General features: G+C 47.6%; 4 protein-coding genes and 1 pseudogene across 6 annotated transcripts in view; 3 read left to right on the top strand and 2 right to left on the bottom strand.

Moving 5' to 3' along the window:
* Positions 1-10,743, top strand: part of LOC101053081 (A-kinase anchor protein 3-like) — a 15,336-nt gene extending 4,593 nt beyond the window's left edge. Inside the window, exons 2-4 of the mRNA XM_039461711.2 lie at positions 5,345-6,188; positions 6,501-7,969; positions 10,588-10,743. Of these exons, the coding sequence (XP_039317645.2) occupies positions 5,345-6,188; positions 6,501-7,969; positions 10,588-10,743 (2,469 nt within the window). The remainder of the gene's footprint in view (positions 1-5,344; positions 6,189-6,500; positions 7,970-10,587) is intronic.
* A 2,296-nt stretch (positions 10,744-13,039) lies between these two features.
* LOC120360765 (dual specificity tyrosine-phosphorylation-regulated kinase 4-like) lies at positions 13,040-17,923 on the bottom strand. The gene is made up of 3 exons (XM_039461563.2): positions 17,868-17,923; positions 14,176-14,345; positions 13,040-13,281 (listed from the first exon to the last, which is right to left on the bottom strand). Exons 1-3 carry the CDS (start codon positions 17,921-17,923, stop codon positions 13,040-13,042), a joined length of 468 nt encoding a protein of 155 aa, XP_039317497.2.
* Positions 17,924-23,502: 5,579 nt separating this feature from the next.
* LOC141585022 (coiled-coil domain-containing protein 181-like) lies at positions 23,503-25,380 on the top strand (annotated as a pseudogene).
* Positions 25,381-37,440: 12,060 nt separating this feature from the next.
* MLF2 (myeloid leukemia factor 2) lies at positions 37,441-42,869 on the bottom strand. 2 transcript variants are annotated; one of them, XM_003944853.4, is made up of 9 exons: positions 42,665-42,869; positions 42,015-42,092; positions 41,655-41,784; positions 41,373-41,408; positions 40,155-40,208; positions 39,624-39,752; positions 39,304-39,463; positions 38,212-38,424; positions 37,441-37,985 (listed from the first exon to the last, which is right to left on the bottom strand). In XM_003944853.4, the coding sequence occupies exons 2-8, from the start codon at positions 42,062-42,064 to the stop codon at positions 38,237-38,239; spliced, it is 747 nt and encodes a 248-aa protein (XP_003944902.1). In that variant the 5' UTR covers positions 42,065-42,092; positions 42,665-42,869; the 3' UTR covers positions 37,441-37,985; positions 38,212-38,236. The 2 variants fall into 2 exon arrangements, with proteins under 2 accessions (XP_003944902.1, XP_003944903.1); XM_003944854.4 differs by lacking the exon at positions 42,665-42,869 and adding an exon at positions 42,608-42,643.
* Positions 42,870-55,667: 12,798 nt separating this feature from the next.
* PTMS (parathymosin) lies at positions 55,668-60,492 on the top strand. Of its 2 annotated transcripts, none has more exons than XM_074403437.1 (5): positions 55,668-56,276; positions 59,145-59,216; positions 59,465-59,543; positions 59,701-59,838; positions 59,936-60,492. In XM_074403437.1, exons 1-5 carry the CDS (start codon positions 56,232-56,234, stop codon positions 59,938-59,940), a joined length of 339 nt encoding a protein of 112 aa, XP_074259538.1. In that variant the 5' UTR covers positions 55,668-56,231; the 3' UTR covers positions 59,941-60,492. The 2 variants fall into 2 exon arrangements, with proteins under 2 accessions (XP_074259538.1, XP_039317498.1); XM_039461564.2 differs by having other exon boundaries at positions 55,672-56,276; positions 59,701-59,762.
* The last annotated feature ends 456 nt before the right edge of the window (positions 60,493-60,948 follow it).

Raw genomic sequence — 60,948 nt, forward strand, 5'->3', positions numbered from 1 at the left:
AGGTAGCAATGCATTATCATTTTCCAAAAAGAGAGTTAAAATTATCACTTTGATACAGATAGAAAAATGAATATATATGAGAGATTGTATCTACCTCACAGGTGAGGAAATTGGTAAGGTATTACAACCAGTTCAAAGGAGAATTTTTTTAAAGATACATGTGTATATCAGCAGTATTAAAATAAATGTGCAAATAAAAGCACAACTGGCCTGCTCCACGGTGGGGAAGGAAAGTCAACCAAATTTCCACTAGATAGAATTTTCACATCTGTAGCCAAGAGTTATTTTGCATTCCTATCAATTATCTACAGCTTGCAGAATTGTAAAATAGCTCTCACAGACGGAGAATCAGATCCTGTGGAAGATTGGAGACAATGCTAGTCTACAGGCTATAGACAATGTTTAGTTTTCTATTTAAGCACAATTTTTTCCCTGTGGTCTTCCCCATTTTGATAAAAATTAAAATAATCTTAAAGTAAGATTATTCTTGAACACCAAATGCGGCTAGTCTCATCAGATTTGGCCTGATGATTTACATAGGTGCAGCAAATGGAGAGGCCTTCTTTTTTTTTTCTTTTTTTTTTCAGACGGAGTTTCACTCTTGTTACCCAGGCTGGAGTGCAATGGCGCGATCTCGGCTCACCGCAACCTCCGCCTCCTGGGTTCGGGCAATTCTCCTGCCTCAGCCTCCTGAGTAGCTGGGATTACAGGCACGCGCCACCATGCCCAGCTAATTTTTTGTATTTTTAATAGAGATGGGGTTTCACCATGTTGACCAAGATGGTCTCGATCTCTTGACCTCGTGATCCACCCGCCTCAGCCTCCCAAAGTGTTGGGATTACAGGCGTGAGCCACTGCGCCCGGCCTGGAGAGGCCTTCTTAAGTTTGCTTTATCAGAAGTCTTCCTAAGGAATCTCAGGTTGGACTTTTAAAGGCCTCTGTTATTTACTGTGCTGAGATTAGGAAGTCAAGCCTGAGAAACTCTCTACCAGGTTTCACCTGCAGTCCCTAAGAAAACAAGCAGGTATACATTTAGACTTCTCCAAAACTATTGTTCCTAATTATAGTCTCAACCACTAATATTAATCATAACTGTTAAAGTACTTTCTGGTCTTTCTATTTCACACACACACACAGAACTGGGAGTGAGGGGTATATAATTGGGAACATCACACACCAGCTGAAATCCAGATGAGTAGAACTCATGAATACACCTGAAGACTTGCTACTGCTGCAGACACCCTTTATGCTGCCTAAGTGGAGGAGATGAACATACTCATTAACAGATTTAAAGATACAGCCTCTCTATAGTGATAAAAATAACAAGCAAAAGCATATAAACTTTATGTTTAGCCATCAATGTCTCTGTGTTCCATCTTACTTAGAAATGATCTACATATCCAGTGAATACATATTAACTCAGTGTAATACCACTCCAGTGTTTTAAATTATACACAGATGTTGGAAACTTATCATTAGGCTGACATATAAAACATAATAACTGTTGAAATAAAGATGTTGGAATGATTATTGAACTTGGTTAAACACAAATTTACATTTTTCATAATCCTTAAACATTAAGTAGAACTAATGCTGGCTTTTTTGGATCTGTATAACCTGTGTAAGTTTATGAAAAGCGTATAAAAGTAAAATAAAAGCATACGATTGTATTATATTTAACACTGATAAATAAGAAAAGATACAGCTGTTTTTATTAAACCAAAATTATTAAACTAGTACTGTTTGCCAAAGATTTACCTAATTTATGTCAATTTGGATTTCTAAAATGTTTCTGAGTTAGGTTCCATAAAAACCTTTTTTTTTTTTTCCTTTTCTTTCTTTTCTTTTAGGATTCCCTTTTAATATTTTAAATATTAGAAGTTTGATTTCCTTTTTTCTAGAGATATCAAAAATATTTAATTTACCTAAGTGTGTGTTTGTGTGCGTGTGCATGTGTGTGCACATGCCCATCCGAATAAACAGCCTTTGATTTAGGAGACTTCATAATATGTATAGATACCATCTGGAGGAAGACGCTGCTGCTTACACCTAACATTTTCTGAATTACAGACATGTAGCGATGCAGTCACTGATAGTTTATGGCTTCAATTCTAAACCTTCAGCCAAACTTTGTGTCAAAAATAAACCAGAAACATAAAACTCACCTGTCCAAATATCAAAGAGCTCTTCTCCTTCCAACTGAGCACAAACACCTTAATTGATTCGAGATTAAGATAGACAAAAAAATACTGTCAAAACAAATTTTCCGTTGCTTCACATTCAACAGAAGTTAGATCTCTATAAATCATTAATCCATAAAAGGAATTACCAATGGTCAAACAATAAAATCAAATTTCCAATCATCATTGCCACCAATTGACCATAAATAAACCAAAGAAAGAACTAAAACCAAAATTAGTGGAGAGGAAAATTCAAACTAGAAAAACATGCCAGAGATGGTGGCTCACGCTTGTAATCCCAGTGCTTTGGAAGGCTGATGCAGGCGAATCACGAGGTCAGGAGTTCGAGACCACCTTGACCAACATGGTGAGACCCCATCTCTACTTAAAATACAAAAATTAGCCAGGTGTGGTGGTGTACTCCTGTAATCATAGGTACTCAGGAGGCTGAGGCAGGAGAATCACTTGAACCTGGGAGGAGGAGGGTGCAGTGAGCCAAGATTATGTCACTAAATTCCAGCCTAGGCAACAAGAGCAAGACTCCATCTCAAAAAAACAAAAAACAAACAAACAAAAAAACACCTAGAAAAACAGAATGTCTGCAAACCTCTATTGCCACTCTGGGGGCTGAGAAAACACACACCTGGTACACTTGTCTCATGAGGACATTTATCTCCATTAGATGGATCTATTGAGCATCTTAGTGGGAGACTTCCAAACCCATTAAAAGATAATTTTCGACCGGGCGCGGTGGCTCACGCCTGTAATCCCAGCACTTTGGGAGGCCGAGGCGGGTGGATCACGAGGTCAACAGATCCAGACCATCCTGGTCAACATGGTGAAACCCCGTCTCTACTAAAAATACAAAAATTAGCTGGGCATAGTGGCGCATGCCTGTAATCCCAGCTACTCGGGAGGCTGAGGGAGGAGAATTGCCTGAACCCAGGAGGCGGAGGTTGCGGTGAGCCGAGATCGCGCCATTGCACTCAAGCCTGGGTAACAAGAGAGAAACTCCATCTCAAAAAAAAAAGAAAGATAATTTTCAAAGAAAGGTAAAATAATGACTCTCATACATATATAAAAATGAACATGTGTTAAAGATTTTCTTTAACTCATTAACAAGGAACAGGTGAGGTTCGAAAGACACATGTAGCTTGGAACACTGAAGTGAATGTGCCCATGGAGGCAGAGCTGACCTTCCCTACAGTGGGAGAGGCAGTCAGTCGACCCTCCCCTTGTCAGTGTCTATGCAAGAATTATATTGCATTGCTGTCAGTTATCTACAGTTAGCAGAGTTGTAAAATAGCTCCAAGAGAAGGAGAATCAGATAATGTGGCGGGGTATGCTATAGATGATGTGTCGTTTTCCACTAAAGCACAAAATACCCCATATAATAGCAATTATTAGGACAACCATTTGGGAGGGTTTTGAACCAAGCACAATGGCCCTTAACTCCAACATGGTAACAAGCCACTTAAACCAGTTCTGCAGACAACTAGCACAACGACTTTTCTTTTCTTTTCTTTCCAAGTAATCAAAACACAGCAGGATATTGTAGGGGTAGAGAGGCCAGGTTTTAGAGTCAGAATTGGATTTGAATGTGAAACCCCACCATGGACTAGCTGTGAGATACCTGGCAAACTATTGAACTTCTCTAAGCCTCTGTTTCCTTACCTGTGAAACTGGAAGTGTAAAACCTATCTCACCAGGTGAGTATGAGGATTAAACAAAATAGTGCATGTAAAACATGTAGCACAGTGCCTGGCAAACATTATGAATACTTCACAAATGATAACTAGTAACTATTTGACAGTCGGTAATAAAAATGCCAAATTGTTCTTTAAAGATGGGTGATATTTGTGGTCATTCCCAGATAGACATATAAACTCCAATAATTACGGCGATCCTTTGCATGTGATAATAAATAAGACACTTTCATATATACTATTTTAACTTATGTTTAAGAGTTTTTCCCATATGCAGACTGTACAATTTATAAACATCACAGCTACTGTCCATCAAAGAATCTGTATTCACACAAAACTAATAAATTGTCCATACATATTAACTCCTGAATTATAGATCACAATGTTAACTTGAATGATGTCAGTTAGTCCATTGGAAGCCATTTAACATATTTAGATAGTGTTTGTGCAGCCTGGCAAAGTGATGAATTATGCACACTTTTCCCTGAATTTTCTCATTTTTTGGAAACTATATTTATAATACAATCGAAATCAAAACAGGTAAATCATAGAAAATAACATTAAAACAAGAAAAAATCTGATTCAGTTCAAATGCTAACTCTTCTATGTAGCTGGTGACTATCAGATCTTTTTTTCAACTTTTATTTTAAGTTCAGGGGTACATGTGCAGGTTTGTTACGTAGGTAAACCTGTGTTACTGGGGTTTGTTGTCCAGATTATTTAATCACTCAGGTATTAAGCCTAGTACCCATTAGTCACTTTTCTTGTCCTCTCCCTTTTCCCTACTTCCACTCTCCAAAAGGCCCCAGTGTGTGTTGTTCCCCTCTATGTGTTCATATGTTCTCATCATTTATCTCCCACTTATAAGTAAGAACATGTGGTATTTGGTTTTCTGTTCATGAATCAACCTAAATGCCCATCAATGATAGATTGGATAAAGAAAATGTGGTACATATACACCATGGAGTACTATGCAGCCATAAAAAAGAATGATATTATGTCCTTTACAGGGACATGGATGAAGCTGGAGGCCATCATCCTTAGCAGACTATGAGATCTTAAAGATGTATGTCATTAGAAGCGATATAATGTACTGAGAGCACAGACTGTGGAGTCAGACTGCCAGGACTGGAATTTCTGCCCCATCAACGGTTGGCTGTATTATTTCAAATAAGTCATAACCTTAACCTCTCAGTTCTTCCATTTCCTCCTCTGTAAAATGAGGATAATAAGAGAGCTAAATCTCAGGCTTATAATGAGAATCATTAAATGAGATAATAATCTTAAAATACTTGGAACAATGCCTAATACACAGTGAGTAATCAGTAGTTCCTTTTATTGCCAAGATGGAGCAAGCTTGAGAAGGCTGATGACATTTGTAACTGAACTTTAAGGTTGTCTTGAATATCCCGTGTCTTTACTTTGTTATAGTCAGATGAATGCGTGTCTATTTTCAAGGACACCTCCACGGATCCTGTCAGAGTGCTCAGCTGGCTCCGCAGAGACCTGGAGAAAAGCACAGCAGAGTTCCAAGAGGTTAGGTTCCAGCCCGGAGAATCATCATTTGGTGGGGAAGTGTTCAACTCAGGAGACCCACACAAAGGTTTCTCTGTAGACTATTACACCACCACCACCAAGGGCACTCCAGGGAGATTGCATTTGGAGATCACTCACAAAGAGAATCCTTTCCAGGGCCCCAGGGCCCAGCTTGGCAATGGGAGTTCAGTAGATGAAGTTTCCTTCGATGCTAACCGCCTCACGAATCTAGTCATAGCCATGGCCTGCAGAGAGATCAATGAGACAATCGATGGCTCTGAAAACAAATGTGACCGTCAGTCATTGTACATGGGGAATGAACCCATCCCCACCAAAAGTCTCAGTAAGGTAGCATCAGAGCTGGTGAATGAGACCCTCTCTGCATGTGCCAGGAATGCTGCCCCAGGCAAGCCTCCCGGCTCTGGAGACAGAGCATCAGAATCATCACAAAATCCTCCAAATTTGAAATACAAGTCCACTTCGAAGACGAAGGAGAACACCAAGGAAAGACCGGGTCCAGAGGACAAGCCTGCTTCTAAGAAGTCTTTCTTCTGTAAGGAAGTGTTTGAATCTCGTAACGCAGATTACGCCAGAGAGGGTGGCAGGTTCTTTCCTTGGGAGAGAAAGATGTGTCGAGGGCAGGAAAGGGCTGATGACTTTACAACTTCAGTTAGTGAAGGGATCATGACCTATGCTAACAGTGTGGTGTCTGATATGATGGTCTCCATCATGAAGACACTGAAGATCCAAGTGAAAAACACAACCATCGCCACCGTCCTGTTTTTTTTTTTTTTTTGAGACGGAGTTTCACTCTTGTTACCCAGGCTGGAGTGCAACGGCACGATCTCGGCTCACCACAACCTCCGCCTCCTGGGTTCAGGCAAGTCTCCTGCCTCAGCCTCCTGAGTAGCTGGGATTACAGGCACGCGCCACCATGCTCAGCTGATTTTTTGTATTTTTAGTAGAGACGGGGTTTCACCATGTTGACCAGGATGGTCTCGATCTCTTGACCTTGTGATCCACCCGCCTCGGCCTCCCAAAGTGCTGAGATTACAGGCGTGAGCCACCGCGCCCGGCCTTGCCACCGTCCTGTTGAAGAAGGTTCTCCTCAAGCATGCAAAAGAGGTGGTCTCAGATCTCATCGACTCCTTCATGAGGAACCTCCACAATGTCACAGGGACCCTCATGACCAACACAGACTTTGTCTCGGCTGTGAAAAGAACCGTCTTCTCGTATGGAAGACAAAAGGCCTCAGATATCATGGATGCCATGCTAGGGAAGCTGTACAATGTGATGTTTGCGGAGAAAGTCTCTGAGCATATCAGGAAAGCCAAAGACAAGGCTGAGAGTTATTCCTTCCTCTGCATGAAAGGAATGGGTGATCCTAAAAAACGAAATGTGAACTCTGCCATGAGATCTGAAGCTAAATGGAGAGAAATAATGTATTCTGAAGCCAAATCAGAGAAGGAGAAGACTTGTGCCGAAACTCTGGGTGAACACATTATCAAAGAGGGGCTGCCTTTGTGGCATAAAAATCAGAAAGAATGTGAATCTCCAGGTTTCCAGCATGCAGCCTTTGAAGGTCCTGATGCACACTGTAAGCCTGCACCAGACATTTCCTTTGAGTACCCTGAAGATATCTGCAACCTCGGCCCTCCTCCATATCCCCCAGAGAAACCGGAGAATTTTATGTTTAATTCAGACTCCTGGACCAAGGACCTGATCGTACCTGCCCTACCTCTGATTCAATATCACCTGGCCCAGGGAGGAAGAAGGAATGCACAGAGCTTCCTTGAAGCTGCTGGAACCCCCAACTTTCCTGCCAACAAATCTCCTGTAGTTCCTGATGAATCCTGCCTGAAGACTGCTCACAATGTCGATGACCAAGAACAAGCAGAAAAGAAGAACCTAATGAGTGTTTTCTTCAATTTCATCCGGAACTTACTGAGTGAGACCATTTTCAAGCGTGGCCATTGCTCTGAACCCAAGGTGCCGGAACAGCGACTTAAGGAAGATATAAACTTGTGTGAAAGACCTTTAACCTCTTCACCCCCCAAACCATGTGAAGATGATGAGACCCCTGGTGCCTTTTCTGGGCTGACCAAGATGGTTATCAACCAGCTAGATGGCAACATGAATGGGCAGATGGCAGAACATCTGACGGCCTCAGTGATGAAGCTGTGTCTCGTCATTGCCAAGTCCTGTGATACTTCTTTGACAGAGCTGGAAGATGGCAAGTCTGGAGATGCCAGCAGGCTAACGTCGGCCTTCCCAGATAGTTTATATGAGTGTTTGCCAGTCAAGGGCACTGGGGCAGCAGAAGCTCTTCTGCAGAATGCCTATCAAGCTGTCCATAACGAACTGAGAGGGGTATCAGGACAGCCCCCTGAAGGGCGTGCAGCACCCAAGGGGATTGTCGGTAATCACAGCCTAATAGATACGGTTCAGAACAAGCAACTCCAAGCCGTCCTTCAGTGGGTAGCTGCCTCTAAGCTCAGCGTCCCTATTCTGTATTTTGCTGATGATGACGAAGGGATCCAGGAGAAGGTAAGAAACAAAGGCAGAGAAACTTGGAAGCTTTATTAAGATCTAACAAGGTCTTTAAGTTCTGGTTTCCTTCTGAATAGGAAGATAGGCACCGGGAAGGTAAAATGGGAACCGCAGGATTTAAAGATCATGCCTCTTGGCAGAGATAATGGATAAAGTAAAATTAGATTTTGCCCAATACAAGGCATATCAAAGAGGGAAAAGGGAATAAGTGATATTTTTCTATTTTTTTGCATTTAGGAGTAGGAGTGTACAGATGAGGAACCTCCAAGAGACCTAGTGAAAGAATCAGATTAAGGTCTGGGCTTTGGGCTGAGTTTGGGATAGGACAGCATTGCTCAAAGGATGAGATGAAGCTGGAAAGTAGCCCTGGGATGTGTTAGGGAAGAGGCAAGAGTCTGAACTTACGACCTTTTCAAACGTGTCCTTACTGTCTTAGTTGGTTGTCTGGGTGGCATAGGGGATTTGAAAGGATTCAGTTGATAACACCCCTCTTCCCCCACCCTAAGTTCTGAATCCGTTGAGAAGTAAGACTAAAGCATAAGACAGATGGGAAATCAACCTATCACTGTTATTACTGCTAAAGGTAAACATGCCTGCTAAGTTCTTGTCCTCCACCCAAGGTGCCCAATAAGCATCAGAACTGTTCCCTAAAGGGAGGGTTTGAGTCTGGAGAACATGCAGACTTACCCAAGACGCTGCTGCTTCATACTGAATTGCGGGAATTAAAAAGACCATCCCCACAACCTTCTCTTCTCTCTCTCTCTGTCTTTCTCTGTCTCTCTGTCTCTCTGTCTCTCTCTCTCTCTCTCGTTTTCTCTTTCTCAATGCTTTTCATTGTCTCCTCTTGATTGAGAAAAGTGGAACAACTGCTGTTAATCATTAAGTAGCAAAGGGTGGCAAAAGAGGCTCCAATTATTCAGAAAAATTCATCCTCATAGAAATCAGAAGTTATAGAAAAAGAGGCTTTCTCTGCTTAATTAAGTGGTATTACCAACACTTGCCACTGAGTCGCCACATTTATCTGATAACTGGGAAGACACACAATTACAGAGCATTCAGATTAGGCTATACCAAGCCTAAACACGAAACTGTATGGTCTTTGACTTTGGTCTTGCTACTCGAAGTGTAGTCTGTGGACCTACAACATTGGCATTACCTGGGAGTTTTTTAGAAGTACAGAATCTCATACTTTCCTCCAGACCTACTGAATCAGAATCTTTGTTTTAGGAAAATACCCAGGTGAGTTATGTGCACATTCAAGTTCAGGCTAGAAGACAATGTGAACTTCCAATACTAGATATATTCTTATTATTTTTATTTTTTATTTTTTTTTATTTTTTTGTGAGACGGAGTTTCGCTCTTGTTACCCAGGCTGGAGTGCAATGGCGCGATCTCGGCTCACCACAACCTCCGCCTCCTGGGTTCAGGCAATTCTCCTGCCTCAGCCTCCTGAGTAGCTGGGATTACAGGCACGCGCCACCATGCCCAGCTAATTTTTTGTATTTTTAGTAGAGACGGGGTTTCACCATGTTGACCAAGATGGTCTCGATCTCTTGACCTTGAGATCTGCCCGCCTCGGCCTCCCAAAGTGCTGGGATTAAAGGCTTGAGCCACCGCGCCCGGTTCGATACTAGATATATTCTTAAGGGTCCTTGGCAAGCTGTATCTCCATGCAAGGTTTCCAAACCATAAAACAGATGACTATTAGCCGGGCGCGGTGGCTCAAGCCTGTAATCCCAGCACTTTGGGAGGCCGAGGTGGGTGGATCATGAGGTCGAGAGATCGAGACCATCTTGGTCAACATGGTGAAACCCCATCTCTACTAAAAATACAAAAAATTAGCTGGGCATGTTGGCGCGTGCCTGTAATCCCAGCTACTCAGGAGGCTGAGGCAGGAGAATTGCCTGAACCCAGGAGGCGGAGGTTGCGGTGAGCCGAGATCGGGCCATTGCATTGCACTCCAGCCTGGGTAACAAGAGTGAAACTCTGTCTGAAAAAAAAAAAAAAAAAAATCTGGTTTGTTGCCCTTAGGATTCCAGATAAATGACAGCATACTGTGTTTATATTAGAATGGTTCCTTAACTAACTTTTCTCATGTTATACTTGGAAAAAAGAGCTAAAGATAGGATCTGATACCTGCAGTGAATTTTGGTTCTGCTAATCACTAGCAGTGTATCTCTGACAAGTCTCTTTACCTCTCGGGGAAACATTTCATAAGGATTGAATTGATCTCTGAGGTGCCATTTCGTTCTAACATTTTAGGGTTCTGTGGTCTATGGGGCATGGAAGGCAGCATCCACATTTGTCCACTGTCTATTTTCTGTCTTGCCCTTTCGGTCTTAGGACAATGACGGAGACTTTTATGATATTAGGGTGAACTTAGAACCTTAGAATTCTTAGAGAGCCAGATCATGGGCAGGTGGGTGTTAACATCCCTTCTTTAAACTAAAAATGTTGTTACCAACCTTCTTCTGGTAAATAGGCCAGCAGACTTTAAAGTCTGTGCTGCAGTTTCCCAAGGTCTGCCTGGCCTCTCTGCTCTAGACTTGGCAGGCTCCATCTGGCCTGCCACGGGGTGCTGAGCCTCTCCACTAGTGTTTTCTTTCCTTTCACAGCTACGCCAGCTCTCGGCTGCTGCTGTGGACAAAGGATGCAGTGTGGGTGAGGTTCTGCAGTCAGTGATGCGCTATGAGAAGCAGCGCCAGCTGAATGAGGCACTGGGGAATGTCACGCCACTGCAGCTGCTGGACTGGCTGATGGCGAACCTGTGATCAGCAACCCCACTGCTTTCCCCTCTCCTGGCAGCGGGCCCGGCCCTTATCCCCACCTTTCTTTCTCACTTCCACAGCTCCCACTCTATATCCTTACAGAGCCCTAACCTATCCTCCTATCACTCTCATCAAAGACATGTCATCTCATGCTAGTCACTGGATTTTGCAGATTTTCCTGTACATGCGATCAAGGACATAAAATTTAAAAATCACAACTAAATGGTTCCACGTGTTTTGCTTTCTTGGGATCCAATGAGACGATCAGGTAAAGAAATCCCAGGAGTGGCCGGGCGCGGTGGCTGAAGCCTGTAATCCCAACACTTTGGGAGGCCGAGGCGGGTGGATCACGAGGTCAAGAGATCGAGACTGCTCTGGTCAACATGGTGAAACCCCATCTCTACTAAAAATACAAAAAATTAGCTGGGCATGGTGGCGCGTGCCTGTAATCCCAGCTACTCGGGAGGCTGAGGCAGGAGAATTGCTTGAACCCAGGAGGCGGAGGTTGTGGTGAGCCGAGATCGCGCCATTGCACTCCAGCCTGGGTGACAAGAGCGAAACTCCGTCTCAAAAAAAAAAAAAAAAAAAAAGAAATCCCAGGAGTGAAAAAATAACTAGATGAATGCCAGAGGTAGAGCAGAGCTGGACTGAGAGGCCCTGCCAAAAGTCACTCAGCCTGTCCCTTCTCTCTGTGTCACAATTTGCAGCTTCCTCATTCTCTTAAAATAAACCACAGTTTATCAATATTTCATTTTAGCCTTTTATAACCATGAACATCCGAAGATGCTTTCTAATATTCAATCAAAATTATCCTAATTATAATGTTGAAGACTTGGTTTCCCTTTCTCTGTAGAGCTGCAGACAGTGTCCGCCTCTGACTTCATCCATGGTTGAAGTTCGTGTCAAGAATGTTCCCAAGGGTCTGAGTTCCTTTGCTGGTTTTGTGGCTTTCTGGCTTTCTGGCTATAGAACCTGGAATAAGATACCTGTCCTAATACTGCTCTGACTTAATATCCCTATCACCCCACTTAAGAAGTACTTTCTGTTCTTTTCCTGAATTTTCTGTGGAATTTTATATTCTTGACCCTTCTTTCCTTTTAGAAACTTTTCCATTGGCTTCTAATTTTCTTCCTGTATCTCTGGATCTCTTGGGGGACCTCCTCAACTCTGTCAACTCCTTTTATATATATCTTTCCTGGGACTTTCTTTAAACTCCCGGCTATTCTAACTCAAGATCTTCCCTGGGAGATTGCATCCAAATCCATTGCTTTAATGACTTGGTGTCAATGTTCATGAAATGTTATGCAACACGTAAAATGAAAAGTGTATTGAGGGGAGGTTATTCCAAATGGCAAGTAAAAAAGAAAACCAAAACTATTTGTATATACTCTATATTGTTTCTGATGCTATAATCTTAAGTTTCATGTAAAAGTCTATCTGCCCTATTATAATCACATAAAGGTTATGTATTTGTGTAGATAAGGATTAGAAAGGGAAGTGAGAAGGCATACTTAGATGTGCGGTCTGGTGGATACATGAATACGTCCTGCGTGTTTACTCAGCTTCCCCTCCTTCGGGAAACCTTCCGCCCCTTGCTGTAGTCTGGAGAAGCATCAGTCACGGTGCCTTCACCTTCGCTGTGGGCTTGGGGCCCAGGCTGCATCCCAGTCTCCCAGGCACAGTTTCTGTGTCACAATCATTCTGGAGACTTCCAGTCAGCAAGGAAGCCTGCATCTTTTGACTGGATGTTGGTGGTTAATTTCCGGGCAGGGCCTGCCATCAGGATGAAGTCAACCACAGAGAGAAGCAAGGCTAATAGATGAACGGGGATTCTGAACCCTACAACCTCATTTGAATTCCTGGATCCTGCTGTGCCTGAAACTACATATACCCTTTCAGAGTCCCCAATTATGTAAGTCAATAAATGTCTTCTGTTGTTTAAGCTACTTTTGAATTCGGCTTCTATCACTTTTAAACAAAAATCCTGACATAGGCTGGCAGTCACAGGCAAGAACAAAAAAAAGAATGTCTGTTTAGAGTTCCATTAATGATGCAGTAACACTGGTAGTTAAAAACTATTCCCACCCCCAACACACAAACACATATGGAATGAATTTAAGTGTGAGGACATCCTCCCCCATCCCTCATAAGAGAAATCGTGCCAATTGGCCATATTAATAGAGTTTTTTTAAATAAACTTTTCTGTATTAAAAAGCAACAGTCTGAAGTATTGTCCAACGTAAGTGCTGCTTAATGCAAATCCCTGGTGGAAAGGAGCAGGGCACGCCCTCAGCGAAGGTCATACGATGGGGGGCAAAATGTTTGTGTTCTTTGGGGAGGAATTTTTGCTCTGTCCCGTGGGGGTCATGGACACTTCTGCCCCAACAGCTGCCTCTGACTTCGGGGGAGCTTCTACCAGTTGAGGCAGCTGAACAGTGTCAGCTGTGCGCTGGCGAGAGTCCTGCTGATCACCTGAATGCTGAATATGCTTCACGGGGCCATCTTTTGTTTTGTCTGTAGCCTCTCTGGTGATCTCATCTGCTGAAGGAGAGAGAAGGCAGAAAGAACAAGCATTCAAATGCGGATTATATGCGAACTGTCCTTTAGGCTGTAAATCACTTAGTGGAAACCATGACTGTGATGATAATAAAAACAGCTCATTTGTAAAGCGCATTCCATGTGCCAGGCATTATTCTAAGCAGTTTATGTGTACTAATTCATCTGATCATTTCAGCAACCCTGGAGAATAGGCGTTATTCTCGTTCTCATAAATGGAGCTACTGAGCTACAGAGAGGTTAAGTCCATACCTGATCAGCGGTGGAGCCAGAATTTAATCCCAGGCAACCTGACTCTTGTGACCATGTGCCTAACCACTAGGCTATATTACATATAAAAAATTGCATAATACCATCATTTGGCACTGACAAATTCTTTTTTTTTTTTTTTCTTTTTTTTTTGAGATGGAGTTTCGCTCTTGTTACCCAGGCTAGAGTGCAATGGCTCGATCTTGGCTCACCACAACCTCCGCCTCCTGGGTTCAAGCAATTCTCCTGCCTCAGCCTCCCGAGTAGCTGGGATTACAGGCACGCACCACCATGCCCACCTAATTTTTTGTATTTTTAGCAGAGATGGGGTTTCACCATGTTGACCAGGATGGTCTTGATCTCCTGACCTCGTGATCCACCCGCCTCGGCCTCCCAAAGTGCTGGGACTACAGGCGTGAGCCACTGCGCCCGGCCCAACAAATTCTAAAGGTACTTATAGGACATAAAGGGGTGGACACAGTTAAGGAAAAGGGGAGGAGGAGAAAGGAAATTGATTATAGGAGAATGATGGAAAATCCTAATAAGGAGCAAAAAAGGAAAATCCCAAAGGTAAGACATGGCAGGCTTCCTGGACTATGGGAATGGGACTGGCTATTTGACAGGCTGTACCTTTTTTGCTCGAGTGATGACGGCCTTGAACCTTGTTCTTCCTTGTCTCAGAGGGGAAAATGAAACTGGATTTCCTCAGGGTCTGGGGCCTGGGCTTGAGGTTCCTAGACTGATGAATCCAGGCATGCTTGAGGGCCTGGTCCGGGGTCATGTGAAGAGAAGGTTCCCATCTGCACCCCAACAAAGCCCAGCATGGGTTACTGTTTTACTTCCTTTTAGTATATTAAAACATTTTAAAAACCCAACAAATATTTTTATTTAAGCTATGTTGATATCTCAAAGATATCATCATAGAACAGAGATTATGGCATATAACTTAAAAGTACCTGGAAACAGCTATTGAAAATAATCTTTTTAGAAGATGTGTATAACAAGCCAGGGAATATATATTACACAAGTCTTCCAGAATGCCTAGAAATTCCCTTATAAGAAATATTATTTTACAAAAGCTTAATCAGTGGGATTTAGGCTTTGGTAAGCTAAGCATATTAAAACAAAGAGATGCTTAATTTCAATTTCCAGACTACAGAATTGGGGCTTCCAAATATATTGCAAGAAGAGTTATAGAATTCTAGAATATTAAGATTTGCAAGGGGACTTGGATATAATCAAATCAAACTTCTAATTCAGTAGCAGAATACATTGACCAAACTCCCATCATGGAATCACCCTAAAATTCTTGAATAATTTCAGTGACAAGGCACTAACTCTCAGAACCATCTATTCCAATTTTTTAAAACTCTGATTCTTTGAAAGTTCTTAATTTTTATTGTACCAAAACTGGTTTGCTTCCCAGTAACTTGAACCCAGGTCCTGATTCAACCCATTAGCATCATACAAAATAACTAATTCTTCTTGTATGTTTCAGCCCTTCAACTATCTGAAAATATTTACATCGCCACTAACTAATGATTATATGACATGGTTTTCACCATCTGGCCACCTTCTGAGATAAGGATATTTTAGCAGTTGTCTAACTAATGTCCACATGGTGGGAATAGCTTCTATAACTGCAGGGAGACAGTATTAACATTCTAGACTAATCAAGATCCTAAACAGCTCAAGCTCTCATTTCTGTGTCAAATGAACTGCTGTTAAACAAACCTCTCCTTTCCTGGACTTTTGGGGTTAGCCTACAAAGTCTAACCACCAGGCTTTACATTTATGCCTACTGAACTTGGCTCAACACTTTTAGTCTCTCATTCTAAGATTTGTTAATTAGCAATTAGGTAACAGTCCCCATCAGCTTGACTGCCTCTTGCAAGTTATGAGTAATCAGTCCTTTGCACTAAAGAAGAAAATAATGTGGCTGGGCACGGTGGTTCACGCCTGTAATCCCAGCACTTTGGGAGTCCAAGGTGGGCGCATCACGAGCTCAGGAGATTGAGACCATCCTGGCTAACATGGTGAAACCCCATCTCTACTAAAAATACAAAAAAAGTTAGCCAGGCTTGGTGGCACGTGCCTGTAATCCCAGCAACTCCAGAGGCTCAGACAAGAGAATCGCATGAACCCGGGAGGCAGAAGTTGCAGTGAGCCAAAATCACACCACTGTATTCCAGACTGGGCGATGGAGCAAGACTATGTCTCAGAAAAAAAGAAAGAGCCGGGCGCGGTGGCTCAAGCCTGTAATCCCAGCACTTTGGGAGGCCGAGGCGGGTGGATCACGAGGTCGAGAGATCGAGACCATCCTGGTCAACATGGTGAAACCCCGTCTCTACTAAAAGTGCAAAAAATTAGCTGGGCATGGTGGCGTGTGCCTGTAATCCCAGCTACTCAGGAGGCTGAGGCAGGAGAATTGCCTGACCCCAGGAGGCGGAGGTTGCGGTGAGCTGAGATCGCGCCATTGCACTCCAGCCTGGGTAACAAGGGCGAAACTCCGTCTCAAAAAAAAAAAAAAAAAAAAAAAAAGAAAGAAAGAAAAAAAGAAAGAAAGAAAGAAAGAAATGAAAATAATGTCTTCCTTGGTGCTGAGCTGTGTTCTGGATGGTTGGGGTTTCTGGGTAACCCATCTGTCTCAGCAATTGGTTTCTGTTTGTTAAGGGAGAGGTAAAGTTGGGGTATGGAATCCTTCTCTTCCTTGATTATTCTGATAAGTGAATCACACGGCCCTCTAAGTTGGGAATACTTTCAATGCTACCTCATGGTTCCCCCTCTGAGCTAGTACCAAAAGTCCAGAGTGCATAGAGGCCAGAAGAGTATTTTGCTAACACCTCTCCATCCAACTGGAAGAAAAAGAGAATATAATGATATGGTCTTCTAAAAATACTAAATTATAGGACTGATAGAACTGGAAGGGAGCTTAGGAATATCCCATTTTATAGGAAAGGACACTGAGGCCCAGAAAAAAGTGATGACTTGCCAAGGATCACATGGATAATGCACTTGCTACTCAGTGGAGACAGATTTACCTCTTTAACAACTGTAAAATAATAACAACAGCTAACATTTTCTAAACACCTTTTAAGCTAGGCACTGTGCTCAGTACTATGACTTAAGTGCAGATCTAATCTCTAAGATTCAAAACATGCATATAGGTTGTAAAAAATTTTACATAATAAATGGTTTACAGCTCACCCTTCCCCTAATTCTCTACTATAAGAGGATTTGGGTACTAAATCCTAGGGGGTTAGGGACAGGCCCTGAAACCAGTTTAAACTGGATGTGTATGCAAATCATTACAACAAGCACTCAGGAGCCTGGCTTCAGCTCACAGAGCAGGATACTTAAGACTGGCCTACGGCCGGGCGCGGTGGCTCAAGCCTGTAATCCCAGCACTTTGGGAGGCTGAGGCAGGCGGATCACGAGGTCAAGAGATCGAGACCATCCTGGTCAATATGGTGAAACCCCGTCTCTACTAAAAATACAAAATATCAGCTGGGCATGGTGGCGCGTGCCTGTAATCCCAGCTACTCAGGAGGCTGAGACAGGAGAATTGCCTGAACCCAGGAGGCGGAGGTTGCGGTGAGCCGAGATCGCGCCATTGCACTTCAGCCTGGGTAACAAGAGCGAAACTCTGTCTCAAAAAAAAAAAAGACTGGCCTACGGTCTCGCTGCCAAGCTGTTTGAGGCCAGGAAGATGCTAAACTCTACCACACGCCGTGTAATCAAGGGCAAGTCACTTAATATCTTTGAACCACAACCTCCATACCTGCAAAACAGAGCAAATCACCTGCCCTGACAGCACACAGTAGGGAGAGAGAGACGTCTGATGAGTCAACACATGTGGAAGCAATTTGTAGACTTCAAAGTTCTATCGTTAGCATTTCTTTTTTTTTTTTTTTTTTTTTTTTTGAGACGGAGTCTCACTCTTGTTACTCAGGCTGGAGTGCAATAGCGCGATCTCGGCTCACCGCAACCTCCGCCTCCTGGGTTCAGGCAATTCTCCTGCCTCAGCCTCCTGAGTAGCTGGGATTATAGGCACGCACCACCATGCCCAGCTAATGTTTTGTATTTTTAGTAGAGACGGGGTTTCACCATGTTGACCAGGTTGGTCTCGATCTCTCGACCTCGTGATCCACCCGCCTCGGCCTCCCAAAGTGCTGGGATTACAGGCTTGAGCCACCGCGCCCGGCAGCATTTCTTGTTACTTGTATAACTGTCTCCCAGCCTTAGACTTTTACCAGCAAACGTGTGTGAAAGGACAGCGTTTAAGAGGAAACCCAGAGGCAGAGATATTCCAACAAACTCACACCAAACACCTTCTGAGAAAGTCCAGGAAGCTGGTGTCATAGGTTTTTAGCACCATCGTGAGGTCCTTGGAGTCTGGGTATCTTTTCTTCCCCTTGTTGTTGGTTATACTTTTAGGTAAGCCTTTGGAATCTGTAGAGATACAACATTCTGTATTTAGTTCCAGACGTAAATATTGAGTGGTCACATCATGCTGCTGCTTAGAGTGGCCTCTGTGGTTGTTTTGCTCTTGGTCTTACACACTCGCCTCATGCCACCCTCCAATAAACATACACACAAGCACACCCACAGTCTCAGTTTGAAATAACCATGTGTAGATTGTCCAAGGAATACAATTAACTTTAAAAATTTATATTTTTCTACTATTCAGTATGTTCTGAGCTTCCTTCTACTACCTCCTCTCCAAATCAAATAGTTTAAATGGTTTAGCTCTAGCCGAGATAAGACAACCCTAACGATGACAATAACAATAGTAAAGTGAATCTTAAGGGGCAAGGTCCTGTGAAATCGCACAAATATCCATTTTCTTTTGAATCATGACCTTAGCCCTCCCACTTCATCCTACATTGCCCTTTTTATGAATGACCAAAGAAGAATCAAGCTCACAGTCTTATAAATAACAAAGCCCCTAAAGTCATGGTCATGTCATCGTTTTCCTATGTAAGTTTTTCTCACTCTAGCCCTCATCCCTCATTCCGTCCATCCCCTTCTTACGGCCTGGGCCACCTCAGTATAATATCTTACCAGGCTTAAGACAACACCATTTTGCTGCTAATTAGGGTTTTAAGCAGGAGTTGCCAGGGGCTAAGGAGCTGTTGGGAGCCCAAACCTGGGAAAGTGGGAGTCAAGAAGTGAAGAGAACAATGTTTCCCAGACTCATCTTGTCATAAGAACCACAAGGAGCTGTTATTAAAAATATTAAATCCTGGGTCCCATCTCAATCTTCCCATAGCATACGTTATAGAAGAGAATCATAGGAATTAGCTTTTTAGCAAGCTCCCCAAATGATTCCTACATTTGGATAAAGTTTGGAAAACACTGACGAGGATGCATTTTTCTCAGCAACATTCCTTCTTTTGCAGGAAGCGAAGATACGGACGTTGCTGCAAAAATCCCGTCACCATCCTAAAGCCTAGTGCTGATGGTAGAAATAAGCAACTCTACGAAGTGGACACGCCCATGTCTTCAGTACCTTCCCACGAAGGTGCTCTGTGCTTCCTTCCTGCTAGTCCCCACCTAGATGCTATCGCATAGTTCAGTGTTACAGGCTCAAGATGTGTCTTCCCACAGTGACTCTGTCTAGTCCAAGAGCCTGAATTATTAAGTTGTGGGTAAAAAAAGTATATTTGGGATCCACAGACTCACAGGCCCGTGTTCATTCCACCATGGCTGCTTCTACCTCGATTATTTTCATATTATTAGTTTCAATCATGAAATGAAATTCTCTATGTTTAGTCATTCTCAAGGCTATATGTGTTTCTCTCTCTGTAACTTTGAGACAAACTGGAAAATAGAAATTTAGTAAAGATAAATAGGTAGACAAACAGATAGACAGACACACACCTTGGTGTTTGCACACAAAAGATCTTTTGTTCACTGGGAAAATCCTAAAATGTAAAATTTTAAACTTTTAAAGTCATTTTTCTATTTTGTCTAATTTAGTTCCATAACAAGGTGGCTTTCAAGTGAAAGCATAATAGATCTAATTCATAATCATATCATGAGTTTGGTAAAGCCTTGCTATTGGGAGATAGTTTTCCCAGAAAACTCATTTCCCACAGTGAATTACTAATGCCTGAACAATACACATATTTTGAAGTCAAATAATTTCCAATTCTTTGTTTTTAACATTTTAATCAGGTTGTCAGCTGACAGGATGGTAAACATAATTTTAGATGGCAGATCAGCATTTGATTTTTACATAGAACTCAAAAGGAGTCACCAAATTAGACGGCCTTAACTAGAACAGGCTTCCTCTCTGGGTTCACATCTGCACCACCAAGCAATTGGAATCACATTGATCCTGAGCCTGGGCATTCTAGTAAGAAGCATCATTCACCTATGGGTGGAAGCATTAACTGGAAAAAGAAAAGCCGGCTCTATTCATTTTTCAAAGAGCTGTATGCTCAATAAAATTTCACATTTTATTTTTGATAATTATCAAAATGTGCACACCAGATGTATTTTAATGGCAATTTATCAGAAAAAAAATTTTACACATGAAGCTTATGGAATCAGGAAATTTTTAAAGCTATAAAGATGATAAAAGTTTCTAGGCAGGTGCAGTGGCTCACGCCTGTAATCCCAGCACTTTGGGAGGCCGAGGCGGATGAATCACAAGGTCAAGAGATCGAGACCATCCTGGCCAACATGGTGAAACCCCATCTCTACTAAAAACACAAAAATTAGCTGGGCATGGTGGTGTGTGCCTGTAATCCCAGCTACTCAGGAGGCTGAGGCAGGAGAATTGCCTGAACCCAGGAGGCGGAGGTTGCAGTGAGCCGAGATCATGCTACTGCACTCCAGCCTGGGCGACAGATCGATACTCTGTCTCAAAAAAAAAGTTTCTAAACATAAGCATATATTAAATTAGAATAAAATTCCATAGAGAAAAGAGTAAAAACAAAAAGCAAAAAAGAACAAAGTAAAATAAATGTACGACTCTTAAGAACTTGTTCACATACTTTCAGATAGATTTTAATGGGTGTCATGTCACTCTGGTTTTGTATTCTTTTGGACATTTCTGCAAAGGTGGTGTCACACTTTTATTTTAAAATGTCACTATTAGGCCGGGCGCGGTGACTCACGCTTGTAATCCCAGCACTTTGGGAGGCCGAGGCGGGTGGATCACGAGGTCAAGATATCGAGACCATCCTGGTCAACAAGGTGAAACCCCATCTCTACTAAAAATACAAAAATTAGCTGGGCATGGTGGCGCGTGACTGTAATCCCAGCTACTCAGGAGGCTGAGGCAGGAGAATTGCCTGAACCCAGGAGGCGGAGGTTGCGGTGAGCCGAGATCGCGCCATTGCACTCCAGCCTGGGTAACAAGAGCGAAACTCCGTCTCAAAAAAAAAAAAAAAAAAAAAAAAAAAAAAAAAGTCACTATTTACAATATGATGGAAATGACATCCTCTGCAACTATTTAAATTTAAGATAAAAATGTTAGATGTCAACTTGACAAGGTACAAGGGGGTACACAATTTCAAAACTACTTTTAGGAAACACCCAACCAAAGAAAGAAAAAAAAAAAGTAGGCAGGCCATGGTCCTGGGCAAGTCTGATGCAGCCCAGGGTCTGAGAGCCAGCCCACGGTCTCCGTGGGAGCCGACCTCCGGCCAGCCCTCCCCGTACCTCCATGATGCAGGCCAGCTGCTCCACCTCATTCTCCCCGGGGAACAGGGGGGAGCCCGTGTACAGCTCTGCCGTGATGCAGCCCAGGCTCCACATGTCAACGGCCATGTCGTAGGGGTGGCCCAGGATCACCTCTGGGGATCGGTAGAACCGGCTTTGGATGTACGTGTATTCTGCGGAGGCAAAGCGAGAGAAACCTCGTGGGAAAAACTTGGCGCTCTGCAGAACACGCTCCTCCAGGACGCCTTCTCGGGGACGCTGCGCCCCCGCTGGCAGGGACGGGGAGTGCAGCCGGCCGGCACTTGGGAGTCCCGTTACACGTAACAGCATCAAACCCGCACAGTAACCCAATCACAAGGGAGGTGTTACCGTCCCTGCTTTGTAGATAACGAACTCCAACGTGGGCATTGTTGTAGGACAGTGAATTTAAGTTAGCCAAGTTTATAACAAACAAAACATAAGACAAATATAAGACTAAGTTTTCAAAACTGTCAGCTTAATTTGGGGTAGACAGCTTCTGAGTCTTGCGGCTTGGCAATGGGAGAAGCGTGTCGAGTTGGAAAGGAAGCGTGCGAAGTGTATATTCAATACAGTGTGTGCACGTATTGTATGGAAAGAAAATCTCAACAGATGAGGATGAATGGACTGAAGTTGAAGAAGTTGAACACGGTAGTTATTTCCACATAACTGGGATTACTGGTTACCTGGGGAGGTGCAGGGATTCTGTAATCACTTCTCTGTTGTTTAAATTGGTTACCGTCAGAAGATAATAATTCTGTGATTTAAAACAAAATAAAGATTTAATAAAAACAATTTTTATATTTTGCCTGCTTCCCAAATGGATCTGTGGTACTTTGCGAAGCACATATGCACAGAGTATTTTGGAACGTGGATTTAGTGGTATTTACATAACGTTTAGTATGTGCCAGGCACGATTCCAAGTGTTTTATAGATAAGCCCTTTCAACTTTTACATAAATTCTATGAAGCAAGTCGTATTATTGCCTCCAATTTAAATGTGAGAAAACTGAGGCATACGGAGGTTCAAATGTCAAGGTTACTGAGCTATTAGTGACAGACCTGCGATTCAGGAGTAGGCATCCAATTCTAGTGTCAGTACTAGACACTGCCTCACAGTTAAAGATAAAAAGGAAGTCAGAAAATATGCAAAGGGGGAAATGACTGTTAGGAACCAAGGATAAAATAATTACAAACTCGCCGGGCGCGGTGGCTCAAGCCTGTAATCCCAGCACTTTGGGAGGCCGAGGCGGGTGGATCACAAGGTCAAGAGATCGAGACCATCCTGGTCAACATGGTGAAACACCATCTCTACTAAAAAATACAAAAAAAATTAGCTGGGCATGGTGGTGCGTGCCTATAATCCCAGCTACTCAGGAGGCTGAGGCAGGAGAATTGCCTGAACCCAGGAGGCAGAGGTTGCGGTGAGCCGAGATCGTGCCATTGCACTCCAGCCTGGGTAACAAGAGCGAAACTCCGTCTCAAAAAAAAAAAAAAAAAAATAATAATAATAATAATTACAAACTCAGTTCTGAGCATCGTGGCAGCCAAGATAAATGGCAACTGATAAGTTACAGCCTTTAACATCTGAGAAGGGCAAACATATAAGTTCTTTGTGGAAAGCTTTATTTTTTAGCTGGAATTTCTTACAGGATTCATACATAAAAGATATGAATGACATATGTCCTCAAAAATTGATCTGGGCCGGGCGCGGTGGCTCAAGCCTGTAATCCCAGCACTTTGGGAGGCCGAGGCGGGTGGATCACAAGGTCAAGAGTTCGAGACCATCCTGGTCAACATGGTGAAACCCCGTCTCTACTAAAAATACAAAAAAATTAGCTGGGCATGGTGGCGCGTGCCTGTAATCCCAGCTACTCAGGAGGCTGAGGCAGGAGAATTGCCTGAACCCAGGAGGCGGAGGTTGCAGTGAGCCGAGATCGCGCCATTGCACTCCAGCCTGGGCAACAAGAGCGAAACTCCGTCTCAAAAAAAAAAAAAAAAAAAAAAAAAAATTGATCTGCTGGAGAAAGGCCCAGATAGAGGACGCAGAGGCACGCTGTTGCCATGGCAGTGTGGTCCTGGCTGCCACAGAGGCAGGTGCCAGGGTCTCCCTTGCCTCAATGTGAAGAACTTAGAAAGAGGAGGGGAAGAGAACTCCCCTGGCCATCTCTGTGACCCCAGCTGGTGCATTTTACACAGGCAGGAGGGATACGGAGGGAGAGAAGGGAAGGGTGATGCGGAGATATTAACGGTAGAAGAGAGGAAAATGAATGAAAATAAAGATACTGATTCAAAAGAAATGGAAGACTATGAAGATGACTTTGAAAAGAACCTGGAGTGGATAATTAGTGAAAATGATAAAAGTGATACCAGCATAATAGAGATGACTTGTTTGAAGGAAGACAATATTAATGAAGACTTAAAAGAGAATGAAACAGCAATAGAACACACAAACAGCTTTCTGATCCTGACAAATCAGTGCAGGATGAGGTCTCGCCAAGAAGAAATGTCTTCGTTTCTGTACCAAGTATCCTATATCAGATTTAAATAGTGAAAACTCTTTCGAGGAATCCAAACTAGAAAGCCAGAAAGACTTGGAGAAGGAAGAGGATGAGGAAGTAAGGAGATATATTATTAAGAAAATTGGGCCAGGTGCAGTAGCTCACACCTGTAATCCCAGCACTTTGGAAGCCCGAAGCGGGTGGATCACAAGGTCAAGGGATAGAGACCATCCTGGTCAACATGGTGAAACCTCGTCTCTACTAAAAATACAAAAAATTAGCTGGGCATGGTGGCGCGTGCCTGTAATCCCAGCTACTCGGGAGGCTGAGGCAGGAGAATTGCCTGAACCCAGGAGGCGGAGGTTGCGGTGAGCCGAGATCGCACCACTGCACTCCAGCCTGGGTAACAAGAGCAAAACTCCATCTCAAAAAAGAAAAGAAAATTGTATAAGCTAACAAGCTTCTACAGAATCAAGAACCTTGAATGATAAAAGCAAGTGAAAACTTAAGTTCAAGGACAAATTAGTTGATCTGAAAGTTCCTTCACTAGAAGACACTAATTAATACTTATAAAATTATTCTGAAAATGAAAAGAATATGTTTGGGAAACTGTCACAGTTATGTACTTCCAATGATTTTGGACAAGAAAATGTGCTCCTGTCACTTACTAATGGAAGTTGTGAAATAAACAAGGATAGGACAATACTCATAGAGAGAGATGGAAAATTTGAACTTCTGAATTTACAAGACATTGAGAGTCAGCAGTTTTTGCCTGCATTACTAATGCAAATAATACAGAAAATGACCCTCAGCAGTTGTTACCAGATCTTCCAATTCCTATGTCAGTGGCATCAAGAAAGAAGATTCTGCAGCAAAGATTCATGCTGCCACACACTCATCAACAGGAGAGCCACTGGCTTATATTCCTCAGCCACCACTCATCTGCAAGACTTGTCCAAGTTCTGCTGCCAACTCAGGTCGAAGTAAAGGGAATGGGAAATCTAATCACATGTCTCACCAGTGATCTCAATATACTGTCTTTTCCCTCAACAGAAAGAACTATAAAAACAACTAGAACAAAAAAGAGAAGAGCTGAAAAGAGAGGAAGAGCAACGGAAAATAGAAGAAGAGAAAGAAAAAAGAGAGAATGGGCCGGGCGCGGTGGCTCAAGCCTGTAATCCCAGCACTTTGGGAGGCTGAGGCAGGTGGATCACAAGGTCAAGAGATCGAGACCATCCCGGTCAACATGGTGAAACCCCGTCTCTACTAAAAATACAAAAAATTAGCTGGGTATGGTGGCGCGTGCCTGTAGTCCCAGCTACTCAGGAGGCTGAGGCAGGAGAATTGCCTGAACCCAGGAGGCGGAGGTTGCGGTGAGCCGAGATCGCGCCATTGCGCTCCAGCCTGGGTAACAAGAGCGAAACTCCGTCTCAAAAAAAAAAAAGAAAACAACAAACAAACAAAAAACAAACAAACAAACAAACAAAAAACAAGAAAAAAGAGAATGACACAGTATTTAAAGCATGGTTGCAAAAGAAAAGAGAGCAGGTCTTAGAAATGAAGAGAATTCAGTGAGCAGAGCAAATTGAAGACATGAACAGCAGAGTAAAAATTCTCTGAAAAATAAGTTCATACAGATATGAAAGCTGAACTTACTTATGGAAGGGAATCTGGGTATCACACTGACAGCCCATGGAAGAAGTAGAAAAGTGGTTCAAGAACTACCCTTGCCAAAGATGCAACATGAAGATGACTTTACAATTAGGTTCTAAGAGGCCTTGTGAAAATAAAAAATGATTGCTATTTTGTTCAGACTTCGATGGAACAGAAAATAAGAGACAATCAATTCATTTTTTCAAGATGTAACTTTGGTATTCAAACAGGATAAAGATACACACACAAAACCCTACAGACTGGCCTCACTTAAGACCAGATGTATAGAAATCTCACATAGATCTGTGGCAAATTAGCCGGGCGCGGTGGCTCAAGCCTGTAATCCCAGCACTTTGGGAGGCCGAGGCGGGTGGATCACGAGGTCGAGAGATCGAGACCATCCTGGTCAACAAGGTGAAACCCCCGTCTCTACTAAAAATACAAAAAAAAAAAATTAGCTGGGCATGGTGGCGCGTGCCTGTAATCCCAGCTACTCAGGAGGCTGAGGCAGGAGAATTGCTTGAACCCAGGAGGCGGAGGTTGCGGTGAGCCGAGATCGCGCCATTGCACTCCAGCCTGGGTAACAAGAGCGAAACTCCGTCTCAAAAAAAAAAAAAAAAAAAAAAGATCTGTAGCAAATTAAAGACCACAAATTATTTAATTTTTTTTTTTTTTTTTTTTTTGAGACGGAGTTTCGCTCTTGTTACCCAGGCTGGAGTGCAATGGTGCGATCTCAGCTCACCGCAACCTCCGCCTCCTGGGTTCAAGCAATTCTCCTGCCTCAGCCTCCTGAGTAGCTGGGATTACAGGCACGCGCCAACATGCCCAGCTAATTTTTTTTTTGTATTTTTAGTAGAGACGGGGTTTCACCATGTTGACCAGGATGGTCTCGATCTCTTGACCTCGTGATCCACCCGCCTCGGCCTCCCAAAGTGCTGGGATTACAGGCTTGAGCCACCGCGCCCGGCCATAACAAATTATTTAATTTAAAAAAAATTTAAGAATTGAAACAAAATCCAAAGAAAAAATTTAAAATCATCCATATCCTTATTTTAAAAAGATATATATGTAAAGTAAAATGTTGAAAATTCTATCCCAGGCTCTTCCAGGTTCATCTCTAGTGATAGCCACTTTTAACAGTGTGGTGCAAATCCTTTTATATCTTATTCATACTTATCTATTTACATCTCAAAAGTTTTATTACTCAGTTTTTTCCACTTACTTCATCATGGACCTCTTTCTAAGCCATTACATTTAAATCTCTCTTTTCAAATAGCTGTGTGGTATTACAAGGTTAATTTATTAAACCAGTTTTCATTTGTAGATGTTTAGGTTGGTTCTGATGTTGCCTAGTTAACAGTGCTGCAGTGAAGATGTTTGTTCTGAGGGAACATCAGTAATCTGTAGGACAGGTTCTTTAGAAGGGAATTTATAATTTTTGAAGGTTCAAAGTGAAATGTTTGGTTAAAGATGCAAAAGTAACCTCCCGAAAGATAATATGAATCTGTAGTTCCTCCAACAGTGTGCGAGAGTGAACGCTCTCTCTGCTCCTCCAACAGTGTGCGAGAGTGAACGCTCTGCTCTCCAACAGTGTGTGAGTGAACGCTCTATCTGCTCCTCCAACAGTGTGCGAGAGTGAACGCTCTGTCTGCTCCTCCAACAGCGTGCGAGAGTGAACGCTCTATCTGCTCCTCCAACAGTGTGTGAGTGAACGCTCTGTCTGCTCTCCAACAGTGTGCGAGAGTGAACGTTCTGTCTGCTCCTCCAACAGCGTGCGAGAGTGAATGCTCTGTCTGCTCCTCCAACAGTGTGCGAGAGTGAATGGCTAACACTGGGTGTAATTTAAAGTCTTATTTTTTCTTCAAATTAATGATATCTATGATTGTATATGAGCATGTACAAGAAACAGTAAGAAATAGATAGAGGTCTCTACCCCTAGTATTTGGCACAGAGCTCCTAAAACCTTTTTAATTTCTTGAGGGATAGGGGTTCCACATGTATCTCTTGCTCTAATAATTGACCTTTTATTCTGGCTTCTGACATGGAACTCCTAATCCCCGGGAACTTCTTAGGTGACAGGACTCTCTTTGTTCTGGTGAGATGACTCTTGGTGAGCTCCTGGACAGGAGCTGGCTGCCAGAAAGACTAAGCCATGATTAGAAGCTTGGAACTTACAGTTCTAACTCCTTTCTTCTAGGAAGGGGAAAGGGCTAGAGATTGAGTTAATAATCTATGTGATGAAGCCTTCATAAAAATCCCTGAGCTGCAGGGTACAGAGAACTTCCAGGTTATGGGAAATGCGGTATTGAAAATGTGGCATGCCCCCAAGAGGGCATGGAAGCTTCACATCCCTTCCCAAATACTTGGCCTTGTGTATCTCTTTATCTGTGTCTTTTATTATATTATTTATTAATAAACTTGGAAATGTGTTCCCCTGAAAAAAAAATTGATCTGCCAAGCATTTGGAAACATCCATCTAGCAGTCCTTTCTTCAGCCTTGAGAAGCTTCCTGTGACAGCCTCCACTACCTCAAAGGCTGCTCCCAAAGTCCCTCGGTTATGTGTCCGGAACACAGCCATGTTTATCTCTAATCATTGTACTCATCATATTATTTTTATCTTTCTGTCTCTTGCATTAGTTGGTAAGCAAGCTGACGATAGAGAATATTCATTTTTTGTTCCTGGTACCCAGGACAGTGACTGACACAGAACAGATAATGTCTCTCTAACGATACATGTTCTGTATAGCAAACCTTATAGAAGGCAAAGGAATGCACTATTAAATTGAGTTCAGTAAACGCTGTGAAAATGTACACCAGGGCTACTTTTTGGATCCTAGATAGAAAAAGTATAAAACCTAGAGGATCTGGGTCAGCAAATTCCAAACTTCAGAATGACTATGGTTTCTGAAGTGCAGGCTCCTAGCTACTTCCCAGAAATCTGGATTAGGAACATGTGGGGTGAGGCCCTGGAAATTATAATTTTTTCAGAGCCCCAAGGCAATTTGGATACGCATTTAGTTAGTTTTGGGACTCACCGTTCTTGGGTAATTCCATATCTACAGAATATGAGAGCTTGAAAGCACCCTTATAGCATTTGGATACAACTTTCTTGTTTTATTTTATTTTATTTATTTATTTATTTTTTTGAGACGGAGTTTCGCTCTTGTTACCCAGGCTGGAGTGCAATGGCGCGATCTCGGCTCACCGCAACCTCCGCCTCCTGGGTTCAGGCAATTCTCCTGCCTCAGCCTCCTGAGTAGCTGGGATTACAGGCACGCGCCACCATGCCCAGCTAATTTTTTGTATTTTTAGTAGAGATAGGGTTTCACCATGTTGACCAGGATGGTCTCGATCTCTTGATCTCGTGATCCACCCGCCTCGGCCTCCCAAAGTGCTGGGATTACAGGCTTGAGCCACCGCGCCTGGCAATTTTCTTTTTTTTAAGAGATGGGGTTGCTATGTTGTTCAGGCTGGTCTCAAACTTTTGGCCTCAAGTGACCTCCCAACTTGGCCTTTCAAAGTGCTGAGATTAGAAATGTGAGTCCCTGTGCCCAACCAGAAGCCATTCATTCTTTTTTTTTTTTCCTTTTTTGAGACAGAGTCTTGCTCTGTTGCCCAGGCTGGAGTACAGTGGCATGATCTCAGCTCACTGCAACCTCCGCCTCCCAGGTTCAAGAGATTCTCCTGCCTCAGCCTCCCAAATAGTTGGGATTACAGGCACGCACCACCACGTCCAGCTAATTTTTATATCTTTAGTAGAGATAGGGTTTCACCATGTTGGCCAGGCTAGTCTCGAACTCCCGACCTCAAGTGATCCACCTGCCTCGGCTTCCCAAAGTGCTGGGATTATAAGCGTGAGCCACCATGCCTGGTTGCCTTTCATTTTTGAGGGCTGCAATGGAGATGTGAGACCTGGCTCTGGCCCCATCCTAACTAGTCACCTGGGCAACTCCCTCATCTCTCTGGGCTTTGGGCTTTGGATTCCCCCTGCCCACCCCTGGCCCTCTGACCTCCCAGAGCTCTTTAAGCATAATGACATCCTAACTGTGCACTGTGATTCATGGCCAAGAAAGGTAGACTGGGCTGTCCTTTTGGCCACAGAGAAGATAATTTACCTCTGCATATCAGAGACTCGACCATACTTTGTAATATGACATGATGAGGAGAGTGTCACCTTACTTGCTAATTTAAATGTAGCCGGATCCTAGAATTTTAGCATCATGGGAGCACTGAGCTGCCAGCTTGCTGAATCCAGTAACACTCTGAGAGCTCACCCCTGATTATTCTCCTTTGCTAAATGCATTCTGGGTTTCTAGTTTTATATAAATTGCATCAGATGGTCTTCCCAGAGAGAAAAATAATCAAATTAGCATGCCCTTGCAATTAGCAGGCCTTGTCAGCTCCAATATTCAGCCAGGCCACGCCGATCTATTTAAGTCAGGCTCTGCTCTCTTACCAAATATATCTGCTCTTGTCCTTATTTACTCAAAATCGAAAGCCTTTTCCCACCCTGAGCAGCCAGCTGCCTGTTCCTTTGGGTTTCAGCCTCTGTACGATCAGGTCTGACAGCCAATGAGTGCAGAATATGACAGCAAACAAAGAAAAGTCCTTTTGACTATTTCAGTTTAGCTCTTGAGGAAAGAGGGCTTGTTTTGGTTATATCACCTAGCTCAGTCCGCAGCACCAGGGAGGTATGTCACAGGCACGCTGGCAGGTGACAGGCATATCGAGATGGCCCACATTCGTCCCAGCCTCCTTGCTCCTGGGCCTTCTGGATAACTGAGTGACTGTCAGGTCCATTCTAGTTATTAAATATTCACGTCCAGAAAAATCTAGTGTTCTGACCGCCACGTTTCCCTTCTATCACTTAGGTAACTTTTCCAGAGCAAATGGGTTAGGAAGAAAAGGAGCTGACCCCAGGAGTTCGAAGGTGATGCAGAAGTGACTGCGAAAGTAGAAGAAGTCCTTCATGTGCACCACATTGCAGGCATTGTCTCTGTCCTTCCTTCTGAGAGCCTCCAGGATCTTCAGCTCCACCAGGGCCTGCTGGTGAAATCTGACGTGATTGGGAGTGGCAGGGAGCGGGGGAAGGAGAGACCGAAACATCAGTGTCAGGTCACACTGCAGCCATCAGCCCCTCCCCAGGACCCCGGCAAGACTGTCTAGTGGGAGGAAGCACTGGAAACGCCACGTTCTCACCTCCTCTTTCCCCCTCATGGAATCAGACAGGTAGAGTGAGAGAAGGGAAAGCCAAAGGGAGATGGGAGGGAGAGGCAGAGTCAGGAAGGGCTGTCATTCTTCAGGAGCCGGAGGCACGCAGTCCCTCCTCTGTGGCCTATGCCACCCCCCAAGCCACACCTCTTCTTGTTCTTGATGATTTTCAGGGCCACCAGCTCATTGTTTTTGTGATCCAAGCACTTGGCCACCTGTCCAAAGGACCCTTTCCCGATCATCTCCAGAACCTCATAGCGGTAGGCAATGTGATCATGCAGGACCTGTGGAAGCCAGGCCAGAGGTCAGAGGCAAAGCCATGGGCTCCGGGGCCTTCCTGGCACGGGGCCCTGGCATTCCCATCCCCAGATCGTGGCTCACTCCTGGAGGGATTTTCTGACTGCACTGGTCACTTGTGTGACTCTTGCCCTCATCTCATTGAGACTGCAAGGGGAGCTTGTTGCCTGGATTCTGGGCCACCCACGTGGTGCCAGGAAAAGTCCCACAGGCTTGATCCATGTCAAGCAGCGCAAAGAACACTGGATGGTTTTAGGAAACTTGAGATCTAGTCCCAGTATTGGGACTTACATTCATAAGTATTCACTTCCTACTGCGAGACTGCCTTGCCTTGGCTTCCCTAGCATTGCACTCTCCTGGTTTCCCGTCTGCCTTATCACATCCTGCTTAGTCTTTGATTGGTTCGGGTTTCTGCAGATGCCTCCTTCTCTACCAGATCATTAACCGTTGGTATGTTCTGGGCCCAATCCGAAACTTCTTATCAATCTTCAGCCATCTTATCCCTTCCCATTACTTCAATTAACAACAATGCTGGTAACTACATTTCTGTCTCCAACCCAGACCTCTCTTCTGACCTCCAGGATCAGAAACCCTATGTACCAGTTACCTGGAAGATTGACACACATCTGAAATGCACCTGAAACATGAGTCCAAAACTCAATGATCTTCCACTCTCTCCATCTTTGCTGCACTCGGAATTACCTAGAGAGAGTTAAAAGATACTGGTGCCAACGTTGCAACCCCAGAGATTGTTTTAATTGGTCTGAAGAACAGACTAGGCATCAGAATTTTTAAAAGCTCCCTCAGTGGTTCTAATGTGCAAGTAAGGCTAAGGATCACTGCCCTACAGCCTAGTCCCTCGCAAATATTTCCCATCTTACTCAACAGTACTATCATCTACCCAACGGCTTTAGCCAGAGGGCTGGACATCTCTGACTCTTCTCTTTTCCTCACCACTGACACCTCCCATGCCCTTTCAAACAGTCATGAAATTTAGACGATTTTATGAATGTTTCAGCAGAGGCAGGCACAAGTATTCCGTCTCTTATTTTCTTCCTTTCTTCAGCATAGCATGAAATTGTGAAACCTGGATGTGCTATATTAGCTCTGTGACTATGAGAAACAGAGCCACAAAAAGAGAAAGTCAAAGCTGGGAGTCAGAGAAGCAAGGAGCCCTAACAAACCCTGACACAATCTGTGGCTAAGGTTTCCTATTGCTAGATTTTTTTTTATTATTGGTTTTTATTTTTTGTTTATTTATTTATTTATTTTATTTATTTTTTTTTTTTTGAGACGGAGTTTCGCTCTTGTTACCCGGGCTGGAGTGCAATGGCACGATCTCGGCTCACCACAACCTCCGCCTCCTGGGTTCAGGCAATTCTCCTGCCTCAGCCTCCTGAGTAGCTGGGATTACAGGCACGTGCCACCATGCCCAGCTAATTTTTTTTTTGGTATTTTTAGTAGAGACGGGGTTTCACCATGTTGACCAGGATGGTCTCGATCTCTCGACCTCGTGATCCACCCGCCTCGGCCTCCCAAAGTGCTGGGATTACAGGCTTGAGCCACCGCGCCCGGCCAAACTCCCCCTTTTTAAGCCAGTTTACATTGGCTTTTCTGATGCTAGCAATTAAATGCTCCTAACTGATAAAGTGCCCTCTCTCCTCCATTATCTGCCCCTTTGGCACAGTTTGCTACTTTGCAACATTTGGTACATCTGAAATTATTTTAATTAAAATATAAATTATTTATATAAAATATATAAAATATAAATTATTTTAATTAAAATAATTTCAGATGTACCAAATGTTGCAAAGTAGCAAACTGTGTACTAGAAACTTAACATGGGCTAGGGCCAAGTCTATTCTATTTATTACTGTATCCACAGTGCTTAACACAATATATGATACACAGTAGGTGCTTCATGAATAGTTTATCCAGTAAATTAATGTAGTGAATCAAAAACTTGGAACCATTATGAAGGACCTCTGTTGTCTTTATCAGTATGACTCAAAACTGGTTTCCATATGGCAGAATCCAAATGTTAAGGGCACTGACAGACACTGATATCCCTTCTAAGTCCCTAATAATGAAGACGTTTCACTCAGGTTACAGACTGACTCCAAACTACAGTGGTCAGCCTCTAGGTATGGCATTTCTGGGAGTGAAAGGAGTGTAAGTACTATGTGAATAGGCATCTTCCCTGGCAAATATTAATCCCTGTCCTTCTGAGCCTTCACATTGCCCTTTTAAGAGTGGCATAAAACCATTACAATGCAAAGGGTGAGAAAGAAAGATGGTCCTTTAACCATGGTAGATGACACAGGTATGATTCCTTTGGCAGAAATGATATTCTGCTTTCTGGGATGAATTCTGTGTAATTCAGTGATGCCTCAAAGAAACTTTAAGTTTCTGAATTCCATTAGTAACATGGTCTAGCCAGCTCTGAAGCCCCTTAGCACAGTTTCCTGCAAACAGAAGGCACTCAACCAAAATGTCAAAACATCACACACACACACACACACCTAGTTCTGGATGCGGGGAATCAGAGAACCTTTTAATTCTAGATGTGTCGATGATAAACGCTTCTCACTGAAATCATGTTTCAAATGGGCCAAGAAACTCTGGCTCTGTGAATCACTTCCCAAATCAATTTGTTACTTACCTTATTTCTCAAATATTTAGAGGAACTTCTCACATCTGCATTCAAATGCGAAACATGGATGCATTTTCCAACTCCAGCTTCCTTGGACGCTTGAGCAATTGCTTCAGGAATCTTCACACAAACATCTGCAAAATCAAAGTATCTGGAAGAAAGAAAATAAAAGGATTGGTTAAGAACTCCAGACACAGGATCTCAAAGCCGGTTTTCATCACAGTACTGAAATTCATACTACTTAAACTTTTAAACAGCAATAATTTAACTTAAAGCTAAAATTGGCCAGGTGTAGTGACTCACGCCTCTAATCCCAGCACATTGGGAGGCCAGGGTGGGTGAATCACTAGTGCCCAGGAGTTCAAGACGAGCCTGGGCAACAAGGCAAAACCCTGTCTCTATTTCTTTTCTTTTTTTTTTTTTTTGAGACGGAGTTTCACTCTTGTTACCCAGGCTGGAGTGCAATGGCGCGATCTCGGCTCACCGCAACCTCCGCCTCCTGGGTTCAGGCAATTCTCCTGCCTCAGCCTCCCGAGTAGCTGGGATTATAGGCATGCGCCACCATGCCCAGCTAATTTTTAGTATTTTTAGTGGAGACGGGGTTTCACCATGTTGACTATGTTGGTCTCGATCTCTTGACTTCGTGATCCACCCGCCTCGGCCTCCCAAAGTGCTGGGATTACAGGCTTGAGCCACCGCGCCCGGCTATTTCTTAAAAAAATATTTTAAAAAATAAAAGTGTTTAAGCCACAATTTTTTTTAAAAAAGTTTACAGGTCTGCGCACTGTCATTACTCTACACAATTTAAGGCCTACTCTAAATTATAATAAATCCAGTATACATCACATTCTGCATTATCAAGGAATCCTGACCCTGAGGCCTTTTTTAAAGAAACCTGGCTATACTGGTTGCTGGGGAGGAGGGGAGTGTTGGGAATCACTTCATACCCCTGGGACTTTGTTTCCCTCAAGGGAAAAAGAAGAAACTGAAAATCGCCAGTCAACAATTTCATTCAGTCACATTAACTAAATGTTTACTCTGTACAATATACTATGTTAATCACTAGGGGGGATAAAAAGTTGAGTAAGACCTCCAAGTCAACAAAGAATTTCGGAAATATTTGATAGGAAAGAGGTATATTAAAAATTAAGTCAAACTTTAATTAATGCTAAAAAATGAGGTGTAAACAAAGTGTTGTGGACTACAGGATTAAAACATTATTGCTAATAACTCACACGAAGAACTATTTAAATTAGTCCTCATGCCATCTCCAATTAACAATGCAGAAGAGACATCTAGAACACTGTCTACACAAGAAAAAACAATGTTCGCAGGGGCGAGTGGCCTTAGACATTTGTTTCTGCTGTTGATCTGTGGGGCTGAGGTCTGGAGAGGGTGAAAGATGATAGAGGAGCTGGAGGCGTGAATGGCTGGGGGCTGTTCAAGGCCAGTAGGATGAGATCCAGATTGTGTCTGGAAGCAGTTTAGGGTCCTGAGGATGCAGTAAGGGATGAGGGACCACCAGGGAATCCAGAAGCAGCAAGGCAGGGAGAGAGTGATCAGGGAGAAAGAAGACTGTGGAATGGTATTTATATCCCATGCGCGTGTCAGACGCTGTCTGCACTCACTCAGGGCTCAGTTCTGAGGTATGAATCCATAGTCACCCATACCCAGAAAGGTCCACTTTACAAAGTGGGGAACTGATGTTGCGAGAGAGGAAGAGTCTTTCCCACAGTGCGGCTGAGTGGTAGAGCCAAGGTCTTGCTTGTGTGTTTGCAGCCTGTCTGCCTCCTCTTGTGTTATTCTGCTTAGTCACACACAGTGTCAGCCGCTTCCGACCGGTAATGTTCTGGGGTGGAGAAAATACCTGAGGCATTTGCCCATGTCCTTTGGATACCTGGACCGGGGCTCAGGTGTGGCCGTTGTGTGAGGCTGGGCCCAGATGGAGAGCTGACCGGAAGTAGACTATCCGTGTCCCTCGGGCGAGTTCCGCTTCCTGTCCCATGGCCTTTACCCCAGTGGCAGACAGGCCAGCACATGCCAGGGGGCTGGTTCTTGAGTATCTCACTCTACTGATGCTGACACCTGATTTCCCACAACATATCCCTGCTGAGAACTAGTCAGAGGCCCCAGGAAAAAGGGCTGGACTGAAGGGTGGTCCTCACCCTACAGCAGGGAGCAGGGGTACAAATCAGTTCACGTGCCTGAAGGCCAGGACCTGAACAAGGGAGTCCCTGAAACACTGGACTGACTCACCTGGACTGAGGTCAGGGCAGCCTTGCCCTGCTCCAGTCACACTCAGGACTGCACCTGCGTGTGTGGGCACTGGAACTGAAATCCAGGTTGAGGGGCTGGGCCTGAGATTTTGTGGCTAGAAGGGCCCCACATAACTCAAGTCCAGGGAGGTGAGTGACTTGCCCAAGACTGCAAGGCTGTTAGTGGCAAAGCTAAGGACTGAGGCTCCTTCAGCTCCAGGTTACCTTGCTGCCTTCTCAGAAGAGTGAAGAAAACGACTCCTTTCCCAGAGGAAGCAGACATGTACCTGTCTGGACAGGGCAAGACTCACTTAAAGATGAGGGCTGTGAAGCCAGGCACAGCAGCTCACGCCTGTAATCCCAGCACTTTGGGAGGGCGAGGCAGGTGGATCACTTGAGTCCAGACGTTTGAGACCAGCCTGGCCAACAGGGTGAAACCCCATCTCTACTAAAAATACAAAAATTAGCTGGACGTGGTGGTGCACGCCTGTGTGCTACTTGGGAGGCTGAGGTAGGAGAATCACTTGAACTGGGGAAGTAGAGGTTACAGTGAGCTGAGATCACGCCACTGTCTGGGCAACAGAGCAACACTCCATCTCAAAAAAACAAAAACAGAAACAAAAACAAAACCGATGAGGGCTATGGCTGCTGAGCTCCATCCTCCACAGTTCAGAACCCAGGTGGTCGTGAATAACCCACACCTGTTTGACTTCTGGGATTCCTGGATTCTTTCACCACTGGGTTCCCTTGACCCGGCCATACATTGTCACCAGCCTACATAATGAGATGCAGTAACTGCACTGGGCTAGGACACCAGTGCCTGGTTGTTGGCTCAACTTCATCTCTCTGCTTGTTGACCCACTGGACAAAACCTCCTTCTCCTCTTCGATCTACTCATCCATGAGAGACAGGGGAAGAGCCTCCCCTCCCTGAGAGGACCAAGAGCCTAGGTGTGTCTTTGCGTCCTTACCAATTGAAAACTCAAGATTTTTATAAAGAGAAAACCATTACCAGACTCTCCTACACATTTGTCATCAAGTAAGTTCCCAAGAGGAACAGAGTGACCTATTTGGCTGGGCAAAGCAAGAGTGAACATCTTGAGAAATGTGAGCTCCTCATACCCTTCCAGTCCTGCTCAGGTTCCACGTTAGTTTTCTCCTCTAGCCTCCTTCCCTGGGCTCAAATTCTCAACTGCTGTGGGTGAAGGGTTTGTGGAACGCTGCTGACCAGAGTTCCTCCCCTCTCAAGGCCTATGTAGGGTTATCTGAAGGTGTTTCCACCCACAGTGCAGGAAGGAAACTCTGTGGAAGGCGCAAGGGGCAGCAAGTTCTGCAGGCCTCAGTGAGAGATGCCCGACCCATCCCTCAAGAGCCAAGCTACAGCAGGACGTGAGGGCAGAGCCAGCGAGGCAGGTGCTCATGTTCTCACGCCCCGGCCTAGCCCAGCCAAGTGCTGCTGACCCGCACCTGCCAGTGCTGATGGTCCCACTGTCCCTACCACGGAGATGTGGGCTTGAACGCTGAGGTACGAAGTCTACATGTGGAAATGAGGAAGTGAGAGGGTAACTTCAAAGAAGACAGGAGGGTTTAATTGAACAGGAGAAGATCAAAAGTACAGCCAACATTCCACTTGGTCTTTTTTCCATTCTCCTTTATTCCATAAACACCTAGTTACAAGTTGCACCAATCAAAAAATAAGGGTGTAGGGAAGAGTCTTGTGATGCGTGTGGGGAGGAGGAGGGAGAAAGAGTTGGGAACCAGTCTGCTCCTTTCACAGCCCTGGACAGGGTTACGGCCCCTCAGTGGGGGCTCTGAGGAAGAGGTGGGCAAAGATTCAGGGTAGCTGAGGGATGGAGGAGGCCCCTAAACCCAGAGCTCACCCCAAAAGACCCTTCAATGCATGGCAGGAATAGAATGGGAAAGCTGAGGGCGTTTGATTTGAAGACGGAGTGGCAGAATGAAAAATTAAGTTAGTAGATGCAGAGGCGGAGTCATCATGGTAAGGGGATTAAAGGAGGAAAGGAAAAGGAAGGGAAAGGGTGCAGTGAAAGGTTCTCCCTGAGACCCCCAGGGAGAGGTGGTGGCCGGTTTGCCTGTTAATTTACTATTAAATTGGGCATGGGATTCAGAGAGGAAAAAGTTATTTCAGGGGATGACTTCTCAGCCTCTCAGCCTGTACCTGGAGGGGGAAAGAGAGAGAAACACAAGTCAAAAGGAAGAAAAAACTTACGTAAGGGCCAGGAGTTGGGGTTTAATCCCCGATTCTGGTGAGAACATTGTTCTCTTTCCAGCCAACTAAGACTTGAACTGTCAAACGCAGCTCCTATGGGAGCCTGGATTGCGCCTGCCTCATGGCAGAGGACCATCTGCAGGTGCACCCCCGCCCTCCTTACCCTGATACTTACAAGAGAGGCTGAGGGCCCAGGGCCCTCACCAGTCATAGCGGCGGGACTGTCGGGAAGGGGAGTCCTCAGGTCCCTGGATGGCCAGGCGGGGAGGTCCCTCTGCCCTTCGTCCCCCCGCCCCTGAGGACTCAAGCCGTCGAAACTCCAGGGGGCGCTGCTGCCGGAATCGGGACGTCTCCCGCCGCCACTCGTCATCAAAAGCTGCGGCCTCACCTGGAGAGGACAGAGTAGACATGAGGCCCGCGTGCAGCCTCACTCCTGGAGGCCGATGGGCGAGCCAGCCATAGCTTCTCCCGCCAAAGCCGCGAAGGCTGAGTGTGTGTGCAGGGATGCGGGGCGGCAATTCCATTAGCTCTTTTGGTTTCTACACGGTCCCAGGAAGCCACTGGTAGGCCTAGGGTGGCCTACTGGAGGAAGAAATCAGAATGCGATTATTCTTCAGGTTCATAGTCCTATGTGCACACTAGGTACTTAATAATTGCAGATTTGAAAAAGATAGAGAGGAGAAAGAAAAAAACGGATCCAAATGGGAGAAGGGTGTAACACTATCAACACGGACCCTCAGGGACACAGTCAGCCCCTCACAGTGAGGACACTGCTAGCACCTGACTCAGCCCCACCTGACACAGCCCCTGAGCTGAGGAGGCTCCAAATGCCGTAAGAATACGGGGCTGACAGGTGGGCGCCGTGGCTCATGCCTGCAATCCCAGGACTTTGGGAGGCCGAGGCAGGTGGATCACCTGAGGTCAGGAGTTTGAGACCAGCCTGGCCAACATGGTGAAACCCTGTCTCTACTAAAAATATAGAAATTAGCTGGGTGTGGTGGTACGCGCCTGTAATCCCAGCTACTCGCAAGGCTGAGGGAGAATTGCTTAAACCCAGAAGGCGGAGGTTGCACTGGGCTCAGATCATGCCATTGCACTCCAGCCTGGACACCTGGGCAACAAGAGTGAGACTCCATCTCAAAAAAAAAAAAAAAAAAAAAAGAAAGCCAAAGAATATGGGGCTGCCCCAGAGCTTTGCCCAGTAGTTTATGGGGTAGGGAAGTCCCTACTAGGGTATGCCAGCCTGGAAGTGGGAGGGAAGGCTCACTCTCATCCAGGTTGATATAGTCCTGCCGCTCCTCCTGGTCCCCTGTGCGATGGTTTCGGGAGCGCTGCAGGATGTGAGCCCTGTCCCGGATGTGATGCCCGATGGACATCTGTTCCAGTCCACTGTCTGAATCCCGAACAGTCCTCCGTGTCTCCCGGATCTGGGATGAGGTAGAACATGGCACACTCAGCCACCCCTGCCAAAGCCCTGGCTACACCATCTCAGGATAAACACACCACCCACAACCCAATCCGAAAAAAGCAGCCAGGGTTTCTGTGGGTGCCACTCAATCCCACATTCTCCGGGATAGGAGGGCTCACCCCGCCTGGTGCCGAGCGCATCTCTGATGTCTCTTGGTAAACCTTGGGAGCACCATCGCCGGTATTGGAGTAGGAGATGACAGTAGAAGATGAGAAGGTCTGGCAATTGCCTCCAGCTGTCATGTGTTCCTAAGGATAGGGTAGGAAGGGGAGGGCTGAATGGGGAGGCATCCCCCCTGGTGAAGGGATTTCGCCCTTCAGCTCCCTGTTCTAGCCTGTATCTTTCTCACACAATGTAACAACTGAAAAACATCAGGACTCATCATTACCCTCCCAAATTCCTCTGAGTCCAATCACAAGCAAGAAGGACCTGAAGAGACAGAGACTTAATTGCATGCTACATAAAAGTGCTGCTGCTGCTTCAGGCAGGGACGACAGCAGATACAGGGTCCCAAGGCTCTCTGCTTCAATTACTTTATCCAGTCCTTTACCCTTCACTAGCATACTGTCTCTCTCTTGCCTTAGAGGATTCACGGTGTTGTCAGCCATCACTGAGAGCAGGGCCAGGGAAGGGTGTGGGGCAAGGCTCACCATGTTACCAATCATGTCGTTCATCATCCCAAACATGTCCATGAAGCCACCCGACTGGAGGAAAGAGATGGAAAATAGAGTCAGGAAAGCAAAGTCAGTGTTCAGAGCTGATCCTGTTTAGGAACCCACGAGCCACATGGCTGCACATTTCCTTTCTCGTCTTCCTTCACAGCTAGCAAGTAGTCTTTCTCATTATCCCTTAACAGAACCAGAATACTCATGTTTCTCCTCCAGTAAACTGCTGACCCCTCCTCAGCCTCTATGGTTTCTCTGATCCAATTTTCCTTCTCCTGCCTACTGTATTCCCCCCATCTTTAGGAAGCAAGCCAAAGTTAATGGATTCTAAACTCTAAAGAGATAAGGCAAAGACCAGATTTTGCTAGACAATTACATCTTCCTAATGAGTATGAACTTCTAGGAGTACAAGAGTTAATAACATCTTTTCTTTTTTTTCTTTTTTTTTTTTTGAGATGGAGTCTGGCCCTGTTGCCCAGGCTGGTGTGCAGTGGTGAAGTCTCAGCTCTCTGCAACCTCTGTCTCCTGGGTTCAAGTGATTCTCAGCCTCCAGCGTAGCTGGGACTACAGGCATGCACCACTATGCCTGGCTTTTTTGGTATTTTTAGTAGAGACGAGGTTTCACCATGTTGGCCAGTCTAGTCTCGAACTCCTGACCTCAAGTGATCACCCATCTCAGCCTCCCAACAAGAGTTAGTAACACCTTTGGCCAGGTGCGGTGGCTCACACCTGTAATCCCAGCACTCAAGCCTATAATCCCAGTATTTTGGGAGGCTGAGGCGGGCGGATCACCTGAGGTCAGGAGTTCAAGACCAGCCTGGCCAACATGGTGAAACCCTGTCTCTACTAAAAATACAAAAATTAGCTGGGCATGGTGGCTTGTGCCTGTAGTCCCAGCTACTCAGGAGGCTGAGGCAGGAGAATCACTTGAGCCCGGGAGGCGGAGGTTGCAGTGAGCTGAGATCATGCCACTGCACTCCAGCCTGGGCGACAGGGCAAGATGCTATCTCAAAAAAAAAAAAAACATAACACCTTTAACCCACAGGGCTCCTAGCACCCAAAAGGCTCAGAGCTTTGTGAACATCACGAAAAGAAGATTCTGGGGTTACCCATGAAACTATTCCAAAGAGGCAAATTTGGGAATAATATCTAAGGGTAGAGAGTGTGTCTGAGATGGAAGGACAAAGGGAGATGAGGACTCACCATTCCCAGCATCCCAAAGGGGGAGACAGCTCCAGTCTACAGGAACACATGAGAGACAGAAATTAGAGACTTCATCCTATCTCCTTACAATCCCAAAGCAGGCCCATGGCCTCCATTTTTGTTTGCCATCCTCTCGAAAGCGAGTCACAAAGCTTTTTCCTGACCCCCTTCCCCACTCCTAGAGCGTTTCACTTGCTCAGTTGACTGTAAGGGAAGAAAACTAAAGTGCTTTTCCAACCACCCTCCAACCTTTGGGTCTCAGGTGTGTCTCAGCACCATTACCTGCTGCATCCTGCGGCTGGCAGGCCTGGTCCCTGGCATGTTGCCATCTGTGATGCTGAGGAAGGGGCTATATCCAAAGCCACCTGACAACATACGGCTCATATGCTGACGGTGAATAGCAAAGGGGTCCCTGTGAAGTGAGCACATAGTATGGATGGCAGAAGCACCAAGCTGTCAATCCCTCCACCACCCTGCAAACAAATACGCACAGGGCAACAGTGGCACCAATGCCTACTTCCTGCTAGGTGGGAGCTGGGTATCCAACCAGTTCCAATCATTCCCGGCAATGGGAACCCAGATGTCTGCCTGAACTGCTCAGAGACCTGGAGTGGGAGGGCTTGACGGGGAGGGAATACTCACATCAGGAACATGGGATCCTCAGGCTCCACATCCCTCATGAAGCGGAACATCCTGATCTCAGCTCCAGGGAGCTCCACACTGGAAAGGTGTGGAGGCTCAGATACTTGGAGGTGGCCAGGCTTTTGCACACCCGCTCAGCGTAAGGACTCTCAGGGCACTGGCCTTTCTCAAACCTTGTAATTGACCCCCTAAACTCCGGGGAGACCCTACTACAGGTGTTCCATACAACCCTCTAGGGAGAGAAGAGCTCTTCGAACCTCCCTCTCAATTAGGGCCATGGAAAATTTTTCCAAGCCTCTGGGTTTCTCCCTCCCCCACTCAGTCATCCTCTTCCCAAAGCTCTGGCCGGTTGCATACTCTCCCCTCCTCCTCCAACGTCACCGTTCTAGATGAGAATCCCAAGTGCCGGTCCTCCGTCCCATTAATGACCCCAGTCACCCGCCCCTCCGTACCCCCAGGCCTCCCCCAGGCAGGCCCCGCTCTGCGCCCCGCGCCCGCCTGCGGCTCGCTCAGCTCCCGCCTCCCCGCCGGGCGAGCAGGCGAGGTAGGCCTGAGCCTCTCCTCTCCCGGGCCCGCATCCCCGGCTTCCAGACCCTGCAGCCCCGCGGGCCCGCTCCCGTTCCTGGCTGCTCGCTCTGCCTGAGCCTCACCAGCGCCCGATTTGGGCTCAGCGGCCCATCCGGCCGGTTTCGCTTCCCGGTGCGCTGCAGGGTCAGGGTCGCGGCCCGGGACGCGGGGATTGGTCCGAGCTCGAGCTCCGCGGCCTCCCGCGCCGCCTCCTCCCACAGCCGCCACCTCCGAAGCCCCCCCCGCGGCCTACGGAGCAAGAACCTCGGCCAGGCCCGGGCGGAAGTGACGTCATCGTGCAACCGCCCACCCGGGGCCGGGCCGTGGGAGCCCCGCCCACTAGCGTGGGTGGTGAGACGCCTGCGGTGGTGTCCCGGGGGCTAGGCGCCGGGGGCTGGGGGCCAAACTCGGGAACGGAGCCCGAGGCCGGGCGGGGTTCCCTTTGCACGAGTAAGGGGAACCCGCTAGTAACCTGGATTTGGGTTCTGTGGACTGGAAGAGGCTTCCATGAGGCTGGGGGGGAGGAGAAGAGGAAGCCATTCTTCGGGCGGGACCGGGTTGGGGGTTGAACTTGGGGGCGCAGTGCAGGACGTTCCCTCTCCCTCCTCCGGGGGAAACTGGAGGACGAGGGGCAGGCTCTCTGTGGGCGACCAGGCGGGGCGGATCCCTGGGGGAAGCTTTGAGCAGACTGCTGGAGAAGCCTTCTACCCTAAAGGGAGGATGGGCAGCTTTCCTGCGGCTGAGGCGCTTGGGCCTGTCCCCCCTTGAGGAGGAGCGTTCCTGGCAGGGCGGAGTCGCCGGAGTGACGAAGAGGAGGAGGTGAAACTCTCCAGCCCAGATCTAGTTAGGGCTTCAGAAAATCCGGTGGGGCAGAGAAGCCAGGCTGCGGGGTTGGCCGCCAGATGGCGCTCCTCGGCCGGGCTGGAACCCGAGGCCCTTGAGAACTGGCTTTGGAGAGGGACTTGGACCCTTCCCCATTACCCTTCTGTGAAGGGTTGGACCAGGAAAAGGCTACAGTTCTGAAGTCTGTTAGTTTAATGCCAATCTTCCCTATCTTTTACTCTAATTCTTGCGTCCTCAAGAGCTCCCAGTCCTGCACTGACCTTTCTTGCTTGCTGTCATAGGTCAAAGGTCTAAAGGTTTTGGGAAGAAAGGAGTGGAGAACTCAGTTAACCTGGATCACCCAGGGGAGGAGCTAAAACGGGACCCAGGAGACCTGCCTCCAAGGCTAGAGACTGATACTTTGACATACTAAATGTCTTGCATAAAATCTGGCTCTGCTGGAGAGAAGGGCCCTCCCACTTGGGGTCAAGGGATTTGGACTGTCTAGCATGGACTTTAACCAGACTCATCCAAACCCCAGCTTTCCCTGGTTCTTTACTCTGGCGCTTAGCCATATTAGTGCTGTGTGGAGCCTGACCCAAGGAGAAAGACTTGTTTCCAACAATTCCCTGGGGGAGAAGGAGGGGGTCCCTGGTGACTCAGGAAAAGGTGCTGGGAACAGGGCTTCTCAGGTTTCTTTGGACTTGATCATTATTAAAGAGGAAACAACAATAATAGAGACGGGGAGCAGAGACAGATAATTAAGATATAAGCTGGCAGACTGGCCAGTCAAAGGAAAACAGACACAGAATACAAGTAAATTTGTTTTTCATTGCTATTTCTGGGGAAGAGACAGTAAAATATTTTATCTTCCAGATGCTCTATCGCTGGACATCCCACCGTGCAACTAACTTCCCCTTATCCTCTTGCCCCAAACAAAAGCAGTTTGACATGTGAAAAAGAGTTGTTCCTAGTAAAGGTTCTGTGGCTGAAACTTAACGAAGGAGATCCTATCGACTTTTTTTTGTTGTTGTTCTCTTCTCCTCCTAAAGCAAGTTATTTATTGTCCAGCCAATCAACAAATGTTTAAGACTGGCCACGGTGGCCCACGCCCATAAACCCAGCACTTTGGGAGGCTGAGGCAGGCGGATCACGAGGTCAGAAGTTCAAGACCAGCCTGACCAACAAGGTGAAACCCCATCTCTACGAAAAATTAGCCGGGCGTGGTGGCACACACATGTAATCCCAGCTCCTTAGGAGGCTGAGGCAGGAGAATTGCTTGAACCTGGGACGCAGAGGCTGCAGTGAGATGATCACGCCACTGCACTCCAGCCTGAGTGACAGAGTGAGACTGTCTCAAAAAAAAAAAAAAAAAAAAATTAGCAGGCATCTGTATCCCAGCCATTTGAGAGGCTGAGGCAGGAGAATCACTTGAACCTGGGAGATGGAGGTTGCAGTGAGCTGAGATCACACCACTGCACTCCAGCCTGGGGGATAAAGTGAGACTCTGTCTCCAAAAAAATAAAAAATAAAAATAAAAAACAAATGTTTAATGAGGCCTAGCATTGTCCTAGGTACACTGTATTAAGCATACATATAAATGTATAAGACACAGTCTCTACCAATTTAAGGCATATAATCTTCTAGCCACCTTCTTTTTTGGTTACCTGTTATCCTTTTTTTTTTTTTTTTTTTTTTTTGTTGAGATCTTGCCATTGCACTCCAGCCTGGATGCCAAGAATGAAACTCTGCCTCAAAAAAAAAAAAAAAAAAAAAAAAAAATCTGCTGTCAGCGATGTTTACCTTTGAATGGTTTCAAATCATAGCTTCTAACTATGAAACAAAACTTAAAACCTGGGTTTTGTCCCAGATTAAAAGGAAATTGTTGGCCAGGTGTGGTGGATCACACCTGTAATCCCAGCACTTTGGGAGGTGGAGGTGGGCCGATCACTTAAGGTCAGGAGTTCCAGACCAGTCTGGCCAACATGTCGAAACCCAGTCTCTACTACATATACAAAAAAAATTAGCGAGGCATGGTGGCATGTGCCTATAGTCCCAGATACTTGGGAGGCTGATGCAGGAGAATCACTTGGACCCAGGTGGCAGAGGTCGCAGTGAGCTGAGATCTTGCCATCGCACTCTAGCCTGGGAAACAGAGCAAGATTCCGTCTCAAAAAAAGAAAGAAAATGTTGGTCAGGCACAGCGACTCACACTTGTAATTCCAACACTTTGGGAGGCCAAGGCAGGAGGCTTGAGTCTTGAGTTGGAGACCCGCTTGGGCAACATAGTGAGGACCTCATCTTTGCAATAAAAAAAATTAGCCAGATGTGGTGGTGTGTGCTTGTAGTCCCAGCGACTCGGTGGGGCTGAGGTGGGAGGACTGCTGGAGCCATGATCACACCACTGCACTCCAGCCTGGGCGACAGAGTGAGGCCCTGTCTCTCAAAAAGAAAAAAAAAACGAAAAGAAAAGCTCTTGAACAGGTGAGGATGAAAGAGGAAATGCAAGAGCTCATTGTCAGAGTTCTCGAAGACATACCATATAGGTAGGTGTCTACTCCTTCCAGGGGTGAGGCTCAGTGTCAGGCAGATAAGGATTGCTGGGAAGAGAAACAAAGTTTCTACATTCACTGTTCTATCTGATGGAGCCAAAGTCAGGAAGTCCTTGAGAGGGTACAGCTGGGCCAGAAAAGGGGCTCTCTCTTCAGATGTGAGGTCATGCCTCTGGAGCAATCCCAGGGCAGTTGGGGATTACAGCACAGGGAGGGTGGAGGAGTGACGCGGGAATGAGGGGAGACTGCGTTTCCTGCCTGAGCAGCAGGAGCACGTGTGGCTGAGGGTGTGTGGATGTGATGTGCCTGTGTGTTGGGAGAGAGAGAGAAAAACGATAAAAAGGAGCTCGAAGTTGTCCCAGGTAGACAGAGGGGATGCCAACTCAGAGTGAGATGAAAAGGGACTTTTTTTTTTTAAGTCAGCTTTTCAGCTTTTTTTTTTTGCTCTTGTAGCCCAGGCTGGAGTGCAATGGCACCATCTTGGCTCACTGCAACCCCCACCTCCCGAGTTCAAGCAAGTCTCCTGGGAGAGTTCAAGCAAGCCTCAGCTTCCCCAGTAGCTGGGATTACGGACATGCGCCACCACGCCCAGCTAATTTTGTAATTTTAGTAGAGACGGGGTTTCTCCATATTGGTCAGGCTGGTCTCAAACTCCCAACCTTAGGTGATCCGCCCGCTTCAGTCTCCCAAAGTGCTGGGATTATGGGTGTAAGCCACTGCACCCGGCCTTCAGCTTGTTTTTTATAGCCACATTCATTCAACAAATATATAGTGAATGCCTACTGTGTGTCAAGGTTCATGGTTCTGGAGACGCAGTGATGACAGAAAAATAAAGCAAGGTAGCTGGGCGCGGTGGCTCACACCTGTAATCCCAGCACTTTGGGAGGCCGAGGCGGGTGGATCACGAGGTCAAGAGATCGAGACCATCCTGGCCAACACGGTGAAACCCCGTCTCTACTAAAAATACAAAACATTAGCCAGGCATGGTGGTGCGTGCCTATAGTCCCAGCTACTAGGGAGGCTGAGGCAGGAGAATTACTTGAAACTGGAAAACGGAAGTTGCAGTGAGGTGGGGGTTCTCGCCACTGCCCTTCAGACTGATGATAGAGCAAGACTCTGTCTCAAAAAAAAAAAAAAAAAGAAAGAAAGAAAAAGCAAGCAAGGTAGAAGGGAGATAGTGAGGCAGGCAGTGGTTGCTTTTGCTATGGGTGATTAGGGAAAGCCTCACTGCTGAGGTGACATTTAAGCAGATACCAGAACAAGGTGAGGGAAATAGCTGGAATGAGAGCGGTCTGGGCAGAAACAGCGGTGGCTCACGCCTGTAGTCCCAGCACTTTGCGGGGCCGAGATAGGTGGATAACTTGAGTCCAGCAGTTCAAGACCAGCCTGGCCAACATGGTGAAACTGTGTCTCTGCTACAAAATACAAAAATTAGCTGGGTGTGGTGGAATGCGCCTGTAATCCCAGCTACTCAGGAGGCTGAGGCAGGGAAATTGCTTGAATCCGGGAGGCGGAGGTTGTAATGAGCCAAGATCGCACGTATTTCAGCCTGGGTGACAGAGTGAGACTCTATCTCAGAGAAAAAAAAATAATACTGTGGGGATAGCAAGCGCAAAGGCCCTAGAGTATGCGGGAAGGCAGAAGCATGCTTAGTATGGTCAAGGAACAACAAAGAAGCTAATGTGCCTAGACTCGTGTGAAAGAAGGAAAGAGCAGCAGTGAAAGACGAGGTCACAGAGGAAGAAGGAAGCCAGGTCATGTGGCACTTTATAAGCCTTTGTAAAACCTAAGAAAGGATCACTCTGGCTGGTGTATGGCGGACAGACTGTTGGGGGAGGGGCAACAGCAGAAACGGAAAGCCCTATTAGCATGCTGTAGCCATAATCCAGATGAGACCTAATGGTGGCTTAGAGCAGGTTAGGAGCAGTAGAGGCAATGAGAAGGGGTCGGTTGTATTCTGGATGTATTTTGAAGATGGAGCTAGCAGATTTTCTGGCTGATGAATGCAGTGTGAGAGAGAAGAGTTCAGGATGATTCCAGGATTTCTGGCCTGGGCACTGCTTACACTGCCAAGGACTGTATTGAATAGGTACAAATACTGGTTTGCAAATTTGTTAAAGCAGCGACTGGTTGGCAACTCCTGATTGTGTGGCTATCCGGGATAATTGACCTGGACACTCATCTCTTGAAGCTAGCCACCTAAGGTAGGAGGAGATGTGGACAACAGGAATGAGCGACTTTCATACCCAGCTTGACCATAAGATTGGATGTTAGACTGTCTTGGGTAAATATGCTAATGGTAATAGTTGGCATTAGCACTGGAGTTTCAAATTATTCTCTAATCATTTCAAGAAGACATCCTGTCCAGGAGCGGTGGCTCACGCCTGTAATCCCAGCACTTACGGAGGCTGAGGCAAGTGGATCACCTGAGGTCAGGAGTTCGAGACCAGCCTGGCCAACATGGTGAAACCCTGTCTCTACTAAAAAAATACAAAAAATTAGCCAGGCATGGTGGCAGGTGTTTGTAATCCCAGCTACACAGGAGACTGAGGCAGGAGAATCGCTTGAATCCAGGAGGCAGAGGCTGCAGTGAGCTGAGATCGTGTCATTGCTCCCCAGCCTGGGTAACAATAGCAAAACTCTGTCTCAAAAAAATTAAAGAAAAGAAGACATCCTGAAGAAGACAGTATGTCTTGGGAATAATGGGCATTAAGGATTGAAGTTTCTGCTAACCATGTGGTAGTTCAGGTCACTGCACATTGACTGAGCTCCTATGAATGGCCAGTCACAGAGCAAGGTGCTGGGAATAAAAAGATAAGTCAGACAGGCTGTCTGCCCAAGAGCGTTCACAGTCTAGTGAAGGTGGCCAACACAGAATCAATTCTAATCCTGTGATGAAGTCTGTGATTAGAAAAAAAGATGAATATTAAAAAGGCAAGCCTGGGTAACATAGCAAGACACTGTCTCTACAAAAATAAAAATAAAAATTAGCTGGGTGTGGTGGCATGCCTATAGTCTCAGCTACTCAGGAAGCTGAGGCAGGAGAATCGCTTGAACCTGGGAGGTGGAGGTGGCAGTGAGCTGAGATCGCTGCACTCCAGCCTGGGTGACAGGGCGAGCCTCATCTCAAAAAAAGTTTGCTGAACCCAGGAGTTTGAAGTTGCAGTGAGCTGTGACAGCACTAACGCCCGGGTGACAAATTGAGACCCTGTCTCGAAAATAAATAAATAATAGGGCAAAAAATGGTTCAGATAAGGGAGGTAATAACTTGGGTGGGGGGGTGGTGAAGCCCTGGAGAACGTTCTGGACAAAAGACACAATCAGTACAAAGGCACAGAGGTATGCCCAATTTTGAAGAACTAGGAAGATTTAAAAATTTTGCTGAAGCAGGCTGCAGGTAGTGGCTCACACCTGTAATTCCAGCACTTTGGGAGGCTGAGATGGGTGGATCACGAGGTCAGGAGTTCGAGACCAGCCTGTCCAACATGGTGAAACCCTGTCTTTATAGATTAAAAAAAAAAAAAAAATAGCTGAGCATAGTGATGCACGCCTGTAATCCCAGCTACTCAGGAGGCTGAGGCAGGAGAATCGCTTGAACCTGGGAGGCGGAGGTGGCAGTGAGCTGAGATGGCACCATTGCACTCCAGCCTGGGTGACAGGGCGAGACTCATCTCAAAAAAAGTTTGCTGAAGCAAAACTTTCAAGGGGGCACTGGTGTGAAGTAAAGCTACAGAGGTTAAAATCTACAGACCTTGAAGGTCCATATATTTGCTTCTAGAATTTGTCCTGCAGGGGAAATTACAATAATCTGTTTATATTTTAGGTAGAAAGGCAGTTTATGCATTTCAGGAAACATTTTTGAGCTTCTACAATATTCCAAGTATGGAAATAGATGCTGAAGATGTAAAAAAAAATTCTTAAATCATGATTGAAAACCCTAAGGCGCTTAAGCTTAAAGTCAGTGAGTGAGCCTCTGAGCAGAGGCAGGGCAGGGATTAGACAGCAGAGAAGGCACTCCAGGCATGAGGGATCTGGGGAGGGAAAGAAAAGGTGGAGTCTAGGATGACCCCTATGGGGAATGAATGGGTGGAGGATAGTACCTTTAACTGAAAGAGGAAACACAAGGGAATTTCAGTGGGCACAAGTTAGGTATGAGGAGCCGCGCTGCTTGGGGGGACCCGGGGCGGGGTGGGGGTGGGAGACTCAACAGAATGGGAACTGGAATCGTGACTCTGGTGCTCCGGGGAAGCGAGTGCCAGAGAGTTGAAAGTGTGTCCGAGGTGTGTGTTGGCAGTGGGCTTAAGCCCATGGCAGTACAACATGGAATAGTTTAGGGAGTCTGTGAAGACGGAACAGGACCTCTGAAATTGAAGTCACCCGGGAGGATTCAGTGGACACTGTCATTGTCTTCTCCTGGTCATTAAATCCTCCTTCCGTTAGTCTTTTACCTTTTGGGCAAAACAATTATTTTTATTTATTTATTTATTATATAAAGACGAGGTTTCACCATGTTGGTCAGGCTGGTCTTGAACTGCCGACCTCAGGTGATCTGCTCGCATTGGCCTCCAAAGTGCTTGGATTACAGGCATGAGCCACCACGCCCGGCCCAAAACGATTCTTTACCTGTTACTCCTGGTTCCATTTTTCCTTGTCCCCTGGATCAGCCACCCAGTCTGTTTAATCTATGAAATGTGAACACTCTGAACACACACACACCTATGGTAAAATATATGACAACAGTGGCCCTGATGACCTGAAACACAGCAGAGTTGCTCCCTGACTTTCTGCTTAAGGATTACTGGTGGTAGAGGTGGGAAAGGTGGAAAAAGAGGCAGTTTAGGGGCACGGTCTAAAGAGGTGCTGTCTCATATGGGACAATAGCCACTAGCCACATGTGGATATTTAAATTAAAATTCAAAAAAAAATTCAGTTCCTCAGTTGCACTAGCCATATTTTCAAGGGTCCAGTAACCACATATGACTAGTGGCTACTGTATTGGAAAGTGCAGATAAAGAACATGTCCATCATCATAGAAAATTTTGTTGGACAGAGCTGGAAAGTACCCATAAATGTTGCCTTCCTTCTGGACTTTGTTGAGGGCCCCTGCAGAAGTTTTGAAGAGTGAATAAGGGGGAGAAATTGATGGCAGGACAGGGAGGGTCAGGCAATAGCAAACTACTGTAGGTATAAAAGTAAAGGTGAGGCCGGGGATGGTGGCTTATGCCTGTAATCCCAGCACTTTGGGAGGCCAAGGCAAGTGGATCAAGAGGTCAGAAGTTTGAGACCAACCTGGCCAAAGTGGTGAAACCCCGTCTCTACTAAAAATAGAAAAATTAGCCAGGCACAGTGGCAGGTGCCTGAAATCCCAGCTACCTGGGAGGCTGAGGCAGGAGAATCACTTTAACCTGGGAGGTGGAGGTTGCAGTGAGCCAAGATCGTGCCACTGAACTCTAGCCTGGGTGACAGAGCAAGATTCCATCTCAGAAGAAAAAAAAAAAAAAAAGCAAAGGTGATCCAGAAGGAGGGCAGGGGGAATAAGAAAAGCCAATCAAGACTCTGAGGAAGGACCCAAGCAGTGGTTCATGGTTTATGATTATAATGGAGGCCAAGGCAGGTGGATCCTTTCAGCCCAGGAGTTCGACACCAGTCTGAGCAACGTGGTGAAACCCCATCTATAGGAAAAATAAAAAATAAAAAAAATTAGCCAAGTGTGGTGGGGCGCCTCTAGTCCTAGCTACTGGGGCCGAGGTGGGAGGATCACTTGAGCCCCTGGAGGCAGAGGTTGCAGTGACCTGAGATTGTGCTTCAGCCTGGGTGAGAGTGAGACCCTGTCTCAAAAAAAAAAAGAGAATCTGAAGGAGAAGTACAAAGGTGAAACCCATTCTTTTTCACTGGGGAGAAAGCTCATGGAGAAAAGGCCACAGAAACTTTGGTTGTGACGTTCAAAACATAAAAGAATCTTCCAACCAGGGCATCAGTCGTTATGGGAAGATCTCAAGTCAGAGAGATGGAAGCCAGTATCCAGGCACCATGTCGTGTTTTCCCAGCCTCCTTGAAGAAGGTTGAAAGAGCTGAGGGATTAAATCCAAAATGGTGCTCTGGGCCAGGAAATACATGATTTATTGAGCTTTCTTGTTTGTCTGTGGGGTAGATACTATGCCATAGGAACAGCAGTATGGGTGGAAGACCAAGGAAGGCAGTTTGGTGTTGAGAATAACATATGGGAAAAATGGGTAAGGGTCTGCAAAGTCAGGAGGAATCAGGGAGACATTCCAGAAAAGGAGTACCCAGTGAGATGAGACGCACGATGGATGTGCCTTAGTGCTGCTTGGAAGATGATCTCGCCTTATTTTTCTAACACTCTTGGAGGTAAAGCACTCAAAATAAACATGAGCTTGGCTGGGCGTGATGATTCACGCCCGTAACTCCCAGCACTTTGGGAGGCCGAGGTGGGCAGATCACCTGAGGTCAGGAGTTCGAGACCAGTATGACCAACAAAGTAAAACCCCGTCTCCACTAAAAATACAAAATTAGCCCGGCGTAGTGGCGCATGCCTGTAATCCCAGCTGTTTGGGAGACTGAGGCATGAGAATTGCTTGAACCCAGGAGGCAGAGGTTGTAGTGAGCCGAGATTGTGCCACTGCACTCTAGCCTGGGTGACAGAGCGAGACTCCATCTCAAAACAACAATAACAACAACATGATCGAAGTTAGGCAAATTTAGGACTTCCTCTAGGAGTCCATTTCCTCTCAACTCTCCACTGACTTTCATTTTGAAAAGTTTTAAATTAAAAAAAAAAAAAGCAAAGGAAAAATGGGGGAATGGCAGATAGAAAATCGGGTCACTGGGAATGGAATGGGGATAAACAAGTAAAATGAGGAGTGGAGTTAGTTCCCTAACTCTCAGGTTTCTGTCTTTCAAGGCCTTGGATGATAACTGGGTCTTCTTTACCCCTTAACCAATAGGATAAATAGGCACACTAAAAAAAAAAAATCCAGTTGGCGAGGGGGAAGAATTCACTGAGAATGAGATGGAAATAACTCGAATTGAACACCTCCCACACGAAGTATCAAGGTAAATGTCTAGGATGTCAGGCCAGAAGTCATCGTTTCAGGGGGCTCAGGCCTTCCCTGCTTTCACCTGGTCACCTTTTTCCTACTTGCAGAAAATGTGTAAAAAGCACGTTTCCCCCATTCAACTAGTGGGAGAAATTCTCAATTGGACTGTAGAGTAAGATAATTCTAGGAATAGGCAAGCCTCCACAAAGGCTCAGAAATAGCTCTACGGAAAAGAGCAAACACAGGCATTCAACACCATTGGCCCCAGAGGAGCTGAGGTGAACCCCTAGGACTGTCAGGTGGCTTTCAGATCCCACTCACTCCAGAGTCATCCCAAGTCTCGCTTCCAGCGTCCTTCTCATGAAACCAAGACTTCAGGAGACTGGTTCTGTTGTCCAACCCGAGAGAGAAGGCTAAAGGATGCCTCCTCCACGCGGGAAAGTAATGAGTTTCAGGCCTCCAGCTTCCTAGATCTTTTCCCTGGGGTCCCCCGGACCCTTAGCGTCCAAGCTCTTAGATTCTCAAGGCACTCCCTTGGGCTTTGGGGCAGGAGTCCCATTCTCTGCCTCTCCATCTCTCTGGAATTTTCCACTGCAGCTGCCTCTGCTCCCAGACACCCCTCCCTGGGCAAAATTCCCGGCTCCCTCCGCCTCCCCTTCCCTAATCACACCTCATTCCCACCCCCAGCCCTGAGGCCCAGCCCACAGTCCGGCCCACAGCCCACGCTAACCCTGGTGGTCCCAGTCAGAGAAGTGGGAGGACAGGCCCCTCGTGGAAGGGTGAGAGGGAGGGTCCCAGCCTCTCTTTAGGGCGGGGAAAAGGGACACTGGAGGGGCTGGTCCCCTGTGGGGCTGGAGTGGGGGGAGTGGCCCTCCTCACATCCCCATATAAGGCAGGACAAGCAGTTAGGCTTCTGGATTGGCTGATTCAAATGAGCATTCCACCTGGCAACAGGGTTTCTATTGGCTCTCAGGAAAAATAGGAGGAAGGTGGATGGAGGTTGTTGGTGGCGGTGATTGGAGGGGGGGAGGGGAGTGGAGGTGACCGGAGTGGGGGGCGGTTACCAGGGCAACAGGGTAAGAGCCCAGCAGGGTGTCCGAGACAGCAGGCGGGGCTGGGAGGTGGAGTGGAGGGAAGTGGAAAGGAAGGCGGGAGGGAGAGGAAAGAGCTTGATGGGGAGGGAGCGAGACTGGGAGACTGGGGGGGGGAGGGGGGCGGGTAGCAAAGGCTCCAGGAGAGGGAGATAAATGAGGCAAGAGGAGTACAGAGATGGAGATGGTGAGAGACCGCTGAAGACATCAGCCAGTGAGTCAGAGAAACAGAGTGAGAGAGGGACATGGAAAGATCTCAGAAAAGATGGACAGAGTCCGTCAAGGAAAAATCCTGGGTGGGGCCCCAAGATTTTGGAGGAGACTGAGACTGAAATATTGATAGAAAAGTCAGAAAAAGAAAACTGGAAGGCGTGTACACCAAGGGAGCAAAAGATGGTGTATTTAAGCACACAAACAAAATAATGATAATGATCATCGTGTTTATTAATAAAATGAAAATAAAAAAGATGAGGAATAATGATAACGACAGACAAATACGGCAGTGCACGCACACCAAACATCTTTTTCCAAACCCCAGCCTTCCACCCCATCTACCTTCTCCTGACCTTTAATACACAACCCAGCCCCTGTTCCCTTCTGAAATCCCAAGCTTTTCAAAATGACTCAAAGATACCGAGATGGAGGGCGAGGAGCTGAGGACGTCTGGAATAGGGTGGGGCTGGAACTCCAGACCTGGACCTGTATCATATTTGCAAAGGAGACAAGTATAACCCAGAAAGGCTAGGGAAGATGGCAGCAGAGGAATGAGAAAAGCTAAGGGACGGAAAATGTAAAAAATGAGGACAGAAAGAGGAGTTGAGGAAAGCCAGCCAAGAATAGAGGGCCAGGTGCCTGACTCAGATAAGACAAGAGCAGGGTTGTCTGGGAAAGATAGGGACCAGAGGCGAAAGGGCAGAAGAGGGTCAGGGAGGAGTGGAAAAGAGGTGAGAGAAGGATGGGAGCGATACGAGTTATAACTGGTTGTGAGGGAGGGGTCTGGGTACAAATGACGGAGGACGATGAAAGCAAATAGAAGGACCAGGCGAATGAAAGTGAGGTGAGACCGAGAAATAAGAGAGGTAGAAGATAGGGGAGAGGTGGAAGAGAGCAAAGGAGACCGGGGGCCTGACTCCCCCCCCATAACCTCACAGCAAGGGGCCAGGAAGGGAGGCACCCGGCAAGGGTCACAAGTGTCAGTCCGGCGGGAGAGGAGGCTGGGCCGCCCTTTCCGCCTTCCCATCCCTCCTCGAGGCCACCCAGAGAATGTGGATGGAGGATGAGAGAGGGAAATCCGGCGTGGTGTGAAAGGAGCGCCCGAACCCTCTTCACCTGCTTTCAGCTTTTGGTTTCTCAAACACCTGCCCTGCCTTCCCATCTGCTCCCCTCACCCCACCCCTTGGCAAAATCCCAGGGCTTTTTTTGGGGTCAGTAGGATTCTGGCCACCTCTCCAGTCCGCCCTCAAAAGCCAGACTCTACATTCGTAGGCAGTAGGTTGGGATTTGGAGAGGTGCCTCCCCGCGGGAACCCCACCCCTTTCCACCTCCTCGCCCCACTCTTTCTCCGCGGCCGTCAGTCTCTCCATTTCCCCCTCCTGGTCTCGTCCTCCCTCCCGACTCTCTGGCTCTCCCTCCCCTCGCTTTCATCCTCCTATCCCCACCTCTCCAACCTCCTCTTTCATCCCCCTCCCCTCTCCTCTCCTCCCCGCTCCCGCCTGCCCCACCCCTGGGAAGCCCCTCCCGTCGGGCAGCGCCGCTTATAAGCGGGTTCCCTTCCCGGGGGCGGCAGCGGCTGGTCGGCGGCAGCTCTGCTGGTGCGGGGGCGGCGAGCCCGGGACCGAGCGACCGCGGCCGAGCGCGCCGGCCACCGCCTGCACCGCCCTTCCGCCCGCCCTCCGGACGGCCGCAGCCCTGCGGGTCGCCGCTCCAGACCCACCCCCGCCCCACCCCGCGCGCCTCTGCCGCCTCTTCCAGAGACCCAGCTTGCCGAGCGGCCGCCGCTGCCGCTGTCGCCGCCGCCGCCGCCACCGCGCCAGGTTCCGGCCGCGGCCACCCTCCGCCGTCCAGGGCCCCTCCGTCTCGGCCCCGGGACCCCGGCTCCCCGCCAGCCCCGGCCCCGGCCCCGGCACCATGTCGGAGAAAAGCGTGGAGGCAGCGGCCGAGTTGAGCGCCAAGGTACGGGCGGGGGCGGCGGCGGCCCGGACCCCGCGCGGCCCCGGGGCCCGGCGCGGTCGTCCGCCCCGGGCCGCCCCCGACGGCCCCGCGCGGCCCTCGCGCCCGGGTCCTAGCGGACCCCACTGCGCCCTCCCACCGCTCCGCGGCCCGGCGCTGCCTACCCGGCTCCGCGCGGCCCGCGCCAGCGCCCTCTAGCTGCCCTGCGCGCACCGCGCCGCGGCGTCCGGCCTCGCCGCTCCGGTCGCGCCGGCCCCCGCAGCCGTCCCCACCCCTCTCCGGCCCCACCTCGCCGGCCCGCCGGATCCGTCCGGCTGCCCGTCCGAGCGCCCCGAGTCTCACTTCGCCGCGCCCCCTCCCCGCGCCCCGCTGCCCCGCTGCCCCGCTGCCCCGTCTCTTCTTGCAGCCTGACCTCACCTTTCCTCGCTAAGCGGGTTGAGATCCGCAAGTGTAAACAGGACTCTCCCCGGAGGCTGCTCCTCCCGGCCCCTCCCCGCGGCCCGACCGTCGCTCGCTCCTCTCCCCGGACGGCGGCCGCCTCTGTTTTCTCATTTCTTCCCCTCCGCTGGCTTTCAGCTTTCTTTTCTCTTCGTCCCCTTCCCACGTACACACTGAAAGAATCTCGAATTCCTAAAAATTAGAAGCGGGACAGGAATAGCCTTCGAAAAAGCCGAGGCTGGCATTGCACGGCGTTGCGTCCGGCTGTCCTCGCCCTCATCAGCTCCCTTCCCCGGCCCCATCCGTTCGCCCTTGCCTCTCTTCCAGCCTTCCTCTAATTTCCCCAGGGACCATGCAGAGTGTCGCTTTGGGAAATTAACTCGGCCGGGGTTTGGGGGCTGGGAGCCCTATCTTGTGTGTGTGTGTGTGTGTATGGGGGTGGGAGGTCGCTGAGGAGCCGCCACGCAGGTCTCCCTGAGGCCTGCGAAGTGAAACGGGGGGAGCCAGGGGGTTGACGGCGGTGGGAGAGGGGCTATGTGTGCTGTCTGCCAAGGTGCGCCCGTGTGGCCCTCCGGCGAGCTGCGCGGTGGCATGTGACTTCACTGAGTAGGTGTCTTTGTATGTCTGAAATCCAGCGAGTGTGTGGGACTGCCCGTGTCGGTTACATGTGTGCATGTGGAGACGTAGATGTTCTGGAGCCATGTTGTCGCTTTGTGAGTGCTGAGTGGTGCTGCTGTGCTCCCGTGCTGTCTCAAGAGTGTGTACCAGAAGGGCCCAGCGCTGGGCCATGTGTCTCCCATCGCGTGGGTGCTCCTCTCTAGCTGTGTCTGTGCATCGCTGTCGGCCGGTGTCGGTGTATGTGCCTGTGTTGAGTAAATGAGGCCACAGGGCCGCCTAGCAGAAGATCTGGGGCCCAGGTCACATATTCTCCTGGAATAGGGATCATGGAAGGACAGTGACCAGAAGGACAGAACAGGGGAGGAGAGGGCCCGGCCCCTTGAACTTTGGTCTCTGGTATTCTCCCTCCCTCCCTCCATCAGCCCAGATGGGAAAGTCAGGCCAGGGCCATACGGACTTGGTGCTGGGGCCCCGAGAAAAGTTGACCAGCTCCTTGCTCTCCTGGCCCAAGATGTGGGGAAAAGCCCACGAGGTGGTGGAAATGCCATACTGACCTTGTGGCACAGAAATGAAGAGCTCATGGCGGGGTGGAAGGGCAACCTCGCAGGAGTGAAGGTGAAGTGTTCTGAGCTACCCTTAAAGAGAAAAGCGAATTGGGTGCCCCCCAGGCCAGCCGTTCCGCACCAAGCCCCTCTCCCTCTCCTGTTCCAGAAAGGACCCCCTCTCCCAGGGTGATCCTCTCACACAGGAGACTTCCATTCACATGGAATCAGATACACAGCATGGCACATCAACACCAGATCAGATCACACAAGGACACCTACCCTGTTACACTGTGCCTGCCAAGAAGTGGGTGGGGAGAGGACTGGAATCTGAATTGGGAGGCTAGTGTAGTGTCCAGAAGGGACCCACATGGGCATCTCCTGCTGCCGTATCAGAACAGGACATCAACCTATGGCTGCTAGGATCTTGGGGTGAAGGAGAGGGGCCGGCTGGTGGGAGGGTCTACGAGACAGGCCCCTCCCTCTTCTCCATTCCTGTCCCACCCCAGTCACAGACCTTGTTTGTTTCTCCCTCCTTGTCTCCCACGCCTGCTACTCTTCCATTCCTTGTTTCCTCTCCTTCTTCACCTACATTTCCACTGGAAATGGCTACCTCCACTCTTCCACTACACCCATGCGTAACGGGAGGCAGGGAGGAGGGAACTACTTGAACTGTTTTGGGGCGGGGAGGGCAGAAAGTGGGAGGGGTGCTGGGAATGTGCTGAGGGGCTCTCCGTCTCCAGTAGCGTTTGGCCAAGTAGGGGCCTGAGGATTAGGGAGACAGAGACCTAGAGAAACAAAGACCTTAGAAGCTGAAGGGGAAGCTGGGAGGGATGTCCTGGAGAGAGAGTCCTCAGGAAAAGGCCCCAGAGGTAGACAAAAGGCAGAGCTGGGCCGCCAGTGGGGGGGCAGGCAAAGGAGGCGGAGGGATGCGGGCGGGGGTGGGGCACTGAGGCTGCAAGCAGATGGAGAGGATTTGCTTTGCTGAGCTGAACTCTTCAGCCAGTGAGGTTTGGGAGAACTTGATGGGGGTGGGGATCATTACCCTGGTTGCCTGCTCCCCCTTCATCCCTTTCCCAGCCCACCTTGGGTCTTCGGGAAGGAGGTGTTTGGTCTCAACCTCTTGGTGGCCCTAATGCAAGGACCCTGGGGCCCCTGTCTGTCTCTAAGCTGTGTCCACCTTCATTTCACACACCTCTAAGCTCACCGCAGAGGGAGAACTGGGGCTGCAAGCCATTCGTGGTGAGAACTGTGACCTCTTTCTCCCTTTCAGGACCTGAAGGAGAAGAAGGAGAAGGTGGAGGAGAAGGCAAGCCGGAAAGAGCGAAAGAAAGAAGTGGTGGAGGTGTGGAGGGGTCGGGAGGGGGGGAGCACACCTGCCCCACCATCTTCCCTCCCAGTCATCTCATCCTTCTTCCACTTTCCTTCTGAGGCTGCCGGGTCCTGCCCTTCACCCCAGCCCTCCCATCTTTGCCGCCCCACCCTGAGGCCTTTTACCCCCCCAGTGCCCCGTCCCATTGGTGCTGATGGTGGGCTGATGGTGGGCGAGGCACGAAGCCAGCCTGAGGTTGCTCCCTCTCCTGGTCCCCACAGGAGGAGGAGAACGGGGCTGAGGAGGAAGAAGAAGAAACTGCTGAGGATGGAGAGGAGGAAGATGAAGGGGAAGAAGAAGGTGGGGAGGGGCAGGGGAGGCCAGGCCGGCAAAGTCCAGGCTCAAAGGAGCAGAGTCAGGGTGGGTTTGAAGACCTGAGGCAGGGCTGAGGGCGACCACAGGGGGTCTCTGCCGGAGCTTCCAGCCCTTCCCCAATGACCCGTTTCTGGCTCCTCAGATGAGGAAGAAGACGACGAGGAAGACGAAGGGCCCACGCTGAAGAGAGCTGCCGAAGAGGAGGTTTGGGCTGGGTTGCCGGGCCTGAGGGGCTGTCAGGGATGCAGCCGGGCCGGGCGCCCTTTGGATTTGGACCCAGGTCCCTGTGCGGCAGGGGTGGGGGCTGGAACAGGAGCGGGACATGGGGAGGGCTCCCCTCCCATTTTACAGCTCCCCCATTCTCTCCCTCTCCACAGGATGAAGCGGATCCCAAGCGGCAGAAGACAGAAAATGGGGCATCAGCGTGAGCCCCTGCCAACAGGCTGGGGGTGGGAGGCCTCTTTGGGCCTGGAGGTGGGGGTGGGGGCAGACAAGTCCCGCCACTCTTCCCCTGGCTCCCCGCTCTGGGCCCTGCACCAGAGCTGCCACCCTCTTCTTTCTCCCCAGCCTTCTCATCTCCACCTCCCAGACACTGCCCCCTCCACCGTCACTCTGCCATTGTTCCACCTCCTGACCTGCTCCATCTGAGCTCCCCAGCTGGCCCCCAACTGCCCCTCTCTCTTTGCTGTTTCTCCCTCCCCTCCCAGCCCTGTCCTTCCTCTGGTAGCCTCTCCCACCTAACCTCTGCATCCCCCAGCCTCGTGGCCTGCCCCGTCCCTATCCTGCCTGACCCCTGGATCTCCCTCAGATCCCCTCTTCACAGACAGCGCCAGGCCTGGGTGGGGCCGGGGTTGGGGCCGAGCCCCACAGCTGCCCCCCTCCCCTCCCTTTTTTGTATAATTTAATAAAGAAATGGTCGCGCTTCTGTTTTTAACCTGTCTCCTGCTTTCCCGGGGATCCACTCAGTGTGATGGAAGGGCAGAGGGAGGAGGGTGGCTGACCTCACATTGTGCCAGGACACTTTTCTTTGATACAAAAGCAGCAGCACACTCCCACCACCCACGACTCAAGAAGACAAGATCAGCCCTCGAGGGGTGGCCTGGAGCCCAGCTCTTCGCAGAGCTGACTTATGTCCTGTTTTGGATTCTCAGGGATGCTCCTCCCCAGCAATACACACTTCCCTGCTAACCCACACAAGACCTAGACACTGCTGAGCCCAGTGGAAAGCTACCAGCTCTATTGTGCTGAACCAGGCACTGAGCAACAGCCCAGAAACAGGAAGTCCTGCCCCTGAGCTGGGAGAGGGCTGGTAGTCCTGGGTCTCAGCCTCCTAGGATCTGGAGTGAGCTGCCAGGCATCAAAGATGCCCTCTGGCTGGCACGGAAGCGAG

Source organism: Saimiri boliviensis, chromosome 7 (genome assembly GCF_048565385.1).
Source record: "Saimiri boliviensis isolate mSaiBol1 chromosome 7, mSaiBol1.pri, whole genome shotgun sequence".
Classification (NCBI taxonomy): domain Eukaryota; kingdom Metazoa; phylum Chordata; class Mammalia; order Primates; family Cebidae; genus Saimiri; species Saimiri boliviensis.

Excerpts from the sequence above, each read along its gene's own strand:
- LOC120360765 (XM_039461563.2), bottom strand. The coding sequence starts at position 17,923 with ATGGTGCTAAAAACCTATGACACCAGCTTCCTGGACTTTCTCAGAAGG. Across the intron at positions 14,346-17,867 it reads TTTCTCAGAAGGTGTTTGGT|ATGGGAACCTTCTCTTCACA; the intron begins GTGAGTTTGTTG and ends GTTGGGGTGCAG. Across the intron at positions 13,282-14,175 it reads TCATCACTCGAGCAAAAAAG|CAGATGAGATCACCAGAGAG; the intron begins GTACAGCCTGTC and ends TCTCTCCTTCAG.
- PTMS (XM_074403437.1), top strand. The coding sequence starts at position 56,232 with ATGTCGGAGAAAAGCGTGGAGGCAGCGGCCGAGTTGAGCGCCAAG. Across the intron at positions 56,277-59,144 it reads CGGCCGAGTTGAGCGCCAAG|GACCTGAAGGAGAAGAAGGA; the intron begins GTACGGGCGGGG and ends TCTCCCTTTCAG. Across the intron at positions 59,217-59,464 it reads GAAAGAAAGAAGTGGTGGAG|GAGGAGGAGAACGGGGCTGA; the intron begins GTGTGGAGGGGT and ends TGGTCCCCACAG.
- MLF2 (XM_003944853.4), bottom strand. The coding sequence starts at position 42,064 with ATGTTCCGCTTCATGAGGGATGTGGAGCCTGAGGATCCCATGTTCCTG. Across the intron at positions 41,785-42,014 it reads GAGGATCCCATGTTCCTGAT|GGACCCCTTTGCTATTCACC; the intron begins GTGAGTATTCCC and ends CTCACTTCACAG. Across the intron at positions 41,409-41,654 it reads CCAGCCGCAGGATGCAGCAG|ACTGGAGCTGTCTCCCCCTT; the intron begins GTAATGGTGCTG and ends GTGTTCCTGTAG.